The following is a 72,089-nucleotide window of genomic DNA, read 5'->3' as shown; positions in this document are numbered from 1 at the left end:
CAATAATTGCATTTGTCTTTCTTCACCTTTGCACTTTTATTTGCATTCCCTGCATTTGTGTTTGCATTCCCCTCCTTCCTGGGCTGATAAGCATGGCTGGTCTTTTTTTGAAATTTACCCTTTCCATGGGTGGCAAGTGCTTGCTCACTTTGACTAGAGGAACGGGCTGAATTGGAAGTCCTTGGTTCTTCTTGTAAAAACAAGCCAACTAACTCCTCAAAACTGAGTGGAGCAGCCCTACGCATAATGGCCAAGGAAGTAACAAACGTATCATATGAGGGAGCCAAACTATTGAGGGTGATAGAGACCAATTTCTTGTCTTCTATATCCTCATCAATAGCTACGAGCTCATCCCGAATGTTAGTAATCTTAGCAATATGAGCTGAAATAGTCTAACCTTCCTGCATGGACAGGTCATTGAGCTTATTATTTAAAGCAATGCTTCTTGCTTCATTCTTCACATTCCACATACTTCTCAATCTATCCCAACTTGCCTTTGAAGTCTTACAAGACTTGATAGTGGACTTAATGTGTGTCTTCACAGACAATGTAATCAAAGACAAAGCTTGGGCATCCTTGCAATCAAACCTCTTCTGATGTTCTGTGGGAGCAGTAGTAGAAGCCTGAGTGGTAGTGCCAAAAGTGGAAGATGCACTCATGCTAGATCCAACAAGTCTAGCCTCATCACCATTCACGATGTCCCATAAGCCCTTTCCAACCAGGATATTCTTGAGTGTAAATAACCACAAAGCATAGTTGGGTCCATCCAACTTATCTGCCTCAGCCATGGTACCAAAATTCTCATTGAGAGACATGATTGCAAGCTCAAGAATAAATGCAAATGTACCTGCAAAGGAAAGACAGCAAATGGAAAACTGAAAGACCATTGATTGCTATGCAATCACTGCAATGGCATTCACTGACAGTGGCTGCTCTGAAATAGCAGTAACTTTGCCCCAAAAATTCTGCTCAAACCTCTATCCCACAAAATGCAAGCAAGTTCTGCCCCAAAAAATTGTTCTCAACCACAGCCAAACACCGACTCAAATGCAATGTTTTTCTACCCCAAAAAATCAGCTTGAATCTCAGCCAAACAATGGCTCATAATGCGATAGCAAACTCTTGCTCAATAGGCATTCAAAAGTGCATCAACTTACAGCCAATACTTGGCTTCAAAAATGCACAACACCTGAGCAATGATTTGCACTCTATGTGCAGCCCAAAACTGTCCCAAATGCACAGACACTTGTGCAATGCAATCTGCAAGACACCTGCGCAATGGTATCTCCAAGAACCAACTAGAAGAGGCTGAAAATGAGCTCAAACAAAGATCAAGAGCTGAAGCTGAAGAAAGAGTTGAGCCAGGAAGCTGAATCCGGAGCTAGGAATGCAAATGGCGATCTAGAGAGGCAAAATGGCAAGCTGGAGAGGCAAAGGGCAGCAATGTCGAGGTGCACGGCTAGCAAGAGCTGGTCCCGGGCTGCAAAATCCAAGTGTACAGCTGTACGGATGGCGAGGCAGCTGTCCAAGACTGTGGGCAGGAGAAATGTATGGAAATCAGTCCGTACTATTAAACGGACTATAAGTCAAGCAGTCCGTACTATTGTGCGGGTTGTACGTACTGTATGGCGGCGCTACGAAAAAAACAGGCTGTACAGGCCTGTTTCGGGCAGCAGAAGCTTGACATGATAGCAAGGCAAGCGAGAGCTGGTCCGGGAGCTATACGGCCACCAGGGAGCAAGTAGGCATGCTGAATCGACTAGCTCTGATACCACGCGTAGGAACAAGAATGGAGATGGATTGTGAATACAAGAGAACAAGAAGTGAACACAAGTGAACTCCAACTGAAATGTTCAACCAAATGAAGTACATGTACTTGGTATATATAGTCCAAGTACTAGAACACACTAAAACTCCAAAATAGACTAAGTCCTAGTCTATCCTACACCACCATATCATTGTATATATCTCTACATTATTCATGTGACATGACAAAATAAGTTATAAAAGATAAAAATTAACAAAATCGAAGCTTTCAAACTACAAGTCATAGTAAGTACTAAGCATAAACTAAGCACTAGCCTACTTATTCTATATTAGTGCGAGTGCCTTGTGAGCCAATGCATATGTGCACAAGCTTTGAAGTTATACAAAAAGAAGTAGGTGGAGGCTCACGCAATGATGTCAAAAGGTCACTTATGCTTTGTTATCATTGCTTTTGTGAGGGCAAACTTCACATTTAGAAAATCCAAACATTAGGTGAAGTTTGCAAACTTTCGGAATAATTCCAAACGTCTTTGATATTGTAACATTGGTTACCATAGCTCTCTCTCTGACACACAACGATGCCATAGAGAGAAAGAAATAAAGAAAGAAAGTCTATTAAAGTCTTTGGAAGACTCATGGGTCTATGAGACAGTGAAAATCCTGGTACAAACGAGCTGTGAGGGTGGAGCTACTAAACGAGCATCCACACCAATGCAAAATGCGAAAAATGCATAATGGTAGTACTAAGTACTAAGTACTAAGGACAACATAGTCATGTCAGTGGTCGACTATATATCAATCTCATCATCATCATCATCATCATCATCATCATCATTAGGACATCAGGGTGGATGAGGCAATGGAGGCATGAAATCGGCGATAGAGTGTTGTCGGCCACTCACGGGTGCGGCCCTGGGACGTCTCCTCGTCATAGCTTTGCGCCTAACAAGGGCTATAGTAACCCCTGTCCGCCGAGCTCCGTCTCTAAACAGGGAGGGGATATCCCCAAGTCTAATCTGCGCGTCAACCCTCTGTCTGAGCTGTTAGGTCACTGGCTCTAGGTCACGATCATGTCGAGGCCTCGTCTCATAGGGGTCCATGTGATGTAGCTGAAAGAACTCTGTGATAGAGCTCAGAGAGAGAGAGAAAGAAAGAAAGAAAGAAAGAAAGAAATTTTATTAAAGGTCCACGGAAGGCCATACATGGCCTATGGGACACAAAATCATCCAAAAGGAAAATACATCATCAACGATGCGCCAACTAGGTGGCCTCATCGTAATACCGCTAAGATGCCAAAAATGGCTACAAAAATCCTAGATACAAAATGAAATGAAATAGAGTACCAAAAATGCCTAGATACAAAATGTAAAATATGAAATATGAGGAACATCGTCTTCCCTAAGGGGTCTGTGATCCAAAGAAATGATGGAAGTCATGGCCATCGACCATGCCTCCTGCCATGAGTGTGAAGATCTGGGCAAGTGTCAAATGGGCTGCTGGCGGTGCCAAGTCTCCATGGAGCAATCTCCTCCGAAAATCTGCCATCATCCTCCGTTGTCTAGAAATAAAGCGACGGGTACGGCCTCTGTGTAAGATCATCCTGCGGTGCTGCCGGATCATGTCATATGTACATCCTCGGGGTGGAACTATCGGTGCTCTCTGGCAAGATGGGCTATCTCTGTGCTCATGGTCCTGCGCCTCGTCCTGCTCCTCATGAATAACCAGGTCTCTGGCAGGGATGCGACGGTGCTCTCTGAGGAATCTCTCTCTGTATCTGGTGATCTCCCTGATGAACAACGCTAAGCAATACTGATCCTCATACTCCATAATCCGAGAGAGAGGTCCAAATCCGTGCCCAAATAAACAGTGAAATCTGCCACGGATCTCATAATATAAAGGGCATCTACAAACAAAGTGCTCCTCAGTCTCCACCTCCCCCATAGTGAACTTCCAACACACTTCCAACATGTGAATATGAAGTTCCTCCGTTTTTACCCTCTAGTCCAACCACCTGCCCTATAAGCAGTGCCTTTTGGATAGTAGACCTTAGAGAGGATGAGTAGGATGGCTTTGAAAGATTACAAGTCATGATGCTCTGTCGCATGATCCGAGGGAAGCGACACCCTTTACGTGACATAATTTGGACGAGTTCACAGCAAGACCCCTCCACGCAGATGCCTCATCTAGATCATCACATACTTGGACCGCAAGTCAGGCAGTATGGCATGACTTACATGGGAATACAGAAACTACCTTGGAGAGCTCTCTCATCATCAATATGTAGCTTGCATCTAAGGGGAGAGGAGAAATGAGCAGTGTTGATACACATGGGCCACCAAATGGTTCCAATCGCAGGGCATGTCTATAGATCATCTATCCCCATACCAATATACATTGGAAGCCTGCTCCTTGTGTTTGACACAGTAGGAGGTCCATGTCATTGGGCATGCCCTATCAAAGGTTTACATTCACAGGACATGGGTATCCCCACCTTGCTGTGTGTGACCAAAATGGCCTTCTACAACAAGCATTTCCTCCACCTGAATAGGATAGCTTCATCCAAGCACCAAGACACCTACAGTTCATGTCTCAACATAGTACAGATCAACATGAGTCAACTTAGCACCTCGTCCCACATATTCACATAGAGGTAGATTGGCTGTGGAAGAGCCTCACCCCACACATTCCACATCGAGGTATGACACAAGATTGCAGCTAGACGGCATTGCAGAGCCCTAACACTTTGCACTCTTTGTGACACAGAGGAGGTACAGACAGAGAAACATGTTCAGAGGCAATGCTCCAGAAACTATGAGATCCGCTCCTCTCCACTATAGTTCAATTGGTATGTACATGATGTTTTGCATTCGCACCTAATTAATGGAGTAGGATGGATTACTTTCACATATTGTCATCGCACCCCAATATAGATGCAGTCTGGTGTACATATCCACAAACACCTCTAAATGGCCCTTTATGTAGGGACTCTCACAACTCGGTAGACACATTTTATATTGAAATGCATCAATTTTAGTTAGCACGAAGTCTGTCATCACTACCTCACAATGCAGGTTTCCCTTAAACCAATATGATATACTACTGAAGTGCCTTGAGGTTGAAGAACCAAACTGGTACATACGAGGACATGTCAAGAGAATGATTTTGATGCATATGATGCAAATCATTATCATAGAATCATCCATTGAATTCAAATAGTAGATTGAGGAGCTGCTGGTTAACAGGTACAATAAACTATTTCCCAGAAAAGGTGGGAAATTTTTTATGACCACAAGAAAAAGCAACACCTGCCACAAAGAGGGGTCAGAATCAAAGGCCGTGAGGTATCAGTCCAAAGAATATTTCAATGTTAGGAGAAGAAAAAGTTATTTGAGATGATCATGGAGTAGCTACTATGTATCAATAAAAACTTGGAAAGTTTGAGGTAAGGAATATCCACAACTCTCAGCACAACTCGATGAGGTTATCCCTAGTTCAAGGAGAAAGCTTCAGTACCACAGCTATGTTTGGTGGATTGACTATCTCATGCAATGGAAGCCTGTCGGCACACCTTTTGATTTTTCGCCAAATTGTATCATCTTCGAACATGTGAGATCTTGATTCAGATTGCAATCTACACTGCATCCATGGAAACATGGTTAACCTTTTGAGAAGTCCTGTCAAGACATTGGAAACCTTTTTCAAAGCATGCGTACACGTGCAGGTGTGCATGTGTGTTCAGTCATAAAACTAGAATATATCCATTCTTGCAAATTCAAAAGTTTTTTAAAAATCAGAGAAAAGGAGAGAGAGAGAGAGTTCTCAAGCATACGTTGGCAGCTAGGTCTTAAAATATTCCATTCGTATATGCATATCTATCATGCTGCAATATAGGAGCAAATGTTTAATAAACAAGCAGATGCCTGTCACAAATACCTTTTTGGCATCATCCAGATGCGTATCACTTGTGAATTCCATCAGCTTTATTTCCTCACCATAAACTTGACAATCATCAGAGTCCTCCTGGCTCCTTATTGCAGAACTTGTACAAGTATGCTCCTCAGACCTTTGACTTGCAACAGGTTTGAGAAAATGGTAGATGAAGGTCCAAAGTATCAAGGTAGCTATCTGTGACATGAGCTACTTAATTTTCCATGTATAAACAAGACCGATGAACTGCAGAGCCTTTTCATTTTGCTAAAGGTTTCTCTAAACAATTTGTTATGCAAATTTGACAAAGCTATCCCAGGAAATTGGCGAATCTATAAATGAAGTATGTCAGATTCTGTTTCATAGACCTTAAGGATATTACTGAATAACCTTATAGCAATTAAAAAAACCTACCCATAAGCTAAATGAAACATATGCCACCCCATTTTGAATGCAAACTTTTATTTCTCCAAATGGACTATTAGGCTCCATGCAGGCTGCAGGAATAAGTACTAACGGTAGATTTCCAACATTCCCTGGATAAGGTCAAAGGAATTTTTTCTTAAATTAAGCGTGAAGTTCTAAAATCAAATAATAATATTGAAAAGATCGACTTTTCTAGAGATCATCTACTTGACATAGTAACCTGAAGAGCTCATTGATGAAATTCAAGACACACATTATTCATAGATTAAGAATGAGACAGCAGACATCATAGAAATATTTCACAATACTTATAATGACGTCTACATTTTTCCATAGGAGAAAAAGCATGTGAATTACATTGTTTGCAAGATCGTTTTTCAGGGCAGAATAGGAAAGGGCTAGCTCATAAAGGGGGGGGGGAGAGAGAGAGAGAGAGCACATTAGTTTGATTTCTTTACCTTCCATAACAAAAGGTAAAACTATGTATTTATGAACTGCATTTGTGAAATATTCACAGGTGCAGCTTCCTCTTGGAAACCATTTGATGTAAAGTCTTTGGGTACTAAATACAGTAGGGAAACGATAGACCTACACAAAATAATCCCTATGTCTGTCTGAGACTGCAAAAGAAAAGCAAATATAAAATTCATGCCTGCCGAACAGCAAGCTATAGTGAGACGCTTTAGTTGTGGTTCTGGCTTGAAAATCTTTACAACAATCAGACCAAGGCTCCCTCCAATTACAAAGGCAATTATCACATTGACTGGCAAATACCACCTGAACAATATCAATCACCCAGTTATCATATTAAATATCAAAGCAAACAATTTTTAGTCATTCACCAAAACCATCAAGACGTGATTCTCAGCAGCAACATCTTTTAATTCAAAATAACATGAAACACAGAAGACGCTTAAGCATACAAAAAAGTGCAAGTTCTCTTGTGAAATCATAGGTCATGCAGCAATCTTTAACATATATTGCAAATTAATCTTATAGCTTAACTTGAGGAAATACAAAATAAATAATCAGATTTTAACACAAAATACAAGAGTTCTATCTTTTACCACAAAGATAAGAGCAATCAGCTACCTGGTTAAAGAAATTAAAAAGCGTTGAATGAAAATGATTTCATATACAAAGCTTCCTAGACTATTTGCCCTAGATAAAAAGAAACCTACAGATCAAAATGATACAAAAGAGGGGAAGATTTGATACTCATGTAGCATAGTCAATGAGTGAATTGGAGACACATGGAAGTATGAAACAAACAAACCTTATTGTCAGATAAATCTATATGAATCTAGGAAAGTGCTCAAATTTATCACATAGAAAGCAGAACAGCTGAATAAGCAAGGCTCAGACTCAAATAGAATTCAACATGTGGGAAGGACATAGACCACTCAACTCTGATAAGGAAAAGAAATGGAGATATCAAGGACTGCCACAATCCCACACTTTAAAAACATCTCTACTCAACCTCTCTCAGCGTACCTAGCACTGCAGCCTATACAGCAAATCCCCTACGGGATGAATTGGATCATCTTTCATAAAAAGCCCCTCAATTAGGAAGCATTGGTAGGGGTAGTAGGGATTTGTGGTGGTAGAATTGAGATAGGTTCACCCGTATTGAGTAGTGTCCAATGGAAAGAGAGTGGGATAGTGGCATCTTCCTTTCACAGGATTATGACATGAGGTGGCAATATGACCTACCACCTTGCTATGCTTCTTGATAGTGCAGGACAGCCATTATTGCTCATCCCACCTACCAAAAAATAACCGGTTTGCACTGGAAAGAAGGTGGAAAAACGAGCATGAGATTCTATCTAGTCTCCCACCAAGAAGTGCACAATTACACGAACCAAAATCTGGATTCTGTAAATAGAAGAGGAAGTTCTGCCGACTAAATGGCCAATGCACGTCCAAGGAATAAATTAAGGAATCCCTCTTTCAGAATTTCTTGTTTGACTTGTCACTTTCTAAAAAATCTAAGCTCAACTTGATTGGTAAATCATTCATAATGCTACAAGCTAAATACAAATATATATTTAGGTATGTATTACGTAGGTATTTTCTAGAGTTGGATAGACATTTGTGATCATAATTACATGTTGAAGTATCAATAGGGTAATATTTCTGTACCCTTTTGTTTATTGAGTTACAAGCGAAAATCATGCATACCCACACCTAAGAGAAAACACTCCATTCACCCATCCCCTGCTTTCTTTCCTTGACCAAGTCGTCCTTTAGTTGGGTACAATGAGGCCCCAGTTGGACCCCTAGTAATCTATAAAGCCTAACCTACTAGAAGAGGCCAATTCTACTCTTTAAGGGTCACAAAACAGCTCCAAGAAGGTTCATGCCCTAGATGTGCACGAAAACATAGCCCATAGGCATATGTACCCCTCATCCTAACTAGTCATAAGCCCCCCGTCCTCATATGGAGGCCAAGGATAGGGCCTATACCTATTCTAGCACCCCTCTCACTCACTTGACTGTGGGTCAAAGCACATCTGTCTGTGTCGAGGGCTTCATCTACTCTGTAGGAAGGGCCTTTGTGAACACATCAGAGGCAATTTTGTGCAGTAGCACAGAATATCAGCTCAACTTGCTCTGTATCGCTTCTTGATGAGTGGTTTTGGAACCTCTATGCACTTCATTCAAGCATAAAACATGGGTTCTTAATGCAGTTCTAATCGTCACACTTGAATCACCATTCTGTCCCCTTAAGGAAAATCCAAGTCCTAAAAAATATACTTGATCCCATATCCCACAAGCAGCTCTGCATGCTGCTCTATACTCAGCTTCTACTAGAGATAGAGGCAACAATCAAATGCTTCTTGCTGAGTAACGAGATGGCCTCTACCCCTAGTATGAAACAATAACCTATCTGAACCATCTACCGTCTGGATCACCAGCCCAATATGAATCACACTGCCCAGTGAAAAAGACCTACTAGATTATTATTGGGCTGAAGCAGTTGCTATAGCAGTTTACATAATGAACAGGACTCCCACTGTAGCAATACATGGCATGACACCAGAGGAGATGTATACTGGTAGGAAACCAGATATTTCTCATTTGAAAATTTTTTGTTGCATTGCCTATGTTCATGTGTCAGATGAGTTGAGATCCAAGTTGGATCCAAAAGCTAAGAAGTGCATCTTTATTCGTTATTCTCTGCAGCAGAAAGGGTATAGATGCTATAACCCTTCTACTCGTAAGTTTACAGTGAGCAGAGATGTTTTTTATGAGATGAGCAACTGGTATAAACCAGTAAATGTGATTGATGATGTAGATGCACAAAATGGCTGCACAGAATTCACAGCAGCAATCACAAAATATTAGTGGACCTGCAATGTCCTCTAACAATGATTCACATACTTTGCCACGGACAGGCAGATTGAGATCAGAAGAATCTCCTCAAAGCAATGCAGATAGTGGTATGCAGGTATCACGAAAAGGAAAAGAGAAGGTAGATCAGCCCATGTTTGATGTGAACGCAGGTCACTCTTATGTGGATGGTGAATCCAGTGACTCAGAACATAGCATTAATGATGAGTTGGGTATTCCTTCTGTTGTTACACCTAGAGTAAGGAACACCAGGGATGTTTTGAGAGCACCTGGAAGTGAGCCTATTTTGCGCAGGTCTACCAGAGCTAGGTATCTTGTGGATAGGCTGAAATATGATGGATTTACAGCCATTCACTATGCCTATATGGTCAAAGTGATACAGGAACCAGAACCCACTTCTTTTGAGCAAGCCGTGGGAAAAGAAAAATAGGAGAAAGCCATGGATGAAGAAATGGATGCCTTGGAAGCAAATGCTATATGGGAATTGGTGCCTTTGCCTAAAGACAAGAATGCAATTGGCTGTAAGTGGGTTTATAAGGTGAAGCATAATGCAAATGGTTTTGTGAACAGATACAAGGCAAGATTAGTTGTCAAGGGGTGTGCACAGACATATGGCATTGATTATGAAGAAACATTCGGTCCATTTGCAAGGATGGCAACCGTAAGAGCAATCATTGCTATAGCTGCATCAAAGGGATGGTCTTTACATCAGATGGATGTAAAGAATGCCTTCTTGCATGGTGATTTGCAAGAAGAGGTCTTTATGGAGCAGCCACCAGGTTATGTTCATGTTGTTCATTCTGAGTTTGTTTGCAAGTTGAAGAAAGCCTTGTATGGCTTGAAGCAAGCACCTAGAGCATGGTCTGACAAGATAGGACAATATCTTGTCACTATTAGCTTTCAGATTTCCAAGGCAGATTTCTCACTTTATGTGAGAAAAACAGAGAAAGGTATTATGCTACTTGTCATTTATGTTGATGATTTGATCATCACAAGTGATAGTGATGAAGATATCCTTCATGTGAAAATGCTATTAAAGCATAAGTTTGAGATGAAGGATTTGGGAGAGCTGCGTTATTTCTTGGGCATTGAGGTGATTAGATCACCAAGTGGGATACGGCTCTTGCAAAGGTAGTATGGATTGGATATGTTGTCCAAATATGGGATGACAGGCTGTAAGCCTATTTCAGTTCCTTTGGAGCAGAATGTGAAGCTGAGCGCAGATGCAAGTGAGCTTCTGGAAGACCCTACTATGTACAGACGCATGGTAGGAAGTTTAATTTATATGACTATTACCAGGCCAGATTTGAGCTATGCTGTTGGATTGGTAAGTCAGTTTATGCAGGCTCCAAGGAAACCGCATTTGGATGCGACTAGACGCATACTCAGGTATGTGAAGTCCACATTGCAGTATGGACTATTTTATGAGACTGGGGTTCAGATACAGTTGCATGGATACATTGATGCTGATTGGGCTGGTAGTATTTCTGATAGACGATCTACCAGTGGATATTTGTTCTCTTTTGGGAGTGCTACAGTCACTTGGAGCAGCAAGGAACAACCTACAATTGCCTTGTCGAGCATAGAGGCTGAGTACAAGGGTGCAGCAATGACTGCATGTGAGGTAGCTTGGCTGCATAAGCTACTTTATGATATGCATCAGTCTACAGATGGGCCAGTTGTCATTAATTGTAACAACATGAGCAGTATACACTTGGCAAATAACCCAGTCTATCATGCTAGAACAAAGCACATTGAGGTGCATTATCACTATGTGCGGGAGAAGGTTTTACTAGGTCTTATTGATCTAGTTTATGTCAGCACAAAGGATCAGGTAGCTGACATATTCACGAAGGCATTGGGCACAGAGAAGCTGCCCAAGTTAAGAGACCTGCTTGGAGTGTAGGAATTGGGATTGAGCTCGAGGGGGAGTGTTGAGATATCAAGCTCCACTCGTGATATGCCAGGGTGACCGTTGTGCATTTATGTCACCGACTTGTTAGCTGCAGATGCCGTTGGTACACCGCCCATGAATAATAGCTGGATGACAGCTATCCTTATATACTCTAGTTCGTGGCTTAGTTAGTATGCCACCTTAGTTAGCTGAGTTTGGTTTGAGACCCACATATAGGGTTCTTCTGTTTCTTTGTATTAGAGTTCTTTTGGCTTACACAACTAACAAGAGGAAAATTGTTTTCAGCCTCCACCTTTGTGTGTATTCCCCCATTGTGTATGTGAGAAAGCCGCAAGTGAGACTCCTTCCTTCTCTCCTACTATCTTTACATGCTCCAGACTCGTGCTCTGCTGAGCCTCAAAGAGTCACAACCATAGTCGGCTCAAGCTAAAGACTCCAGGCAAAGCTACAACAACTGAGGTGAATCTTCCAGTTCATCCTTCTCCATCCACTTGCATTCAATGGTCAATAATTTTACCAAATAATGATGGGAAACTCTACCTTGGACTTTTCTTTCACTATGTGCCAAGATATGTTTTGGAACCAAGATCTCATCCAATTCCTCTACCTCTACCTATTCCTCATAAGCCATATCTTCTACCACATCACCATGAAATGGATTCAAGTGACTTACATGAAAGGGGTGAATCCTCCAATGATACGGTAGCTTCAGCCTATAAGCCACATCACTGATCTTATGCAAGACTTGAAAGGGTCCATGCTCTAGTAGTAGTCATATGATAATGTGTGTGTGAGTAGTGAAGCACACTTAGTGCTATGAGGTGTCTAGACAATGACACAGATGATGACGTAGTACAAGGTTCCCTCTTGAGGAGGTACCATTGATTTAGGAGTTATCTCCTTTGAAGTAGGAGAGGTGCCTATGATTTAGGCCACCCTCTCTCATTCTATTAAAGAGAGGCTTCCCTCTCAAATCAAGGAAACACACTCTTTTGGCTCATTTGTGTTCTCACTTCCTCTTGCCATGATGCATCTTCTCTCCCACTCCTCAACAAGTGTGACATGTGAAACAATGCTGCCGAAGTACTCCTTGTGAGGTGTTGAAAATCATGACCTTGGTCTTTCCAAGTTTAACCATCAGGCCTCTCTCTCTCTCTGCAGAACACCTCTAGAGCCTCAAGATGCCGCTGTAAGCCTGCTGCAGAGGAGGACATGAGAACTATCTATAGTCCCTCTGCTCTGTCTACGATTAGAACAACATCATCGGCATGTAGCAATATAGGAATGGCCTCCTAGTGTGTGCACAAAAGAGGCCAGCTTGTCAAAGGCCAAAATAGGGAGAGGATAAGGGGCATCCATTGGAGCTGCTTACCGCTTCTGACAATCCCTGTGTCATGCGTACTCTAAATATAATTCTCTCATATGGAGCCATGGCTGGCCATATACCATATCATAAGGTATTTAAAGCTCGAAAGCCATGCAATGAGTGGGAACCCATGGATGATGGTACTAAATAGAAGGGCTTTTGTAAATCCACAAATTAACAATATACTCTCTATTTCTAGTGTCTCCCCAATGATGAGCTAGAAAGAGCTTTTTAGAAAAGAGGAGCTATGAAGGATCACTCTCCATTACACCTGAAAGCTTGACAGCTTGTCATGAACCTAATATGTTCATTGCGCATGACGTCTCTTCTTTACTCATGTTCGTGTTCATTTTACCCCTCTCAAAATCCTACCCAACTTGGCAAGATATAATCAGATGAAAGAGTTTAACGAATGCCAGCCACTTGAGCAAGTTTTGCCTGTCTCGTTTTAAAGGGCTATTTCCTTGACAGGGCATAAAAATAAGAAAATCGTTTGAGGCACTCACCAGGCTATTACTTTTGCTGGAGTGACAACTTGAGCAAGGTTGCAAAACACCAAAGCCGGTGTGAAGGCTACGAAGACAAGCTGTAAAGTACAGAACGCTTTGTCAACGTTCAGCAATACTTCTCGGGAGAGAAGAACAAGCTTCTTAACAACCACGTCCTAAAGGAGCCCCCCCAAGAAGGAAGTGAATATTTAAATGTTCTCACTCTTATTATGCGAAGTAAATAAGAGGCTAGGAACGAACGCAGGTGAAAGAGACATGCCCAAGTGTCATTAGTTTCAAAATAACCAGAGCAAGGACTCTGAGTATCCTTTAAGGACAGATAAGGAAAGACGAAAATGAAGCGTTTCCTTTCAAACCAGCCATGATTATAAGAAAATTGCCTCACCTTGTTCAGATTCTTTCGAGCATCGCTTGTAAGGACACCTATGTAAGAGGTTGCCAAAATACCCCCTATAGCGCACATAACGAGAACTTTCAAAACTGGCATGGATGCTAAAACAAATATGGACAGGAATCCCATACTGGCGGACAGTATGTTAAGGTTTCCAACTTCTTTCAGCTGTTTCTGCCACAATGTTCGTTCATTTCCTTCTCTTTCTTGCCATCTCGAAAGCTAAGTGTAGGATTGTTATGGGTTTTCCAAAAACGAATAGGCGCTACAAATGGCTGTGTTGCACCAAAATGCATGACGCTGCATGGCCACGTATGCAAACTGATTTTCGGATTTTGGGGTCTTTCGTACATTAACATTGAATTAATTCCAAATTAAGTATTAGCGCTTAAGTCTTGTCCACCCCTATCTTTTTCATAGTGTAAGGGGTTGCGCCTATGGATTTTTTATCTTTTTCAAAATGGAAGGGCATCGCACTGAATGCAAATAACTTTTCCCCAAAAAATCAGAAAAAAAAAATTTAATTTGAATGCAAATAAAATTTCCCCAAAAAATGAGGAAAAAAATCAATTTTGTGGAAAACTTGAATACCCAATACAAAAGGCATATGTAGATGAACATAACTTTTCATAAGAGGTTGACATTTTCCCTTTTTCATGCCTCTTTATTGGGTCTTTCCATGGACAAAAAGGGGTGGCTATGCTGACATTTTCAAGGCACTGCCCACCTCTCCTCCAAGTTGCCCTTCAAAGGTTTTCATACTCTTTCCCAAGGTATAAATCTTTCACGGGAGATGTAGCTCTTGTGCGAAGGATTGTGCCTCATGGGAATTGATCTTTTGAAAGATCCTTGGACAAATGAAGGATTCGCTCAAAAGTCCCTCATTCCACCTAACGTTGAATGAAGTGATAAGAGATGTCAATGCATTTGGAGCTCTTATGATATTTTCAATGCTTTACCAACTTATGACACTCTAATGGTCACAAAAATAGGTTAACTCCCTATTTTTAAGGCCCCAAATGAGGAGAGTTTGGGGGAGTGATACCTCTAGCATAGAGGGGGAGAGTGGCTATTGGTTGGCACCCATGTGCATGCGCACACACAGACACACACATATATGTAATGTGTGTGTGTGTGCACGCGCGTGTGTGTGTGAGCATATGGATGTGCATGTGCATGTGTATGTGTATGTGAATATGTATATGTATACATACATACATACAATGTCCATACATATGTGTGTGGAGGTGTGAGTGCTGGAGAGCAAGTTGCTCATTCTATGCAGCTGATTGCTCTCAATGTTTTGAGCCATATGTACCTGCTAAGCATCTCTACATTCGTTCAGAGTTTTCTCCCATCTATGTGGTTTTTTTTTTCCCCTAAAGAAAGGAACCTTCTATTATTGCTTGAAAGACTTCATACAAAACAGTAGCCCCGAAGGTGCAGAGTATGGCAAAAAACCAGAAAAGGCTAAAAGAAAAGACCGGCCTATTCCAGAGAAACCCAGCTCACTACTTAGGGGATCTCTGATACTAGGGCTAATAGCCAGTGAATCCCTCGCGGACTGAAGATGTAGAAAACTCGTGCAGGCCAAGCCTTGCAGAATCGAGCATGCCTCTCAATAGTAGCCCTATTTTTCAACTAGGTTCTCTGCTTAGCTTTTCGCTTAGCATTTGGCTATTCCACACAATTGCTCATTTGCTTTTCATTTGGTTTCTCCTTTCCTTGCTTGGCCTTTTCTGTTTGTTGGGCTTTTGATGTGTAGGTTCCTGGCTACTGGTTTGTCGTGTATGTTTTCCCCCCAGGTAGGTAGCGATCCCCCCTTTTATGTTGGACTCTCTTCTTCTAAGTTTTACATTCTATTTTTTTCTTAATGTGTTCCCCTAAAGTCTTCTCTTAAGGTTCTCCTAAATTCTTATCCTAAGCTTCTCTAGTTGGGTGTGGTGTTGGGTTATCCAATCTCACCTACGGCTTGGAGTGTCCCTTTTTTGGGGTCTCCTTTATCGTGTGCTTTTGCCTGATTCTACAGAACAATTTTTTTACAAGTGTGATGTTATGGCATCCTCTTTTGCTTCGTGTGAGCTTTCTCAAGAACTTGAACATTGACATATTGATTCTTTAAGAGAAAGCTTTGCAAACATGGATGCTAAAAGTGAGAATCATGCGATGCATGCCTAGATGTGAAATATGTTAATGATGTGCTACATGAAGATTTTCAATAAAGTGGATGCGATGGGACAAGTGTGTACTAACTTTCATGTACAAGATTGGTTTTCCATCTATTGTCTCTACTATTTGAAAGTACTCAAAGAATGTAGTTATCATATTTTTCCCAAGGAAGATGCCTTTAGTTGATGATGTTGCAAAATGGATAAAGCCTCCTTTGTAGGGAATTGTGGTTGAGGGCATGTATTTTTCTACACATGGGCTTTATTAATTGCTCCTTACTGAGGATAAACACCAGAATGGCCTACTTGAGGTATCAAAATTGATGTTTGGCATGTAATTGTTACAAGTATTATCGAGTCTCCCACCAAATATCATCTAGGTCTAATATGGCATAGTTTCCAGGTGTGGGTGGAGGTGGTTAACCTCCTTGAATACATGTGAAAAGAGATCTCCCTTTCATTGCTGCCTCTCTTGATAAGTGGCTTTTCCCTCCTCATCTGATGGGTAGTTGGAATAGATTTTGCTAAAAAATGAATGTTTGGCCCATTTCTACCATTTGTTTACAGCATTGTACCATGTACTCCATAGAAGGTTGTAGCCAGAAGTCTTTTTTGGGATTTAGTAATGCCTATATTGTTGCTTGAGGATGCTCTCATGATGGATATGCCTTTCCTCCAGGGCAAGCTTACTGATGCTCTAGATTTTTCTAGGTGCATGGAAATCCCCCATTTGGGATGGGCTTATGGTGGAATTCTTTTGTGCCTATTGGGACCAAACTCAAGGATCCAATCCTTTACATTATTAACCATTGTTGGTAGATTTATCTCCTCCTATCCTCATGGAAAGAGGCATTGGTAAAGTTGGTCCTAAAAAAGCCTGTGTGAAACCCATGTTGACTGGCACCCTATCACTTTAGTGCACGTTATCTATAAGCTTATCACAAAAATGTTGGTCAGTCAACTGTAAGGCATTCTTTATGAAAGATTACATCCGGCCTAGTTTGGTGTCATGCCACACAAGCAAATACATGACAATACTGCTAATGTGCATGTCAGCACAGAATATGCCAAGTATACAAAGCATGATGTGCTCATCATGCAGGGGGACATTGCTTGCTAAAGCTTTTGATGTTGTGGATCAGGATGCAAAAAATGGGTTTTGGTCTGAAGATGTGCAATGTTGTCTTTTCGCTATATCCAAATAGTACTATTACAATGCATGATTGGAGTTGAACTCTCTTACTCATGGATACTATGGAGATCAGTGCAGCAAGGATGCCCTCTCGGTGCTTTACTTCATTCCATTGCCACCCATACATTGTTACTATATATGGATATTACAAATGAGGGCAATTTGCATGGGTTCCAACTTCAAGACGGTAAACATTTTGTAGTTCAAACATGTGCAGATGACTCTTTCTTCTTTACATGAAACACTGAGGTGGACAACCCTCTATCATAAATGATTTGGAGTTATGTAGATTAGCTATTGGGTTACATGTTAATTTTTCAAAAATGAAGCTTCTAACTTTGATTCCCAGAGACTGGCATGAGCTATTGTGGTCGAGGCATATTCTACCACTAAGACAAATAATATGACATTTGTAATATCCTATTGGATGGTCTATATCTGCAAAGGAGGAAAGCGGTTGGGTGAAGCAATGCATACAACAAAAGCTGGCTTACTAGAAGCTCTCTACTTGGTTGTTGCATGTGCATCTGAGCATTGTACAAGCAATTGTCATGGCATACGTCTAGTTTCACTTACAAATTTTAGCGTGGGACAAGATGACCTTATATTCTTTCATTTCACAAGCTAGGGAATACCTTTGGAAAATTTGTAAAAGCTCTTCACCTCATAAAATTTAAGCTTGTTTGTTCTCTTAAAATCCATGAGGGCATTAACAATTGGAACGTACACTATCTTTGATTACTCGAAAAGCTACCATGATTCTTACTTTTGCAGCCCAAAAGAACCCATGGATAAAAATGCTGGCAAAAGTGTGCACTAAGGTTTGTATAGATGGATTTGCTCAATGGGAGAGCACTTTCTGGGATTTTATTATGGCATCTTTCAAAGGGGTCATCCATGGAATCTGTTTCTCTAGTCATCTAATTGGTGATTAGCAAGTGATCTTGCAATAAATATGTTGGTTAGGATGTCCAGCTATTATGGCCAATAGTATGGCATTGGAGATGACATTCTTTTTCATTTTTTCAAAACAATCCTTTCCCATCCCTCTGACTCACAACATTGTTTCTCTCATCCCCTCCCATTGAAGTTCACTTGGCTTCACTTCCTCCCTCCCTTCCATATTTGCTTGGCTTCGCTTTGTAAGTTTCCCTCTTCCTCTCTCCCTTTCGCACCTCTTTCTCCTTCTTTCATACCTCTATCTCTTTCTTTTCTCATATACTTTTTGTCTACTTTTGTCCTCTCTCTCTCTCTCTCTCTCTCTCTCTCTCTCTCTCTCTCTCTCTCTCTCACATCACTCCCTCCCCTCATACCCTCCCCCTCCTCCTCTATGAGCATGATGTGCGATGCACAGCCATGGCCATGCACAATAGCTAGGGAGATCAAGCTCCCTAGCTCCTTCTCCATGTGCGTGACTGTGACCGTATGGCCATGGCCACATGCATCGAGGAAGAGCTAGGGATCCATCCTCTCCCCTCCCGTCCTACTCCATGCTCACTCTCCCTCTGTCTCCCCTAATCCTTGCCCTCCTCTTGCATGTGCAAGGCTGTGGCCGCACCATGTAGGAGGAGGGGATGTTCCTTTCCAATCATCTCCTTTCATCCCCTTCCTCGAACCCTTTCGCTCATTCTTTCTCTCATCCCCCTACCTTGCGAAAAAACCTCCTACGATTTGCAGGGGGCAGGCAAAAAATTTACCATGCTTTGTATCTTAAATGAAGCAAGAAGAATAATAATAATAAATTTCTTACCTAACTCTCTAGTGGCTCCTCCTCCACGAAGCTCTTACAAAATATATCATGGCTCATCCTCCATGAAGCTCTTGCAAAATCTCTAGTGGCTCCTCCTCCGTGAAGATCTTGCAGAATCTAAGCTCCTCTCACCTCTGTCCTCTCGGGTGTTGGCTACTTATGAAAGAGCCTCTCCCTAAATATAAAGCGCCCCATCTTAAAATTAAATAATCTACCTATAATGTAAATATAATGTGCCCCATCCTCAATATAATCTACCTGCTCTTGTAAATATATTCTATCCTTAAAAACTCCTCTTACACTTGCCCCTCCCACACACTCTAAGCACGCATACACACAAAGTTTGAAGACCACCATGCCATGTTGGTTGCCCCATTGGCTTCCACATCTACCACTACAAATGCCATGTTGCTGCCCCATTGGCTTCCATGTCATCTGTTAGGGGCGTATTAATGTGAACACCATGATATTTTCCCATTGGCTTCCATGCTTTTGCCCCATTGCTTCCATGCTAGGGGCCTATTAATGTGAACACTGTGTTGTTTTCCCATTGGCTTTCATGTCATTTGCTAGGGCCTACTAATACCACCTCATTTGACAAAATGACAAATTACCTAAAGCCAATTGGGTAGCCAACAGGTAACATATATGTAATATATATGTGTATTATATATTAAATATACACATGTACATCTTGGGATGCCAACTCCCTTTAGTAAGAATACCTATGAAAATTTTGAGTATGATATGAATTTAACAATATGCCATGAGTAGAACTTAGTCAAATTAGAACACACTAAAAGAGCTTCAAATATGTTTTAAGATCTTGAAATTTGGGTAACACATGAAAAAGTTACATGATTTTAAAAGGAGTTGGGTCCTTATATTTTAGTGTACTTTTATTTTTAAACCCCCTCATCCAAAAGACCTCCCCCCTTGGGTCTCACATAATAGAAAAATGTTTACAAATCTTAAAATGTTTCATATTTTTTGAAGTATAGACCTTATAGTTTATGGTAGGGAGGACTAGAGATTGTCACATTTTCCCCTTGCATATTTTAAACTTTTGTAGGAAATTATGCATAGTATATATGGATCTTTTTCCCTCATACCCTAGATTTTGGATGAGAGTAGTAACATAATACATATTGAATTAGCACCCTAGGATGTACATTACATGTGTGTGTGTGTGTGTGTATACGTATATTTATATGTATATGTATGTATGTATGTATGCATGTGTGTAGCTCAGTGGTGACTCCACGTGTTGTAGGGATCTTGGAGAAATGCCAACAAAGACTCCACTCCCAGGCAACTCCTTGTGGGATCTTTACAAGCACGAGCCTAACACTTGTGTCACTCAAGTGTCTACCATGTCAATGTGATTCCACATGAATGAAGGAGGGGATGAAGAGAAAGGAAAAGGGAGTAGGATCTAGAGCTTTGCAAGCATGAGCCTAATGCTTGTGTCACTCAAGTGTCTACTAGATTGTGTCAATGTGATTCCACGTGAATGAGTGAGGGGATGGGGAAGAGAAGAGGGAGGGGAAGAGAAGGGAAAAGGGAGTAGAAGGGAAGGGGAAGGTGTAGGGCGAGGAGTGGCAATCATTAGGCAACACACGATGGAAAGTAAGAAGTCTCACTCAACAAGAAGATAGAGAGAATGAGAGAGCTTGTACTTCAAAAGGTTCAAGTACACAATGAAGACCAAAGTCAAACTTTTGGCCATTCATACATTTCCACCTTTTGAAGAGAGAGCTAACCTTGTACTCTCTTTCACCTCTCTCACTCTCTTTTTACAAGCACTTGGGTCCATACAGCTCCAAGGGGGAGGCCATATAGCCCACGTCATATCCTCTCCTACTTCTCTGCTTTATCTTTTCAGCCACCTAGCACTTGCATGAATTGTTAACCATGGCAGTTAAGATGCCCCCCTTCTTGCTCACAATCCATCCCTTGATTGTGTTCATTTCATGATGTCTGATTTGAGGGTGTTGTTCATGATGCAATGCTGATTAAATAATCTATGGGAGATTATGCAAAATGAATGGAGATGCTTCCAAAAATGTGTTTTGAAAATGTCTTCAAAGGTCTGGAAAATTTTGGACACGGATGTAGAGGTACATTACTTGGGAGATTCTGCAAAACGAATGGAGATGCTTCCAAAAATGTGTTTTGAAAATGTCTTCAAAGATCTGGATATGATGACCATTAAGATTTTGGGCATGGATGTAGAGGTACATTACTTGGGAAAATTGAGGCTCGGTGTTGACGTCAAAGATAATTTTGGACCGGATCCTTTGATGTTTTTCTTTTGTTGTAGGCTCGTGAGTGGGAATGTCCTTGAACAAAAGGATGAGCAATCAGAAAAAGTGCATCGTGGGCATGATTGCTGGATTCAAGACCGAGGAAAAAGTAGTGTTGAATTCTTCCATTTGAACTGCCAAGGCATGAGAGGATCCCACTTCAGGAAAATTGTATGCAATAGTTGCATCTAACACTCGCATCTTTTCAAAATCTGGACAAGACCATTTGCGGCACAATGGCATATAAGCTGGATCGACATGGTGGTTGACACTGACTAAGCAGTAGGTATGCCAAAATGCCTCATGCATATAAGTTAGATCGACATGGTGGTCAACAATGACTAAGCAGTAGGTACGCCAAAATGCCTCATGCTTCAAAAAAGGAATTCTCTGTTGAGGCTGAAGTACTACTATTGTATATATAGTAGGCACCTGAGTAGGGTCTGTTGGCCATCGGTAGCCTCCTCTTGTGCTTCTTAGATTTTCCCTCCACTTTTTGAAGCTCCTTTGGATTAGTTTGATCAAGGCACATACTTCCATTATGTCTTTTTGACTGAGGTGGAAGCTCTGGAGCTTACCCTTTCAAGGGTTTACATCAGCCACATCATCGATGGACTTGAATGAGGTGATGGCCTCATACTAAGTAAGTGTGAGCTCTTGAGGCTGCTCCTCTTCTTTGTAGGTGTGCTCATTGACTCCTTCCTAATCCTCTTTCTCAGAGGGATCTTTGACATCCAAGAGGATCATGGGCTTAAACTTTTTATATTAAGTGTTTGTACCCATGTCTTGGATCCTCCAGCTTGAGCGACTGTTCAGCATGTGGGTGGTGCAGTGGGGTGCTATGAGGTGAACGGCTATGATGGCGGGTCAGTGGTGGTGGAAGTGATAGTACCAGTGGGGTCAAGATTAGGCACTATCTTGGGATTAGATGGTGGGGGTTGTGGGAGAGCAGAGTTAAATAAAGCCCATGCCATATCGGTATCTACTTCACGTAGAGCCGCTGGGTATGCAACATGTGAATGCCAATTTGAATCATGTTTGGAATAGCTTCAAGAATATTATTGTACAGGACTATTATGTCGGCAGGGGGATAGCGTTCCTTTTTTGTGCAAAACAATGATTGAAGACAAATTTGGCATCCCCTCAACCATACGCTTGTAACCACTTGAGGCTTTGAGCCAATGATTGTGGGTTGCAAGGTAGGTCTTGGATGTTGCTAGGCCTTAGTAGTTATAGCATAAGGCTGCCATTGGAAAAATAGAGGAATCTTGGATGACTCGCACCCATGCCATAAAATTATATACAATGGGGTGCTATGCGAGTGTGAGAATATCGGCATCATCCTGGAGGACAATGTCCTCGTGGAAATAAGCCATAGTGATTATAGGATGGGCCATTAGTTATTGTGGCAGAGAAATGTGTTTAGGTCATTGGCAGAGAGTGGGTGCTCAAAATTGATATTGTGTTGTGTGGCAGCACTAGAGATGGTGTGGAGGTAATAGTTGAAGGTGTCTTCAACGATGCAGATAGAGAATGCTAGTGACAATGCATGTGCGGAGCAAGTCATCATTAGTATCAAAGACAAACCCTACTGTAATCAAGTTCTCTCTTTCCACCATAGTAATTGAGATCATCAATGCAACCTTCCACACAAGTCGGGCATTTCCAAGGACTCCTTCAATGTGTAAAGGCTTAGCTTTTATAACTCTATTCTCTCTTAGAACAAAATCCATGTTTCTTTGTTATTGCAAAAACATCCACCATAGTAATTGAGATCATCAATGCAACCTTCCACACAAGTGGGGCATTTTTAAGGACTCTTTGGATGGATTAGTCTACATTTTATGTATATGTAAATGCTTAGCTTTTTAAACTCTATGCACTATTGGAACAAAACCCATGTTTTCTTATTTTTGCGAAAACATCCTTATATCCCACTAATCCAACCATTGCAACAAATTGACCACACATTCATATTTTTGGTACATGAAATTTTACTAGATAGTGTAAAAATGTATGATAATCATCTAAATCATGCCATGCCATTAGATTTGACATGTAACATGACACTATTTAGACTTGTACATCAAAAGATACAAGGATGTGAACAGTGCCATCTTTTGGGCAAAAATTGGGAGCGCATTAATGCGCTCCCTATTTGGCCCAAGAGATGACATTTTCACATCCTTGTATCTTTGTAAGTTGTCAAAATTTGGATGTTTTGGCCCAAAAGATGAGTTTTTGACATCCTTGCATCTTTTAATTACCAAATCCAAGTAGCATAATGTTATATATCAAATCAAATGACAAGGCACGATTTTGATGAATATCGTGCCTTTTTGCAAAAAACATTATGTGCATCAGAATATGAATTTTATGAATTTTTGGCCAATTTGTTACACAAAATTTAAAGCAAGGTTTCTCATAATAGGGAGCGAGAAAAAACTATCTATTTTGGAATAAAAATTAGCCAACCTATAGCATTCTTTACCTTTTAATTACCATAAATCCATAAAGCATGTGCAAGCAAGCATGTGCTAAAAATTATCCCTATTCATGCATTTTTACATTTTCTTAAGTTATTGCTTAAACCTTTATACGTGCTTTACATTTTCCATCTAAAATTTATGACACCCCTTCACATAAATGGCATGCAAGTCCCCCCATTAAAAAAAATATCCCTCAGTGCAAAAAAGTGCTATGTTAGGTGTTTATGAGTGACCCCACCCCCCCCGGTAATTGTTGAACCCAAATGGGGTCACATTAGAATAATCCTTAACTTTGGACTACTCAATTTCAAGAAATATGACACAAAACCCCCATTTTGAATACTTTCTACTTCAAGAAATTATTTTATGGGACACGTAGATTCTTTCTTTGCTTGCTTAATTTTCCTAATCCTTTAAGAAATTCTTGCTCGCTTTTTTGGGCTCGCTCGCTTTTTCCCACTCACTCTATTGACTACCTCACACACGGAGAGTGTGCGATAACTAGAGGGGGTGGTAGAGGTTGGGAAGGCAGAAGAGGATTCATTACTAAGGAGTAGTTCCTCGATTGAAAAGAGTCTTCAGCACAAATAGAGCATGAAGATTGACCTGACATAAGGGAGAATGCGTCTGGAAGCAAGTTTTGGAGTCAAAGAAAGACTATAAAAATTTTCATGATTTTGGCAGAGTTTCGGTACGATGCAAAGTGAGGATCTACAAAATGAGGTTGCCTCCTTATATAGTGATCCTAGTAATGTAGCAAGTCAGTGTTAGCATCAATGCAACAGGTTAGCGTTAGCATTAACACAACGATTGCCCAGGGAGTTCATTGCATAATATGTAAGATAGCACGTGAGTTCAACATTAGGGGTTTATTTTCTTATGGACTTGCAAAAAATACACATACATAGGGGGTATAAGGGGTACTTAAAAGACGTTTTTTTGAATGCACATGATATAGCGGGTTTTCACTTAGTGAACGCCCTAGGAACGATTGGTGCTAGTAACATTATTATCATAGTGGGCAGGCATTATTAGTGCAACAAGTTAGCGTTAACCTCAAAGCAGAGTCATCGCATTATGAAGCCATTGTGTTAGTGTTAAAGTAGTGAGACCGGTGTTTTATAGCAGTAGGTCATCGTTATTAGCACAATGGGTCAAGAGTCATTGCGTTAGGCTTATTGCATTGACTACATTAGTAGCAGCTACTGCGCTAGCAGTTCGCTACATTAGTAGTGATTGATGAGTTGGCGTTCAAGCAGCAGGGTGACTTTTTTTGACATGTTTAAGAATTGGAATGACATGCTGATCCTCTTGGACTTCGCCTATGTTGGAGTTGTGCAAGCACTTTGACAGTGGCGTGTGGACAAAATAGTCTTGTTGACTCAAAATGTGCTTGTGTGATCTAGGAACCCTAGGAATGGGACTTGTATGAGATCCATGACCCTAGAAACCTATGCTAATTTACAGAGAGCTGACTTCTTTCTGTGGATCACCAGTAAAGGGTGCTATTTTCACCTAAGGCAAACTGGACATGGGGACTTCCTATTCTCACCTATGTTGTACATTTCTTATTTTCACCTAGACCCAAGATATGATAAATGAAATCAAACTTAGTGTACCTAGCCTCTTTCCAAACTGTATATTTGCTAATTTCCCCGGTAAAGACGGAGGAGAGCTGTACCTTAGAATTATGAGTGTTTGGCGTTATCAACTCATCGATGTTGAATTACATAGGTTAGGCACCAGCATCTATTGGGGAGGTATAGCCTAAAGGTCCGCATAGACTTGAGGTACCGTTCGAATCTCTGTGACACTTGTCGGGATCTCTATGGGGCTGAAGCTAGTACTAATTATGTAGGTGCGGTGGTAGGTTCTTATGTGGCTGCTCTATTTTTAGGAGTAGGTTCTTGTGTGATTATCTTGCCTATTGTTAGTGATGAGGTGGAAGTGGAAGCTGTATCAAGTATGCTGCTCTTGGGGACACATTGGGCTTCACATTTTGCCTTTGATGCAGGTTCTTATCTTTCTGCTCCTTTTTAGGAGCAAGTTTTTGTGGCATTGTTGTAGTTGCCAATGATGTCTTTCCTTATAACATGAGAATTCACAGATGGAAGGGAGTTGCCTATGACCTTGCCTCTTGTGGCACTATTGCTACCTTGCCTGTATAGATGATACCGATGGCTACTTCATATCAGTGATAGGGAATTTATAAGAAGGCAAGTGTGGCTATATAACGGGGCTTAGGTACCCAGATATAGTTATAGAAGCCTTGAGCATGAAGCAACCATTTAGAAATCGACTTGGGGAGGCTTTTTTGCTTTCTAACTAGTGTTGTGTGTTGTCTCCTTTAACTCTTCTTTGGTTTGGCAGCTTGTATCCCCATTGGTGTGGGAAGTAAAGGTGGGAGCAAAGCTACATGTTGGCTCTAAGTCTTATTCAAGCTCTCGGCTTAACTATTTATCCTCAATAGTAAGGCATGGATTTCCTATGCATGATCCAAAACTCGCTCATAAGAATGCAAATTATATCATTGACAAAGTGTGTCCCTCGATCACTCACAATTTCAAGTGGGAGGCCAAAGTGCGATATGACATTCTCGTACTGGAACTTAGCGGTCATTCTTGCACTACCCTTCCTAGTGGCCTTGGCTTCTACCACTATGTAAACTAATATGTGGCCACAATAATGTATTGGGCCTGAATTCCTTTAGTTGCTCGACTAATCAGTCCCACAAAATTGATACCCTATTTTTCAAATGGTTGATCTGTAAGGACTCCTGGCAGAGGCATGTAATCCTGTTTGAGAGGAATGGAGGCTCACTGGCAGGGGTCGCAGCATTTAACAAATTCAATAGCATCTGCAAAGAATGTCGGTGTTAACCCTGTGGCAACAAGGGCTAGAAGTCCAGTCTAGGACAACAACGATGAGAGCATTGTGTGTGTAGAGTAGTGACAAAGCTCCGCTTGTAATATCTTGAGCCTAAAAGATGATATGATGAATCTTAAAGGATGAGGATAGCCAAAATCCTCTCTAGAAAAGATCCAATCATACTTGAAAAATCAGGATCTAGAGATTAAAAGACTAAATCTAGAGAAAGAGATTGTAAAATTGCAGGGGGAGAGGCATGGGTGGAGAGACATTTGAGAGAATATGATATGATTGCATTAAAGTCCGTATGAGAGAGAGAGAGAGAGAGAGAGAGAGAGAGAGAGAGAGAGAGAGAGAAAGAAAGAAAGAAAGAAAGTGTATTATTGTCCACTAAAGGCCAAAGTGGGCCCATGGGACATCAAGAACTCTGCATACAAGATAGCACAAAATCAACGTGCCACAAAGAAGAGGCATCGTCGAATATCATCTAAGTGCTACGCAATACAATGCAAGTGAAAGTACATAATGTCAAATCTGAGCCTAAATACAAAGTAAACTAGATGCAAGGAAACCGCCCCTGGGTGCAAAATGGGGGGATGAGTACAATATGCCAATGCAAAGATACAAGTCCAGGTGTCACGGAGAGAGAGAGAGAGAGAGAGAGGGGCTCCCCACCCTTGCCTATCCCTCTTTGGCTATCGTCACACCGCCCCTCCCTCCCCTTCTCTCTCTCTCTCTCTCTCTCTCTCTCTCTCTCTCTCTCTCTCTCTCTCTCTCTTAAGCAGTATTAGTTAATTGATTCCATTCAGGCTAGTCACTCCATAGGGTGTGGAGGAGGTTTTACCACCCAACAGACTTGTATCAATGTGAAACTGGGTGTGGGAGAAGTACATATATCATGAGGCTATCCACATGTGACAATGAAGCTCAGTGGTTTGGTGGGATTCCCACGAAATTCTTGTGTGTGCTTTCATGATGAATATGTTCCCATCTTGTTGAATAGGTGTAGGATGTAAAATTTTAGGGGATATGAGAGAGAGAGAGAGAGAGAGAGAGAGAGAGAGAGAGAGAGAGAGAGAGAGAGCATGTGTGAGTGCATGTGCACATGTGTTTGTATGCATGCACATGTATTCAGGTGCACGTGCATGCATGTGTGTGTGTGCACACGCACGCGTGAACATGCATATGGGCAATTTTCATTCAATCATAATTGGGAGGGACACGGTGTATTTTGGAGTCTCAAATGAGGTTTGTAAAAATTCAAAGGATTCTCAAAAGGTACTCTCTCAACAAATATATCAAAGGGATACCTAGCATATACTTTGAAATTGATTTTTTATAAGAACAATATATCTCTAGGATTTTTACTAATAAGATTGAGATCTACGCTTTAAGATCTTTCCAATGATAGCCTATATGAGGGGGTTTGATGTACAATAAGAGAAATGCATCGTGGACCTCTTTTTTGGAAACAAAGATAATTGCCGTTCTTGGACCTCAAATTTCTCCTAATGGAGATATATGTAGATGTGAAAAGGGTGGATAATATCTATGTCGTGAATGATTCAAGGACACATGGAGCTTCACATGCTTTACATGGGCATTCACTAATTAAGAGGAAGAGACAAATGTGCATGCGAAAAAAGGTGATATGTGTCACGGATGTGAATCTACATCTTCCCTTACATCACCTAGGTAATCTCTGTGTCAATGGATTTGAATCTACATGTGTCCCTCGATAACTTATGTATGGGCATGAATCTATATGTGTCCTTACATCACTTACGTGTGTCCTGATGTTTGAAAAAATGTGCTCTTTGTCATGGATGTGAATGTATATCGCTCTTTACATCACCTACGTGTGTCGTTACATGTGAAAAAACGTGCTCTTTGTCATGGATGTGAATGTATATCACTCTTTACATCACCTACGTGTGTCCTTACATGTGAAAAAACGTGCTCTTTGTCATGGATGTGAATGTATATCACTCTTTACATCACCTACGTGTGTCCTTACATGTGAAAAAAGGTGCTCTTTGTCATGGATGTGAATCTACATCTTTGTCATGGATGTGAATGTATATCACTCTTTACATCACCTACGTGTGTCCTTACATGTGAAAAAACGTGCTCTTTGTCATGGATGTGAATCTACATCTTTGTCATGGATGTGAATGTATATCACTCTTTACATCACCTACGTGTGTCCTTACATGTGAAAAAATGTGCTCTTTGTCATGGATGTGAATCTTTATCACCTACATAATCTCTAGCCTTTTTTGAATTCACACTTATGCTTTCTTAAATCCCCTAAATTGGTCTTGCTGTAATTTGGTTAAGCTTCAAGGTTGAAACCTTTATCCAAATTGTAAAAAGGTTGATTGAAACCCCTCTTAATCCCTTTTCCCCATCCATGATAACACTTTGATGCTTTCATGGTTGCAATCTTTGGTAGATATTTAGGCACTAAGACTAGAAAATGGGCTTCAAACCATCGCCTTCCGCTCATCTCGGATCGAAGCTTCCTATTAAGATGTCAAATTTGAATACTAAAAGTATAAAAAATCTCTGAAGTGTGCCCGATTGCCTGATTACAGACTCCATTCTCGCCCAAACACTTCTAGTGACCACATAGTTCCACATCAAGTGACGAACCACTTCTGTGGATTTGCCGCAAAGTGGAGAGTTGGGATTCACAGAAAACCTCTTGGCTAGCTTGCCACACATAGGGAGCCATTGATTTACGATTTTCCACAAGAGGAAACTTACCTTCCTGGTGACACAAGCTTTCCAAATACCCTTCAACCGATCCTTCCACCAAGCTCTACCTGAGCGGAGCGACCACTTACGATTGAGGTTCGAGCCTAGAACTTGCCCTGCATTAGACCTGTCAAAAAAGAAGAACCTTATACAAAAATACTAAGCTATAAATATGAGATAGAGTTTTATAGAGATTCAGTACCATGTTGATTTAAGTTAAAAAAATAAAGATCAGAGGGAGTTCACCTAAAGCTGGTTGGTTGTGGAGCAGCGGGAGCTCAAGGCAGTAGGTCATTTGCCCACTTGAGTGGCTGCCCACCTCTGAATCCTAAGGGATGCCATGGCTGCCTATTAGCATACGCCACAGGTGAATATGCCATGTGAGTTGGGAGGAGGGGGGGGAGGCTAGCTAGTATGAATTTACTCAAATATATTTGGAATTTCTTGGGAGAGTATGACATTCAAAGCACATGATTTCCTATAACATTTAACATGTAGATGGGACATATGTCACAAAATTGGACTTGTTGTAATTCGGTTAAGCTTCAAGGTTGAAACCTTTATCCAAATTGTAACAAGTTTAATGACATTCAAATGGCCTGCCCTATGGCCCTAGAAGCAAAAGCAGAAGCAACAACAAATGAGGAGGAGCAATTGGTTGCATCAGGAAGGTGTGGAGGTTGGGAGTGGGGGGAAACGAGAGAGAGAGAGAGAGAGAGTAGGGAGTGGACCAATAGAAAGTAGGGAGTGAAATAGTAAGAGGAGAAAAAGAGCGAGGAAAAGGTGGAGATGGCATGTCCCAACCAATGGGAATTAAGAGAAATCACCCACAAAAATCCAGAACCTGTCCAACGCTGCCACCCGACGAGCCCAACATAGAATATTTATTATCTTCAAGCCAAAGACCGATTACTACAGCCTTTCCCCCAGGTAGGCCAAAAAGGCCTTGATTTTAGCTCTCATTCGTAGCCCAATAACGCGATGTCCTTTCTTTCCAAGAGTTAAGACGGCCGGTGGATGTGCCCCTCGATAGGACCACGGATCGGTTGGTGTGGGGTGGGTGAGTGTAGGGTAGGCTTGTATGTCACGAAGACGAAATTTTTCAATATAAACGTCAAGCTAAGGGGTGTCTGTATTCACTCAACGGTGCACATTTTGGTGTGGGGTGGGTGAGTGTAGGGTAGGCTTGTATGTCACGAAGACGAAATTTTTCAATATAAACGTCAAGCTAAGGGGTGTCTGTATTCACTCAACGGTGCACATTTTGATCGAGAGCAGCTGAGCTCCCCACTCAATACTAGCAGCCCTGCCTAGTATTATGGCTGATATGCGACCAGATGCTGCCACCGCAATCCGTTACGGAGAATTTGTGCAGTCAGTGTACGACTCCATCAACACAAACGACGGGGAGTATCATTGTTTCCCACTCTACGGCAAGAGCAGCCTGTTCTCCAAAGTTGGCGTCTTGAGCGCCTACACCATCACGCGTTACATTTACTGCGTTGTAGATAAGGTCATCGCCTGGATAGGCTACATTGCCGAGTCCAACGATGACGAGACGCACCGTCTGGGCAGGCACGATATCGTGGTGGCGATCCGAGGTACCATGCACGAAGCCGAGTGGTGGAAGGACTTAGATTTCACTCTGGTGCCCTTTCCATCTGTGGAGGGCTCGCCAAAGGTGCACAAAGGCTTCTTAAGTATATACACATCCAAGAGCTCCTCCCTCAAGTTCGGTGATTTGAGCATGAAAGACCAGATATTCCAGGAGCTTGACCGGCTTCTTGAGAAATGTTCTGGCTACGGCGATTGCGACAGTAGTAATACACCTCGTGGGCGGCGGAGACATCATGAGGCAAGTGTTCCCAGATAACATCTTTGGAACTAATTTATGCCAAACTATAAGGAAAATGCCTTGACCTGAATTTGAAGGTTTATTCGTTGGTTTTTTGTGAATACTGCATCAGGCCGAGGTGGATAAGCTGGCCGACGACGTAGATCTGCCGGTGAGCATCACTATCACGGGGCACAGCTTGGGCGGTGCACTGGCCACGCTCGTCGCTTGTGATGTTGGCTGCAAGTACATTGCAGCCAACGATAATAAGATCCGAGCCTCAGAGGTATTCACCTTTGGCTCGCCCAGGGTGGGTGATAAGCAGTTCAAGGAAATTGTAGAAAAGCATGCCCACATCTGGCGCTACAAAAACGAAGAGGACCCGGTGACAGATATGCCCTCCTCCCCCTTTCCTTTCCCCTATGTGCATGTGGGCACCGAGCTGCTTTTAAACTGGAAATCTTCACCATATGTGTCCATCGGGGGTATGATTCCTCTCTTCTGGGATATTATTTCTCGGATGAAATGTCACAACCTAGAGCTCTACATGCACACCATCGCAGCGGATCATAGTAGTGATGTAAAAACTTCATCAGTGGAGGAGAAGTGCAAAAACTTGGGGGGGGACAACCCTGCAATGGCCATGGAAAAGCTCAACTCTGTGAACTTAGTGCTTTTTGATGGCAACACTGAGCCAGGAAAAGAGTACCTGCATGAGACGGAGACGGAGACGGCACACACCCGCGTAGATCCTCATAGGCCTAATAAGCGTGCTCGGTTGGCCTCATCTCCATTTGACAAGAGGGACTATTCCTTATTGAACAAGAGTGATGATATCCTCCATAAGAAGTACCGTGTTCCCCCAAATTGGCTAATGCACTCGAATAAGGATATGGTGTTGGACCAAAGTGGCAAATGGCAGCCCCGTTCGAAGAGGCCACGTGACATTCCTAGTCCCTCCAATTCAGACTACAACTAAAGTAGGAATTTTAAGCAGTAAGTGAATTGGTGCTTCTTATTGTATCGCTATATGTGAATTGTCCTATCATGTGAAAAGTGCCTCTTTTCCAAGTGGGTCACTATGTATAAATCCTATATATCAAGTGTAGTTCAAGGGCTATTTTTGAAACCCCTTATCTATAAATATATCATGAATAAACACACCCTTTTTCTATTTAATCTGTGAATATCCCCTTTATTCGATACCTTTCTGTTTGTGAAAATGTGTGAAAAGGGGATTGAAAAACTCCTTCTTTTGAACCCATGTGCTAAACTTACATATTTATCCCTCGACCATAATCCCCTCGGGGGGGTCACTCATCAGATGTAACCCTATCACGGGAGTTCAACACTTCTTTTGAACCCATGTGCTAAACTTACATATTTATCAGTGACACCTCGACCATAATTCCCTCGAGGGGGTCACTCATCATATGTAACCCTATCACGGGAGTTCAACAAAAGGATATTTTGTATTTCTAAAATAAAAATAAATATACATAAGAGACTATTTAAAATAGTTTTGGAAAAAATTTACAGATTTGTATAGAAAAAGGGTACATTTTATTAATGAAAAATTTACAGATAACGGATTTTAGAAATAAGCCTTGAATGCACGTGATATAGAGGGTTTATACATAGTGACCCCCTCGAGATAATCCCTAGCTACAAATTTATGTTTTTTCCCTTAGATGTAGAAATGCTTGTTTTCTACATGCAAAAAAAATCTTATCTACATTCATAGAACAATTTATTTATTGTAAAAAATGTCAATATTTTTTGATATTTTCACATTAAGATGTTGTATTATATGTTACTCTCCTACATATCGAGTGCTCATGCATAGTGAGATGTATAAATCCTAATGACTTCCTATTTGGGAAAATTTTCATCTTGGATTGGTCTTCAAATTTGAATCAAACAACCAGAATGGTGAAGCTTCTTTTCTGAATGTAACTGAGAACATTCAACGAGATCATTGTGATACTCAGTCTCATGCATCATCTAGGCTCGGTACTTTTTAACTTCAACCAGCTCAATGTATCGAGTCAAAGTCATAGGAGTAAAAATAATTGCTCCTATTGACTCTATCAATGTCTTTCATGTCTCAAGGATGATTATTGCCTTCCAAGTCTTTACTAAGAGAATGAATCGTGAATCCTAGTGTTTGAGTCCTTCTCTCCTACCACGCTCACATAATTTAACATAGTTGTAATGTAGAATGGAAAGAAACAAACATGCATGATCACACACATTTATTTTACTTAATATTCAAATAAAGGTACACAAAGAAAAATGATGAAAGATTAAAGAGTTTCACAAGACATTTGCATATCTCATTTACATTCTTCAGTAAGAGTGAATATTATTGTCAGCAGGTGAACAAAGAGGAGGACGGGAAAAGGTTTGAGTCTCTCTCATATTCACTTTGTGTTGACCTAGAATTGTCCATCTATGTCCACTCTCTTTCTTTGTACCACCTGTGCGTTGTATTTCACTAGATCCTACATATCTTAAAACTCACCCACCCACCTTTCAAATCGCCACACCTCGTGATGTTCTAAGTACAACATTTGTCATCATATTACATATAGAAATGAAGCCAATAGAATAAGACATTTATATCAAAAGAATAATGTTGCTAGTTAGGGAACCAATGGTGCTTCCAATATAGGCCTATATAAAATATTTGGACAAGCATCGAATTGGAAAAGGCTCAGTGGATCTTTATTCTATATACATAACACCAATGATACAATATTCAAAAAACATGATCAAGGCATTGTGAGAACCTAGAGTAACTATGCAAAGTTTGAGTATATGTACATACTTGTGGTCACACACAACACATGTAGTAGAATAAAACACCAACACCAACATAGAAGGTTTCATAGGTATGTAGGTTCTAGAAGACAAATTCTATGGTATGCAATGTAATAAGACTAAAGATACATTCCAAGCACTAGTAGATGTAAAGAAGGGTGACCTTGTCCTTCTCTTAGGGAGGTCACTATGTGTAAACCCTATATATCATGTACATTCAAGGCCTATTTGTAAACCCCTTTTGTAAAATTATCATGAATAAAACACACCCTTTTTCTATTCAATTTGTGAATACCCCCTTGATATGATGTTGGGGGCAAAGCTTGTATTTCTTGGTTGAGCAAGAAACAATCTACAGTGGCTACCTCTTCATGTGAAGCTGAAAATAGGGCAGCTTTCACAGCGACAATTGAATGTGTTTGGCTGCGTCGTTTATTTGCTAATATTTATTTATAAATAATTTATAAATTAAATAATAATAATATGTGGATGGGTGGGTGGGTGTGTGTGTTTATATATATATATATATATAATATTCTATAATATAAAGATGTATTATTAAATATTATATAAAAGATCATAGACAGAGAAGGGGGTGAGAGAGAGAGAGAGAGAGAGAGAGAGAGAGAGAGAGGACTATACATGTATAATTTATATTTATTTATAAATAATTTATAAACTAATAGTAATAATATGTGGGGGGGGGTGTTTATTTATTTATTTACATGTGAGGAGAGACAGAGAGAGAGAGAGAGAGAGAGAACACTATACATGTATATTTTAAATATAAATATAAATAATTAATAATAATATGTGGGTGTATGTGTGTGTGCTTATATATATATATATATATATAGTTAGAGCTATATATAGCTTGCCCTAACTTAGCCTAGTCCTCAACTATATATATGCCTATGATCTATGAATAGAATCACTTTCTTGGGAGCAACTCTTGTGTCGTTCTCTCTCCTCTTTCTCTTCCTCTCAACATGGTATCAGAGCCTAGCTACGCTCTAGCGTGACTGTGAGGAGAAAGCAATATGTTTTTTGTCAATCTGACAACACGATCATTCGCAGAACGTTCTTTCTGATCGTTTCCACTACTTGATCGCTAGGTTTTGAGTTGATATGCAAAAGTTATCAAAGATGCATTGCAAATAAGCGTTATGGTCATGATTGATCAAAACAGCACACTTTAGCTTGTTCAAATCATATGCGTCGATTATTTTGATTGGTTGGATCACTATATTTCGATTTCAGGTAAGAAAGTTAGGATTATTTCTTTTTGCTGCCTACTGTCAATAAACTGGTAGAAGAGTGTTTGGACAGGAAGATGGACACTCATAACAGAGAAGAATTGATCTAGGACATGAGGATGGAAAAGGTTCATACTTTCATAGAATCAACAATATTTGAAGCAAAAGCAAAAGCAAAGAGTAAAGTAGCCCAATCTACATGCTTTTGCAGTGATAATTATATGAGTTCAACAGACCAGAAAGTTGATTGAGAAATTATATATATATATATATATATATATATATATATACTTAATGATAAGAAGCTTCCTGATACAGTGTCGCCCTCCCGCTTTCAGTCTCCACTAGTTGATCACACCATCTTACACTCAGTATTTGTGTTCCCTTTGGATTTAACACACTGGCATATCATGCTTTTACATTCCCACATGAAGAAATAAGATGCTCAATCACATAAAGCAAACTTCTTTAGCTATAGGACTCCATAAAATTTAGATAAAGAGGAGACCCAACACCCATCGGTCATATCCATAAAAACCAAGAGCGTAGGGTCGTTGTTGTAAGTGTAGTCAATCTTTAGGGATCAAGATCTTATCTAATCGATGCCAAGTAGAGTCTCAATCTAGGGTCATTGTTGTAAGCGTAGTGAATCTTTAGGGATCAAGATCTTATCTAATCGATGCCAAGTAGAGTCTCAATCTTGTCGTTAAGAGTAAAGTAGCCCAATCTACATGCTTTTGCAGTGATAATTATATGAGTTCAACAGACCAGAAAGTTGATTGAGAAAATCACTTGGACAAAAGGTTATCTATCATATGAAAGCAATTTTTTATTTCTCTTAGGTCATCAATGAAAACAAGAGTTTAGTGCTTCATCACTTGTGGTTTCATGCTACTTTTGCAAAAGTAAAATGATGCTTCACATATATTAAGCTAGTTTTTATTTAGTGCATCCTTTACTGACCAGTTTCTTATTTAGTTCATCGCTTGCTGAGTCTTTGTGTAAGTGCTTTGCTACTCAACATTCATAGAGCATTCTTTAACCAAAGAGCTCTGTCAATATCTATACTCAGGTGCCTCACAAAACTTGATTGTTTTTCAGCAATCACTATGACATACATCTATGTGTTGGAGCTTTTCTTTGGTTGTTGGTATAAAGATAAACCAACTTTCTTTAATGTTGTACATGATTGGAAACCATGACATCATCGTAGTTTAGTACAATGCCTTGTTCTTGATATTCTACTTGAAAGGTTATGTTATTTGTCTTCCACTACATTCATATGCTTGGTGCTTTATTCACAATGATAATACATGCATTATTATGTTTTGCTAGCAAGTTTAGCTACAGCTTCAAGTTTCCATAAATCTCGGCTAAAGAGACTTGCCACATATTCTATATCAAGCTTTACTTTCAGCATGAGTTGATTGATTCAAAGGAGCTTCCAAAATATTTTGTATTGTTTTGAAGGCTAGATTTTCTTCGATTATCTTATCATTTACTTTTGATTTCCTAAATGTTTTATATGTTATTTTGAAGGTGAGATTTACTTTCGATTATCTTATGATTTTGAAAGCAGGTTCTCTTTCATCTTTGTTAATCAAGCATGCCTATAGGCCATCCATTATATTTGATCTGGCGTAGGCTAAATATCATGTAGGTATGCTTGATATGCAAAAGAAAATGTCGATCTAATGTTTCTTTTTCTCTTATAAGATAACATCTTGCTTGACTTGCTCGTCATGTATTCAACACTATGAAAGAAAAGGACTTGTTGAATGTTTTACGTTGTTAACATTCTAACATGTTTTCTTTCAATGTTTCTTTTCTATTTAGCTTTGATATTATTACTCCTTGGATACATTACTTCACATATGCAAAGGTGCTTCTCACATGTTTTCTTGTCGTTTTCAAGGCACTCGTTTATTTCCAAGGTGAGCTCATATATTCTCTTTCATCACACTCAGTTGTTTATCCAAGTACATGCAGGTTTGCACAGATGCCTAAATACAACCCAATGGATTAAATGCACATTCGATACCTACAGGATGAGTATATCTACTTTGTTTTTCATAGTCATCTATATTTACGAGTGCATACACGGTCTTGCTAGACCAATGATTTCTTTCTTCTTTGTCGATTAACTTATTGATGACTTATGGTATGTATTTACTTATTGGTTCAACCAAGGCGAGACCAAGGCATACTTTTATTTTGCCCTTTATGTGGTAAGGTATACTTATATGTCTTTCATGATGAACACCTATGGCTAACTTAATGAGTACTGGTTTGGCCGTGGCATCTATGGATTACTTATTGCATACTCATTTGAACGTGGCAAGGTTCAATGTCTTTCACGTGACAATATTTATGAAACACATATGGATAATTGCTTGAGTACTTATTTGGACATGGCATACGGCTAACTACTTGAGTACTCGTCTGGACGTGGTACATGGATGAGACATGGATTATTACTGACTGCTCGTTTGGATGTGACACATATTTACTCGTTTGGACGTGGTACATGGATTATTACTAAGTCCTCGTTTGGATGTCACACATATTTATATGGCTTTCATGATGGACACATATGGATTACTTATTGAGTACTCATTTTAACATGGTCATATTGCATACTCATTTGCACATGGCAAGGTTCAACGTCTTTCAGATGAATACATATGGATTACTTCTTGAGTACTCGTTTGGACATGGCACATATGGATTATTTATTAAGTACTCGTTTGGATGTGGCACATATGCATTACTGTTGAGTACTTGTTTGGACGTGATCACCGTTCTCGGATGCCCATTTTCTTGGTTACTTCTAGATGTTCTTTGTAATCTTGGATGCCATGTCTTTTCGATTGTTTAGTACTTTCGGATGCAAAGAGGTTGTTATTTCATTCCCGCTATGATTATGTAAGCTGTGTCTAATCCACACAAGCTTGCCTCTTGTCATATGTGTGTGGCTTATTCTCTTTGTATTTTTTATTGTTTGATACTTCTGGCTGCCCAGTTGTTCGGTACTTCTGGGATACCCAATTGTTCATATTTTCGGTTGTTTGGTACTTTCGACTGCCCAGTTGTTCAGTACTTCTGAGATGCTCAATTGTTTGGTACTTTCAGATGTCTGGATGCTTGTTGTCTTTCTAGATTATTGGTTCTTGATTTGCTGGATCATTATGGGCCTTTCTTTTGTGTTGCTATGGCTTTCTTACACTACGCAAGTGACATTTCCGCACTGGCTTTATGGACATATCAAATCCAATACTTTAGGATGCCATAATGCTCGTTGTGTTTTTGGATTATTAGTTCTTGATTTGCAGGAGCTGTATGGGCCTTCCTATTGTGTTGCTACGGCTTTCTTACACTACCCAAGAGACATTTCAGCCCTGGCTTTGTGGTCAAATCGCCCCTCCATACTCATCTTTGGAGTGACGAAGCAATTTCCTCATACATTCATCCTTGGTACAATAGAAACAGACACTTGAATATTTGTTGTGTTCATATACACTGCATGAAATCGGTCATTTTATGTGGATGAATTGTGCAAAACATGAAGACATGATTATAAAGGTTTGAGGAAGTTTGACCAGATTAAACTTGGAGACAACAAGCTCTACTATTCAGATAAAGAGCTTAAACATCGAACTTGAAGATCTCAAGCCTTGATTATGCATCATCACTATGTCAAACAAGTTGAGATTTCCAGGAAGATTTTTCTATTTTTCACACATACTTTGCACTGTATCATGCACCAAACATAGTGCCTATACTTTGCACTGTACTATGGACAAGTGCTTGTCTTATGCCCTTGTACTATCCACATGCAATTTGCACTGTATCATCCAGCATTATTATGCCCTTGTACTATCCACATGCAATTTGCATTTTATTATCCAGCATTACACTGTATCATTCAAATTGGCATATGGCCATCTTTGCAGATGCCTCATCTAGATCATCACATACTTGGACCGCAAGTCAGGCAGTATGGCATGACTTACATGGGAATACAGAAACTACCTTGGAGAGCTCTCTCATCATCGATATGTAGCTTGCATCTAAGGGGAGAAATGAGCAGTGTTGATACACATGGGCCACCAAATGGTTCCAATCGCAGGGCATGTCTATAGATCATCTATCCCCATACCAATATACATTGGAAGCCTGCTTCTTGTGTTTGACACAGTAGGAGGTCCATGTCATTGGGGATGCCCTATCAAAGGTTTACATTCACAGGACATGGGTATCCCCACCTTGCTGTGTGTGACCAAAATGGCCTTCTACAACGAGCATTTCCTCCACCTGAATAGGATAGCTTCATCCAAGCACCAAGACACCTACAGTTCATGTCTCTAACATAGTACAGATCAACATGAGTCAACTTAGCACCTCGTCCCACATATTCACATAGAGGTAGATTGGCCGTGGAAGAGCCTCACCCCACACATTCCACATCGAGGTATGACACGAGATTGCAGCTAGACGGCATTGCAGAGCCCTAACACTTTGCACTCTTTGTGACACAGAGGAGGTACAGACAGAGAAACATGTTCAGAGGCAATGCTCCAGAAACTATGAGATCCGCTCCTCTCCACTATAGTTCAATTGGTATGTACATGATGTTTTGCATTCGCACCTAATTAATGGAGTAGGATGGATTACTTTCACATATTGTCATCGCACCCCAATATAGATGCAGTCTGGTGTACATATCCACAAACACCTCTAAATGGCCCTTTATGTAGGGACTCTCACAACTCGGTACACACATTTTATATCGAAATGCATCAATTTCAGTTAGCACGAAGTCTGTCATCACTACCTCACAATGCAGGTTTCCCTTAAACCAATGATATACTACTGAAGTGCCTTGGGGTTGAAGAACCAAACTGGTACATACGAGGACATGTCAAGAGATATCCACAAACATATAGATGCAGTCTGGTGTACATATCCACAAACACCTCTAAATGGCCCTTTATGTAGGGACTCTCACAACTCGGTAGACACATTTTATATCGAAATGCATCAATTTCAGTTAGCACGAAGTCTGTCATCACTACCTCACAATGCAGGTTTCCCTTAAACCAATGATATACTACTGAAGTGCCTTGGGGTTGAAGAACCAAACTGGTACATACGAGGACATGTCAAGAGAATGATTTTGATGCATATGATGCAAATCATTATCATAGAATCATCCATTGAATTCAAATAGTAGATTGAGGAGCTGCTGGTTAACAGGTACAATAAACTATTTCCCAGAAAAGGTGGGAAATTTTTTATGACCACAAGAAAAAGCAACACCTGCCACAAAGAGGGGTCAGAATCAAAGGCCGTGAGGTATCAGTCCAAAGAATATTTCAATGTTAGGAGAAGAATAAGTTATTTGAGAGGATCATGGAGTAGCTACTATGTATCAATAAAAACTTGGAAAGTTCGAGGTAAGGAATATCCACAACTCTCAGCACAACTCGATGAGGTTATCCCTAGTTCAAGGAGAAAGCATCAGTACCACAGCTGTGTTTGGTGGATTGACTATCTCATGCAATGGAAGCCTGTCGGCACACCTGTTGATTTTTCGCCAAATTGTATCATCTTCGAACATGTGAGATCTTGATTCAGATTGCAATCTACACTGCATCCATGGAAACATGGTTAACCTTTTGAGAAGTCCTGTCAAGACATTGGAAACCTTTTTCAAAGCATGCGTACACGTGCAGGTGTGCATGTGTGTTCAGTCATAAAACTAGAATATATCCATTCTTGCAAATTCAAAAGTTTTTTAAAAATCAGAGAAAAGGAGAGAGAGAGAGAGAGAGAGAGAGAGAGAGAGAGTTCCCAAGCATACGTTGGCAGCTAGGTCTTAAAATATTCCATTCGTACATGCATATCTATCATGCTGCAATATAGGAGCAAATTTTTAATAAACAAGCAGATGCCTGTCACAAATACCTTTTTGGCATCATCCAGATGCGTATCACTTGTGAATTCCATCAGCTTTATTTCCTCACCATAAACTTGACAATCATCAGAGTCCTCCAGGCTCCTTATTGCAGAACTTGTACAAGTATGCTCCTCAGACCTTTGACTTGCAACAGGTTTGAGAAAATGGTAGATGAAGGTCCAAAGTATCAAGGTAGCTATCTGTGACATGAACTACTTAATTTTCCATGTATAAACAAGACCGATGAACTGCAGAGCCTTTTCATTTTGCTAAAGGTTTCTCTAAACAATTTGTTATGCAAATTTGACAAAGCTATCCCAGGAAATTGGCGAATCTATAAATGAAGTATGTCAGATTCTGTTTCATAGACCTTAAGGATATTACTGAATAACCTTATGGCAATTTAAAAAACTTACCCATAAGCTAAATGAAACATATGCCACCCCATTTTGAATGCAAACTTTTATTTCTCCAAATGGACTATTAGGCTCCATGCAGGCTGCAGGAATAAGTACTAACGGTAGATTTCCAACATTCCCTGGATAAGGTCAAAGGAATTTTTTCTTAAATTAAGTGTGAAGTTCTAAAATCAAATAATAATATTGAAAAGATCGACTTTTCTAGAGATCATCTACTTGACATGGTAACCTGAAGAGCTCATTGATGAAATTCAAGACACACATTATTCATAAATTAAGAATGAGACAGCAGACATCATAGAAATATTTCACAATACTTATAATGACGTCTACATTTTTCCATAGGAGTAAAAGCATGTGAATTACATTGTTTGCAAGATCGTTTTTCAGGGCAGACTAGGAAAGGGCTAGCTCATGAGGGGGGGGGGGAGAGAAAAAGAGAGAGAGCACATTAATTTGATTTCTTTACCTTCCATAACAAAAGGTAAAACTATGTATTTATGAACTGCATTTGTGAAATATTCACAGGTGCAGCTTCCTCTTGGAAACCATTTGATGTAAAGTCTTTGGGTACTAAATACAGTAGGGAAAAGATAGACCTACACAATATAATCCCTATGTCTGTCTGAGACTGCAAAAGAAAAGCAAATATAAAATTCATGCCTGCTGAACAGCAAGCTATAGTGAGACGCTTTAGTTGTGGTTCTGGCTTGAAAATCTTTACAACAATCAGACCAAGGCTCCCTCCAATTACAAAGGCAATTATCACATTGACTGGCAAATACCACCTGAACAATATCAATCACCCAGTTATCATATTAAATATCAAAGCAAACAATTTTTAGTCATTCACCAAAACCATCAAGACGTGATTCTCAGCAGCAACATTTTTTAATTCAAAATAACATGAAACACAGAAGACACTGAAAAAATGCATACAAAAAAGTGCAAGTTCTCTTGTGAAATCATAGGTCATGCAGCAATCTTTAACATATATTGCAAATTAATCTTATAGCTTAACTTGAGGAAATACAAAATAAATAATCAGATTTTAACACAATATACAAGAGTTCTATCTTTTACCACAAAGATAAGAGCAATCAGCTACCTGGTTAAAGAAATTAAAAAGCGTTGAATGAAAATGATTTCATATACAAAGCTTCCTAGACTATTTGCCCTAGATAAAAAGAAACCTACAGATCAAAATGATACAAAAGAGGGGAAGATTTGATACTCATGTAGCATAGTCAATGAGTGAATTGGAGACACATGGAAGTATGAAACAAACAAACCTTATTGTCAGATAAATCTATATGAATCTAGGAAAGTGCTCGAATTTATCACATAGAAAGCAGAACAGCTGAATAAGCAAGGCTCAGACTCAAATAGAATTCAACATGTGGGAAGGACATAGACCACTCAACTCTGATAAGGAAAAGAAATGGAGATATCAAGGACTGCCACAATCCCACACTTTAAAAACATCTCTACTCAACCTCTCTCAGCGTACCTAGCACTGCAGCCTATACAGCAAATCCCCTACGGGATGAATTGGATCATCTTTCATAAAAAGCCCCTCAATTAGGAAGCATTGGTAGGGGTAGTAGGGATTTGTGGTGGTAGAATTGAGATAGGTTCACCCGTATTGAGTAGTGTCCAATGGAAAGAGAGTGGGATAGTGGCATCTTCCTTTCACAGGATTATGACATGAGGTGGCAATATGACCTACCACCTTGCTATGCTTCTTGATAGTGCAGGACAGCCATTATCGCCCATCCCACCTACCAAAAATAACCGGTTTGCACTGGAAAGTAGGTGGAAAAACGAGCATGAGATTCTATCTAGTCTCCCACCAAGAAGTGCACAATTACACAAACCAAAATCTGGATTCTGTAAATAGAAGAGGAAGTTCTGCCGACTAAATGGCCAATGCACGTCCAAGGAATAAATTAAGGAATCCCTCTTTCAGAATTTCTTGTTTGACTTGTCACTTTCTAAAAAATCTAAGCTCAACTTGATTGGTAAATCATTCATAATGCTACAATCTAAATACAAATATATATGTAGGTATGTATTACGTAGGTATTTTCTAGAGTTGGATAGACATTTGTGATCATAATTACATGTTGAAGTATCAATAGGGTAATATTTCTGTAACCTTTTGTTTATTGAGTTACAAGCGAAAATCATGCATACCCACACCTAAGAGAAAACACTCCATTCACCCATCCCCTGCTTTCTTTCCTTGACCAAGTCGTCCTTTAGTTGGGTACAATGAGGCCCCAGTTGGACCCCTAGTAATCTATAAAGCCTAACCTACTAGAAGAGGCCAATTCTACCCTTTAAGGGTCACAAAACAGCTCCAAGAAGGGTTCATGCCCTTAACGTGCACGAAAACATAGCCCATAGGCATATGTACCCCTCATCCTAACTAGTCATAAGCCCCCCATCCTCATATGGAGGCCAAGGATAGAGCCTATACCTATTCTAGCACCCCTCTCACTCACTTGACTGTGGGTTGACTGTGGGTCAAAGCACATCTGTCTGTGTCGAGGGCTTCATCTACTCTGTAGGAAGGGCCTTTGTGAACACATCAGAGGCAATTTTGTGCAGTAGCACAGAATATCAGCTCAACTTGCTCTGTATCGCTTCTTGATAAGTGGTTTTGGAACCTCTATGCACTTCATTCAAGCATAAAACATGGGTTCTTAATGCAGTTCTAATCGTCACACTTGAATCACCATTCTGTCCCCTTAAGGAAAATCCAAGTCCTAAAAAATATACTTGATCCCATATCCCACAAGCAGCTCTGCATGCTGCTCTATACTCAGCTTCTACTAGAGATAGAGGCAACAATCAAATGCTTCTTGCTGAGTAACGAGATGGCCTCTACCCCTAGCATGAAACAATAACCTATCTGAACCATCTACCGTCTGGATCACCAGCCCAATCTGAATCACACTGCCCAGTCATAGTGATGTCTATGAAACAGAACTAGCTCTATCTCTAACTAGTTCTACCTAGATCTGGACCTTAGTCAGACCTAGACCAGACCAACTCCCAAACTAGAACAGAAAATCACCAAATGAAGGAAAAAATGCCTAGGGTAAAATCGGGTACCTTTTAGCATTTTCGGAGAAGTGTAAGTCATGGGCAGGACTTACCACAGTGACTTGTGGTGCACAAGGATGAAAAATGAATTACTCCTCATTTAAATCCCAGCTTGATCAATTACAATCCAGTTTCAGGCTGTTTATGGGATCATTCCCCAAGACTGCCACATGGCAACATCCTAACAGCCTGGAGTACAAAGTACTACTTAAAAGGTTAAATGAAAAGTGGCCAAACTACCCATTTTCTTATACTCCTCCTCACTCGAAAAGAATTTGTCCTCAAATTCTGAAGAGTCACTGTAACAGTAAAGGAAAACAGTGAAAAGAGTAGATGGCACTAGATCATATCCCGCAGCAATAATGATGCCCAAAGCCTCCCCAATTACTGCCTCAGCTGAGTAGATATGGATACTGCTCCACAATAGATGAGGGCTGCCAGGAGGATTCGTCATAGGCTGTGTCACCACAATGTAAATATCCTAAGTCAAAGTATAGTTGACCATTTATTTGATCATAATAAAAGAGTTTTATATGTGTTAATTATGGTCAAAGAGTTCTTTTAATGGTCAAAGGATTGACTACAGTCAAAGATACTTGACTGTAGTCAAGTAAACCTGACTTCAGTCGGGGAGACTTGGTTTATTACCAAGAGGGTTAACCCCGGTTAACCAAGATGTGCCAACTTCGGTTGGAGAGACTTGGCTATAATTAAGGCGCCTCGACCCTTGGTCAAAGCTCCTTAATTATAATCAAGAGTGTTGACTCCGATCAACCAGAGAATAAATATATATTTTTATATTTGTTTAGGTGTACACATGTATTCAGTGGGGACGCCCACCGTGACTAGAACTAGTCCACAGTGTGTTATTTGCATGCAAAGCGCTAACAATTAATGGGTGCCATGGTGGTGCGCTTTAATTAATTGTTGCAGGTACTAGGAAGAGTTATTTTCCTAAGCGCTACGGGAGCCTAATAAGCATCTAGGAGGCGGTTCGTGTGACCAAGTGCTTTGAAGACTCTAGAATGGCCCCTTAGTGGCATGTAATGGCATGTTGCCAATTTGAAATGAGCTTGAAGCTCTTGTAATGAGGGATTCACGTTTTGAATTGGGGGGTGTATCAGACAGCTCTACGCTGAACTTTTGTAACAGATTCTCTTCAAGTAATAAAATACCTTCGGGGGGGTCCAGCCCGACATGTTGTCCTGGGCCCTAGTGTCTCTGTTGAGAGAGAGAGAGAGGGAGAGCAAAAAGGGAAGTGTGCTTGCTGTCTTTTACAAAGGAGGTTCGTAGTGAATCAAAGAGTAATTGCTGTCTTTAAAGAGCGAGAGGTATTTCATTGGTATCAAAGCCCAGCTATACTGTCTTCTTAGACAGTGACGATCCAAGGAGTTGATGCGTGACGATGAGGGCGCACGATATTTGAGCCTGCGCAATAAGATTGGCGTATGGGAGGCTTCCTAGTTCGTTCTCCTTATGCTATTCCTTGGGTGACGATCTAAAGATTACAAGCTGTGACGACCCAACAAGGAGTCTCCTTCTACCCGATACTATCTACTATGCACGGGGCCCTGCAACTAAATAGCAAAGGAAAGATTTCCGTCGAACGGCGAAGGGGTACCAGCGTATAAAGATTTCCGTCGAACGGCGAAGGGGTATCAGCGTATAATAGTTCCGTCGAACGGCGAAGGGGTATCAGGGAGGTCACTGCGCTGCACACAGACGGCTCCAGCGAGGCGCGACGCGCGATGGTTTCTGAGGCGCGATGCAGCCAAGTGAAGGTGTGAAACCTTAGGCTTACGTGGCTCCTGGTGACGTGGCCAGGGTGCCAGCAGGTCCAGCTGACGTGGCGCAGGAGGACACGTGGCAGATAGGCAGCTGTTGACGTGGCATCCACACGTGCAGTAGATGACATGGCACTGACACGTGGCAGACAGCACACTAGATGACATGGCACTGACACATGGCAGCCAGCCTGGCAGGCCAGTGGTTAAGTTAACCCTGGTACAGTAAATCCTGGTTGGTTGACCTGTGGTTAATGAAACCCTGGTTAAGTTAACTACAGCTAGTCAACTCTGGTTAGTTGAACCAGTACCCAGTTAGTTCAACATTGGTCCAGTTAATCTGGCCTAACCAGACCAGTTTGGTTGGTGTAACCAGTCCAGTTAGTCTAGTTGCAGACTAACCAGACCAGAACCAGTCAGTCTGGTTAGAGTAACCAGTCAGCTACTCCATCTGGTTACTGTTCTTTCCAAAAAAAAAACAAAAAAAAAGACAGTTGCAGAGACTGTTTCTGCTAGCAGATTTCACCTGCCTGTTAGACTTTTACTGTCAGAAAAGCAGCAGAAAAGCAGACAAAACAGAGAAAACAGAGAAAACAGACTTTTACTGTCAAACAAGCAGCAGAAAAGCAGAGAAAACAGAGATTTGCAGAAAAAGAGTATGCATGCCTTTGAGCAGTGAAAAGAGGGAAAAACAGATGTTTTTTTTTTTTTTGAAGCTATCTGCAACAGCCAGAAAAAGGGCAATATAGTTGTTAATGCTTTGGCAACTGTGTGGGTATATGCCTTGAATTGACAGCCAGTACTGGCATAGATTGTGAATGCAAGACACCTCTTGTTGAGGTACTTTCTTTCTGGAAAGCAAAGGCAGCGTGCATCAGTTGCATACATAGTGTGTGTGAGAAACTTGCAGATCTCAGACAAATTGTAAGAAGATGGCTCAATCACCTATCCAGTGGGATTCACAAGATAGGGATGCGCATCCAAATCAGAGAAGTGTGCAACAAACTCAGCAAGAATTTGAGCAGATGGTACGCACTCGTATACAAGAGATGGAAAATCTCAAAAAGGATCCAAGGGCTCAGCATTTGTTTCAAGCAGAAGCTATGCCTAATGCAGTATATGACGTGCCAATGCCAGCGGCACACTCTCGTGTACAGCCAGAGAAAGAGAGATCTCATAGGGGACGGTCTCATAGCAGGAAGAGATCGAGGCATCATCACCGATCTCCTAGTCCATCACCGTCTACCCCGAGTTCGACTTCTGTATCTTCTTCTTCTTTATCAGATAAACCATCCAGGAAAAGAAGGAAACACAAGAAGTCTAGGAAAAGAGAGTCTTCCAGAGAGACCAAGGAATTCAAAAAGGGAGGTAAATCTGTCAAGTTTATGACCTACAATGGACAGTATGGTCATACAGACAAAGCATTGCAGTTCATCAGGCAGTTTGATGCTGCATTCGGCACAGAAAAGTTTTCAGAATCCTCCAAGTTAAGAATGGTCAGTTTGCACTTGACAGCAACAGCTAGTGCATGGTGGAGTGCACAGACCACAGATGGGTCAGCCCCAAAGAAGTGGAAGGACTTCAAGAAAGCCTTCTACCAGCAGTTTATGCCTAAACAGTTTAGAGAACGTCCAGCCGGCCTGCAACAACCAGTGGGATGCCACGAGGGGTGAACTGTCCAAGCCAACGGGCATCACTAGGCATGAGGATCTAAATCTCGGGTGGAACCAACCAACCGGCAGGAATAGCTCCATCTATCTCTGTGCGCCTCGCCTGAGCTCCACGGACACCTCCGGCTGCGGCTGCTAGAGCAATGGTCTCCAAGTGTCTGCAAGTGTCCCTCCAAACTCGAAGGGACCGGGCAGGCCCCCGCATCCAGCCGTCCCACGAGATATGCGACCTCTTCCCCAGCTGAAGGCCCAAGGCATCTCTGACCTGATCGTTCCAGATGAGCGGCTGGCGGTCGATCTCCTCCTGACTGCTAGGAGGCGACTGGAGGAGACTGAGACGGAGTCGCCTCCAAACCGTGAGCAGGCTACGAATGAGCGGGGAGCGGGGGCGGGTAAACGGTGCAGAGGTGAAGATCATCCTGAGGGACGGTAGCCACTCTCCTCCTCGGCGCGGGGTGCAAGAACTGATCCCCTGCTGAAGTAACATCTTCCACGTTTGCCCCCCTGGGGTCAAACCGCGGATAACTAACTTGCCCAGCAGGGCCTGACTCTGAAGCTCAGGATCAATGACCCCCAAGCCACCCTCAGCCTGCGGAAGAATGACTGTCTGCCAGGCTACCCTGGCTTTGGTATCTCTGAGACCATCCCCCCCAGACCACAGGAAATTCCGGACCATCCTCCTGAGCTGTGCCACGCAGAATCTCGAGAAGCACCAACAAGAGGCCACATACCAGGCCGTGGCCAGGAGAACCTGGTTGACTACAAGAGCACGACCTGCAAGAGAGAGCTTAGCAGTGCTCCAAAAAGCCAGCTTCCGTCGTATGGAATCTAGCACCGGGAGAATCTGCTGAGCTGGCGTGATGTCCAAGCCGACCTGAAAGCCGAGATATCTAGTAGTCTGCCCCCGCGGGATCCATCTGAAACCCAAAAACCTCCCCCACTGTGAGCATGCCCCAGGGTTTGTGAGAAAACCAACTGATTTGTTCCAGTTGATTTTCGCACCCGCTGCCGAACAGAAGACCTCTAAGGCCAGCCTCACCCTCTCCAGCATCATCTCATCATCCTGAACATACAGCGCTGTGTCATCTGCATACTCCGAGTCCAGGAGCTCCGTGTCCTCCCTGATGGGAAGGCGAACACCCCGGATCCCTGTCGATCTCGCCCGAAGATAGTGTGTCATCGCCTCGGCGAAGAAGAGAAACAGGTAAGGAGCGAGTGGGCAACCTTGACGCACTGATCTCTCCAATCGAAATCGCTCTCCCATCCTGCCGCCGATGATGACCCTGCTGGAAGCTGTCCTGTATAACGCTGAGATACCCTGAATCCATCCCACTGGGAATCCAAGTCTCTCCAAAGTACCCTCCAGGAAGGACCAGTCCACTCGATCGTAGGCCTTCTCAAAGTCGAGAAGTAGGATGGCTAAGTGCGACCCGCTGTGCTAAGCCCACTCCGTCGCCTCTGAGAAGGTGAAGACATTATCTAGGATACTGCGATCCTGAACAAAGCCTGTCTGAGTGTCATGAATGAGATCAGGAAGTAGTGGCCGAACTCTGGCGCTGATCATCTTGGCAAGGATTTTATAGGCAGTGGTGAGGAGAGTGATCGGGCGCCACTGACGGATCTCCTGTCGATCTCCCCCCTTCGGGATGAGGCAGATCAATCCCGAAGAGAGGCTCTCTGGCATATGTCCGCTGCTGAAAATCCTCTGGAGGGCTGCTAGGAGGGGCTGATGGATCTGATCCCAGAAAGAGGTGAAGAAAGCTCTAGAAAGCCCATCCTCACCAGGGCATTTCTGCCCATCGATGGCCATCAAGGCCTCCTGCATCTCGACAGTGGTAAACAGTGCCATCAGCGTCGTCTGCATGCTGGGCTGAACAAGGGACGGGATGTGCCTCCACACCTCGCGGGAACGTCTAGTGCGGGGGGCAAGCTGCTCCTGCTAGAAGTCCTGTAGAAGTCGGTAGCCAACCCCAAGACCTCCTCCTGGTCGGTAATGATGTGACCCTCCGCTGTCCTAAGACTCCAGAGCTGGTCACCTGCTGCCCTCTGGCCATGTGTCCTGAAGAACTCTTTGCTCATCCGGTCGCCCTTCCGAGCCCAGTAGGAGAGGGAGGCGTGATAAGAAAACTCTGAGCGACGCTGGAGAGTCTCCTCAAGAAGGGCTCTGGCTCGAAGGGCCTGGATCCGAAGCTCCTCCGAACCCGGAGCTGCCTGCTGGAGCCACTGAATGGAGGCGAGGTCCCTACGAAGAGCTCTCTCTCTGCCCCACCACTCCTGGCGAACCTGAAGGGCTGCGAGTTGGCAAATCTGGCTGGACCCCTGCAGAGCCTGCGCCACCGACTCTACCAAATCCACGCACTCGCCCCAATCTCTGTCCCAAAGGCTACCGATACTACTGCGCACCTCCTCCCTAGAGAAGATGGAATCAGGAATCCTGCACGAACGGGGAGGAAGGGACTGAGCTGCCGAGTCTAGTGACAAGAGCACTGGCACGTGGTCGGAGAGCGTCGTCCCTGGCACTACACCCACCTGACCACCTCTGCTGATGGCCCAATCACTGACATAAAATCTGTCCAATCTCTCCAAGAGTCTGCCCCCTTCCCTGCGGAAACCCCACGAGAAGTCCAAGCTCCCGTGCCATCGGCGGAAGGACGGGTCTCTCCAACTGTCCCTACCTCCTGTCGCTAAGAGAAAGGAGTCCCAAGCGGACTGCTCTGCCTAAGCTATACCTATAAACTCTGGTCCTCTGCCCTGCTGGTCCTCCAAAGTCTCCAGATTGTTGAAGTCACCTCCAACAATCCACGAATCCATGTCTGGGAGAATCTCTGTGAGTGTCCTCCAGAAGGTGGCTCTGCGTCGGAGGTCTATGGGTGCATAGATGTTGAGGATTCCTATTTTGGAGCCCTCCAACTCTAGGCCAACCCAAAGTGCACGGCCTGGGATCAACGTACCATGGCCAAAAACTCCCTGGGCAATCGACTCGCAAACGGAAGTGCAGACACCGCCACTCCTCCCCTGTGCACCGATCGAGGGCTCCCAATAAGTGTGAGAGCGTCCAGGGAGGATCTTCCCGCAGCTACGGGTATGAGCCACTGAAAGCTTATGCTCCTGGAGCAGGAGCATATCCAAGCGACCAATCACTGCTGGTTGAAGTTCCTGTCTCAAGATGAGCTTCCTAGGACCACGGGTGCCAGAAGAATGAAACCCGTTCACGTTCCAGGAGACAAGGTGTAAGCTCATGATGAGGACTGGTAGGTTGCGAACAACTGTCTGCTCGCAGCCGAGGTCGATGAAGAGGCTGGTAGTTCGGAATGAAGGCGCTGACACTTCTATGAGGGTTTGGAGGGGGAGGCGGGGTTATCCTGCCCGTTCTTCAAAACTTTTAGCAAAGGCGTGAGGCCTTTGGTGCCATGGACAAACGCTTTCTCGAGCCAACTCGAGATCTCTGAGGTAGTCATCCCGTAGAAGGCGCGAAGTTTCTGTGGTGTCCAGGCTCTGACATCCTGGGGGAGGGGCCACGACAGAGGGGGCCTGAGGATCACAATCAATCTGAAACGCTTGGCGGCGCATCGCCACCGCAGGCGCACGTCACCCTCGGACCACTGGGTCTCGAGAAGCTATCCACCCGTCGGGCCTATCCAGGAGCAAATCTGAGCGTGCGTCTGCTCTTTGAGAGCCTCCTAGACCGAGTCGTCTGTCCAAATCTCGGTGCCGTCGCTGAGAAAAGTGAAAGCAAAGCTGGGGCCATCCCTCGGGGCCAAGGCTGCGATCTTTCCATCCGCCCCTTTACGGAGCAGGAAGATACTGATGTCGAGGCAAGCTGGGAAGGTCCCGAGGTCGGCCACATCCAAGTAATCCCAGGGACCGGACCTGTAGAAGTCACAAGGGAGCTCTCTCTCCTGGAGCTGAGGCCCACCAGAATCTGCAACTGAGGGGGCCGGGCTAGCAGACAAGGAAGGCTGCTCCAGGGGTGGTGCAGTCTCGGGGTGCCCTGCCTGGGGTGAGGAAGGGGAAGGAGGCTGTGGGGTAGGAGACACAGACTCCACGGAAGCGACTAGCGGGGGGGCCGGAGGTGGGGGAGTGGGGGCTACGCGCGGCTGAGAAACCACCGGTGAAGCTGACACTGCGGAAGAGCTGAGAGGGGCGGGGGAGGAGGGATGGGGCTAGGGCTGTGGGGCTGGGACTGGGGCTGAAGAGGAAGAGGCGGGGGCTGAAGAGGAAGAGGCGGGGGTTGATGCTGAGGGTCGGAAGAAGGGGACTGCGGCTAGGGTAGGGGCTGGGGCTGGGTGGGGGGGAGCTGGGGATCGGGAGAGAGGGGGACCTGAGGCTGCGGAGAGCGGGTTACAGACAAAGAAGAAGCTCTCCCTAGACCCTGGGGCGGCTGTCTGTCAGGTCTCTGAGGCACTGCTGCAGGCTGGGTAACCTCTGCCTCCTTGCCTTTGTCAGAAGTCTTCTTATTCTTTCCTCTTTTTCTTCTGACCTCGGTCCAGCTGCCAGCCACCTCTGGACCGGACTCCGGCTACCTCTGCTCTGCCTGACGTGGCTGCCTGGAGGGAGGGGGAGGGGGCTGCCGCGGGGGGGCAGGGGGGGCCGAGAGGGGCTGGAGAAGCGCGGACAAGCAGCAGCCAGGTGCCCAAAGCCATGACACCTCAGGCACTGGCCTGGCTGTCCTGTGACTACCATGCTCTGAGTAATGCTGCCAACATCTGTCACAATCTCTATCACTGCAGGGAGGGACGCAGGATCTGCCACAGCCACACCGACTCTGGGAGCTCCTGCCGCAACAACCGCGTCGACAAAAGTGTCATGCATCACCCAGTCAAAGTGGGAACCCAGGTCCCTGACTATCGGCCGCAACTCAGCAGCAAGGCCTAGAAATACTAGCGTCACTGGGTGGCGAGGTATGCGGAAACGAGCATCAAAGTCCGCTGCGCTGAATCCTCGGTACCAAGGGACTATCATGATGATCTTTCCATCCACAGATGTGGGGGAACCAGCAATCAGGTTGCTCGCAGCTTTCGCAGTGGAGAGTTTAAGCCAGAAGATGCCCCTTCCCATAAGGGCCACCTCCTCGATGTGGCTATCCTCTAGCATAAGAGTGGATTGAAGCCAATCCCTGATGGCTAGCCTGGAGGGAGAGTGTCCAATGACTCTGCCATAGACTGAAGTGTGGGCAAAGTCATTGGCAACCTGTTGTACCCGGGACGACTGTTGCTCTGTCAAGATCACGCGGTAGGCTTCTGGAGAGGGGGGTTCCGACTGGGCCTCCGGTTCCGGACAGGGAGCCGCCATACCGCCAAGACAGACTGCGAGAACTCCGATGAGGAAGAGGCTGCCACCAAAAGGGGGGGGGGGGGGCTAGACGAGGGATGGAGCCTGGGTGTGGATGAGGAAACGGCGAGGCGAGGCGACGGCGAAGCGGTGGCGAGGCGAGGCAGCGGGACGGAGGAGGAGGTGAGGCGAGGCGAGGCGGGGCGGAGGAGGAGGTGAGGCGAGGCGAGGCGGGACGACGCGGGCGGACTGTGGCGAGGCTGTGGCGGGCGAGGTGAGACGGAAGAGGAGAAGGCGAGGCGAGGCGGAAGAAGAGGCGATGGCGAGGCGACGCGGCGGGTATAGGACGGAGGCGAAGGCGAGGGCGAGGGCGAGGGGCGAAGGCGAGGGCGAGGGCGAGGGCGAGGGGCGAAGGCGAGGGCGGAGGCGAGGGCGTGGCGAGGTGAAGGACGAGGCGACGGCGAGGCTAGGCGGAGGCGAAGGCGGTGGCGAGGCGATGCGACGGGCGAGGGGCGAGGCGAGGCGGAAAGGAAGGTAGGGAGGTAGAGGCTATGGCGAGGGGGGAAGGGCTCGCAGGAGCAGCGACCATCGAGTTTTTTGAACCGCAACCCAAATCAATATGCAACATTGCGGAGGCAATATGGATTGGGCATGCTGTCCAAATATGGGATGACAGGCTGTAAGCCTATTTCAGTTCCTTTGGAGCAGAATGTGAAGCTGAGCACAGATGCAGGTGAGCTTCTGGAAGACCCTACTATGTACAGACGCATAGTAGGAAGTTTAACTTATATGACTATTACCAGGCCAGATTTGAGCTATGCTGTTGGATTGGTAAGTCAGTTTATGCAAGCTCCAAGGAAACCACATTTGGATGCGGCTAGATGCATACTCATGTATGTGAAGTCCACATTGCAGTATGGACTATTTTATGAGACTGGGGTTCAGATACAGTTGCATGGATACATTGATGCTGATTGGGCTGGTAGTATTTCTGATAGACGATGTACTAGTGGATATTTGTTCTCTTTTGGGAGTGCTGCAGTCACTTGGAGCAGCAAGAAACAGCCTTTAGTTGCCTTGTCGAGCATAGAGACTGAGTACAGGGGTGCAGCAATGGTTGCATGTGAGGTAGCTTGGCTACATAAGCTACTTTATGATATGCATCAGTCTACAGATGGGCCAGTTGTCATTTATTGTGACAACATGAGCAGTATACACTTGGCAAATAACCCAGTCTATCATGCTAGAACAAAAGCACATTGAGGTGCATTATCACTATGTGCGGGAGAAGGTTTTACTAGGTCTTATTGATCTAGTTTATGTCAGCACAGAGGATCAGGTAGCTGACATATTCACGAAGGCATTGGGCGCAGAGAAGCTGCGCAAGTTCAGAGACCTGCTTGGTGTGCAGGAATTGGGATTGAGCTCGAGGGGGAGTGTTGAGATATCGAGCTCCACTCGTGATATGCCAGGGTGACCGTTGTGCATTTATGTCACCGACTTGTTAGCTGCACCGACTTGTTAGCTGCAGATGCGGTTGGTACACCGCCCATGAATAATAGCTGGATGACAGCTATCCTTATGTACTCTAGTTCGTGGCTTAGTTAGTATGCCACCTTAGTTAGCTGAGTTTGGTTTGAGACCGACATATAGGGTTCTTCTATTTCTTTATACTTTTCTTTATACTAGAGTTCTTTTGGCTTACACAACTAAGAAGAGGAAAACTGTTTTCAGCCTCCACCTTTGTGTGTATTCCCCCATTGTGTATGTGAGAAAGCCGCAAGTGAAACTCCTTCCTTCTCTCCCACTATCTTTACATGCTCCAGACCCGTGCTCTGCTGAGCCTCAAAGAGCCACAACCATAGTCGGCTCAAGCTAAAGACTCCAGGCAAAGCTACAACAACTGACGTGAATCTTCCAGTTCATCCTTCTCCATCCACTTGCATTCAATGGTCAATAATTTTACCAAATAGCGATGGGAAACTCTACCTTGGACTTTTCTTTCACTATGTGCCAAGATATGTTCTGAAACCAAGATCTCATCCAATTCCTCTACCTCTGCCTATTCCTCATAAGCCTTATCTTCTGCCACATCACCATGAAATGGATTCAAGTGACTTACATGAAAGGGGTGAATCCTCCAATGATACGGTAGCTTCAGCCTATAAGCCACATCACTGATCTTATGCAAGACCTGAAAGGGTCCATGCTCTAGTAGCAGTCATATGATAATGTGTGTGTGTGAGTAGTGAAGCACACTTAGTGCTATGAGGTGTCTAGACAATGACACAGATGATGACGTAGTACAAGGTTCCCTCTTGAGGAGGTGCCATTGATTTAGGAGTTATCTCCTTTGAAGTAGGAGAGGTGCCTATGATTTAGGCCACTCTCTCTCATTCTATTAAAGAGAGGCTTCCCTCTCAAATCAAGGGAACACACTCTTTTGGCTCATTTGTGTTATCACTTCCTCTTGCCATGATGCATCTTCTCTCCCGCTCCTCAACAAGTGTGACATGTGAAACTATGCTGCCGAAGTACTGCTTGTGAGGTGTTGAAAATCATGACCTTGGTCTTTCCAAGGTTAACCATCAGGTCTCTCTCTCTCTGCAGAACACTTCTAGAGCCTCAAGATGCCGCTGTAAGCCTGCTGCAGAGGAGGACATGAGAACCATCTATAGTCCCTCTGCTCTGTCTACGATTAGAACATCATCGGCATGTAGCAATATAGGAATGGCCTCCTAGTGTGTGCACAAAAGAGGCCAGCTCGTCAAAGGCCAAAATAGGGAGAGGATAGGGGGCATCCATTGGAGCTGCAAACCGCTTCTGACAATCCCTGTGTCATGCGTACTCTAAATATAATTCTCTCATATGGAGCCATGGCTGGCCATATACCATATCATAAGGTATTTAAAGCTCGAAAGCCATGCAATGAGTGGGAACCCATGGATGATGGTACTAAATAGAAGGGCTTTTGTAAATCCACAAATTAACAATATACTCTCTATTTCTAGTGTCTCCCCAATGATGAGCTAGAAAGAGCTTTTTAGAAAAGAGGAGCTATGAAGCATCACTCTCCATTACACCTGAAAGCTTGACAGCTTGTCATGAACCTAATATGTTCATTGCGCATGACGTCTCTTTTTTACTCATGTTCGTGTTCATTTTACCCTTCTCAAAATCCTACCCAACTTGGCAAGATATAATCAGATGAAAGAGTTTAACGAATGCCAGCCACTTGAGCAAGTTTTGCCTGTCTCGTTTTAAAGGGCTATTTCCTTGACAGGGCATAAAAATAAGAAAATCGTTTGAGGCACTCACCAGGCTATTACTTTTGCTGGAGTGACAACTTGAGCAAGGTTGCAAAACACCAAAGCCGGTGTGAAGGCTACGAAGACAAGCTGTAAAGTACAGAACGCTTTGTCAACGTTCAGCAATACTTCTCGGGAGAGAAGAACAAGCTTCTTAACAACCACGTCCTAAAGGAGCCCCCCCAAGAAGGAAGTGAATATTTAAATGTTCTCACTCTTATTATGCGAAGTAAATAAGAGGCTAGGAACGAACGCAGGTGAAAGAGACATGCCCAAGTGTCATTAGTTTCAAAATAACCAGAGCAAGGACTCTGAGTATCCTTTAAGGACAGATAAGGAAAGACGAAAATGAAGCGTTTCCTTTCAAACCAGCCATGATTATAAGAAAATTGCCTCACCTTGTTCAGATTCTTTCGAGCATCGCTTGTAAGGACACCTATGTAAGAGGTTGCCAAAATACCCCCTATAGCGCACATAACGAGAACTTTCAAAACTGGCATGGATGCTAAAACAAATATGGACAGGAATCCCATACTGGCGGACAGTATGTTAAGGTTTCCAACTTCTTTCAGCTGTTTCTGCCACAATGTTCGTTCATTTCCTTCTCTTTCTTGCCATCTCGAAAGCTAAGTGTAGGATTGTTATGGGTTTTCCAAAAACGAATAGGCGCTTCAAATGGCTGTGTTGCACCAAAATGAATGACGCTGCATGGCCACGTATGCAAACTGATTTTCGGATTTTGGGGTCTTTCGCACATTAACATTAAATTAATTCCAAATTAAGTATTAGCACTCAAGTCTTGTCCACCCCTATCTTTTTCATACCGTGTAAGGGGTTGCGCCTATGGATTTTTTATCTTTTTCAAAATGGAAGGGCATCGCACTGAATGCAAATAACTTTTCCCCAAAAAATGAGAAAAAAAAATTTCCCAAAAAATGAGGAAAAAAATCAATTTTGTGGAAAACTTGAATACCCAATACAAAAGGCATATGTAGATGAACATAACTTTTCATAAGAGGTTGACATTTTCCCTTTTTCATGCCTCTTTATTGGGTCTTTCCATGGACAAAAAGGGGTGGCTATGCTGACATTTTCAAGGCACTGCCCACCTCTCCTCCAAGTTGCCCTTCAAAGGTTTTCATACTCTTTCCCAAGGTATAAATCTTTCACGGGAGATGTAGCTCTTGTGCGAAGGATTGTGCCTCATGGGAATTGATCTTTTGAAAGATCCTTGGACAAATGAAGGATTCGCTCAAAAGTCCCTCATTCCACCTAACGTTGAATGAAGTGATAAGAGATGTCAATGCATTTGGAGCTCTTATGATATTTTCAATGCTTTACCAACTTATGACACTCTAATGGTCACAAAAATAGGTTAACTCCCTATTTTTGAGGCCCCAAATGAGGAGAGTTTGGGGGAGTGATACCTCTAGCATAGAGGGGGAGAGTGGCTATTGGTTGGCACCCATGTGCATGCGCACACACAGACACACACATATATGTAATGTGTGTGTGTGTGCACGCGCGTGTGTGTGTGAGCATATGGATGTGCATGTGCATGTGTATGTGTATGTGAATATGTATATGTATACATACATACATACAATGTCCATACATATGTGTGTGGAGGTGTGAGTGCTGGAGAGCAAGTTGCTCATTCTATGCAACTGATTGCTCTCAATGTTTTGAGCCATATGTACCTGCTAAGCATCTCTACATTCGTTCAGAGTTTTCTCCCATCTATGTGGTTTTTTTTTTCCCCTAAAGAAAGGAACCTTCTATTATTGCTTGAAAGACTTCATACAAAACAGTAGCCCCGAAGGTGCAGAGTATGGCAAAAAACCAGAAAAGGCTAAAAGAAAAGACCGGCCTATTCCAGAGAAACCCAGCTCACTACTTAGGGGATCTCTGATACTAGGGCTAATAGCCAGTGAATCCCTCGCGGACTGAAGATGTAGAAAACTCGTGCAGGCCAAGCCTTGCAGAATCGAGCATGCCTCTCAATAGTAGCCCTATTTTTCAACTAGGTTCTCTGCTTAGCTTTTCGCTTAGCATTTGGCTATTCCACACAATTGCTCATTTGCTTTTCATTTGGTTTCTCCTTTCCTTGCTTGGCCTTTTCTGTTTGTTGGGCTTTTGATGTGTAGGTTCCTGGCTACTGGTTTGTCGTGTATGTTTTCCCCCCAGGTAGGTAGCGATCCCCCCTTTTATGTTGGACTCTCTTCTTCTAAGTTTTACATTCTATTTTTTTCTTAATGTGTTCCCCTAAAGTCTTCTCTTAAGGTTCTCCTAAATTCTTATCCTAAGCTTCTCTAGTTGGGTGTGGTGTTGGGTTATCCAATCTCACCTACGGCTTGGAGTGTCCCTTTTTTGGGGTCTCCTTTATCGTGTGCTTTGGCCTGATTCTACAGAACAATTTTTTTACAAGTGTGATGTTATGGCATCCTCTTTTGCTTCATGTGAGCTTTCTCAAGAACTTGAACATTGACATATTAATTCTTCAAGAGAAAGCTTTGCAAACATGGATGCTAAAAGTGAGAATCATGCGATGCATGCCTAGATGTGAAATATGTTTATGATGTGCTACATGAAGATTTTCAATAAAGTGGATGCGATGGGACAAGTGTGTACTAACTTTCATGTACAAGATTGGTTTTCCATCTATTGTCTCTACTATTTGAAAGTACTCAAAGAATGTAGTTATCATATTTTTCCCAAGGAAGATGCCTTTAGTTGATGATGTTGCAAAATGGATAAAGCCTCCTTTGTAGGGAATTGTGGTTGAGGGCATGTATTTTTCTACACATGAGCTTTATTAATTGCTCCTTACTGAGGATAAACACCAGAATGGCCTACTTGAGGTATCAAAATTGATGTTTGGCATGTAATTGTTACAAGTATTATCGAGTCTCCCACCAAATATCATCTAGGTCTAATATGGCATAGTTTCCAGGTGTGGGTGGAGGTGGTTAACCTCCTTGAATACATGTGAAAAGAGATCTCCCTTTCATTGCTGCCTCTCTTGATAAGTGGCTTTTCCCTCCTCATCTGATGGGTAGTTGGAATAGATTTTGCTAAAAAATGAATGTTTGGCCCATTTCTACCATTTGTTTACAGCATTGTACCATGTACTCCATAGAAGGTTGTAGCCAGAAGTCTTTTTTGGGATTTAGTAATGCCTATATTGTTGCTTGAGGATGCTCTCATGATGGATATGCCTTTCCTCCAGGGCAAGCTTACTGATGCTCTAGATTTTTCTAGGTGCATGGAAATCCCCCATTTGGGATGGGCTTATGGTGGAATTCTTTTGTGCCTATTGGGACCAAACTCAAGGATCCAATCCTTTACATTATTAACCATTGTTGGTAGATTTATCTCCTCCTATCCTCATGGAAAGAGGCATTGGTAAAGTTGGTCCTAAAAAAGCCTGTGTGAAACCCATGTTGACTGGCACCCTATCACTTTAGTGCACGTTATCTATAAGCTTATCACAAAAATGTTGGTCAGTCAACTGTAAGGCATTCTTTATGAAAGATTACATCCGGCCTAGTTTGGTGTCATGCCACACAAGCAAATACATGACAATACTGCTAATGTGCATGTCAGTACAGAATATGCCAAGTATACAAAGCATGATGTGCTCATCATGCAGGGGGACATTGCTTGCTAAAGCTTTTGATGTTGTGGATCAGGATGCAAAAAATGGGTTTTGGTCTGAAGATGTGCAATGTTGTCTTTTCGCTATATCCAAATAGTACTATTACAATGCATGATTGGAGTTGAACTCTCTTACTCATGGATACTATGGAGATCAGTGCAGCAAGGATGCCCTCTCGGTGCTTTACTTCATTCCATTGCCACCCATACATTGTTACTATATATGGATATTACAAATGAGGGCAATTTGCATGGGTTCCAACTTCAAGACGGTAAACATTTTGTAGTTCAAACATGTGCAGATGACTCTTTCTTCTTTACATGAAACACTGAGGTGGACAACCCTCTATCATAAATGATTTGGAGTTATGTAGATTAGCTATTGGGTTACATGTTAATTTTTCAAAAATGAAGCTTCTAACTTTGATTCCCAGAGACTGGCATGAGCTATTGTGGTCGAGGCATATTCTACCACTAAGACAAATAATATGACATTTGTAATATCCTATTGGATGGTCTATATCTGCAAAGGAGGAAAGCGGTTGGGTGAAGCAATGCATACAACAAAAGCTGGCTTACTAGAAGCTCTCTACTTGGTTGTTGCATGTGCATCTGAGCATTGTACAAGCAATTGTCATGGCATACGTCTAGTTTCACTTACAAATTTTAGCGTGGGACAAGATGACCTTATATTCTTTCATTTCACAAGCTAGGGAATACCTTTGGAAAATTTGTAAAAGCTCTTCATCTCATAAAATTTAAGCTTGTTTGTTCTCTTAAAATCCATGAGGGCATTGACAATTGGAACGTACACTATCTTTGATTACTCGAAAAGCTACCATGATTCTTACTTTTGCAGCCCAAAAGAACCCATGGATAAAAATGCTGGCAAAAGTGTGCACTAAGGTTTGTATAGATGGATTTGCTCAATGGGAGAGCACTTTCTGGGATTTTATTATGGCATCTTTCAAAGGGGTCATCCATGGAATCTGTTTCTCTAGTCATCTAATTGGTGATTAGCAAGTGATCTTGCAATAAATATGTTGGTTAGGATGTCCAGCTATTATGGCCAATAGTATGGCATTGGAGATGACATTCTTTTTCATTTTTTCAAAACAATCCTTTCCCATCCCTCTGACTCACAACATTGTTTCTCTCATCCCCTCCCATTGAAGTTCACTTGGCTTCACTTCCTCCCTCCCTTCCATATTTGCTTGGCTTCGCTTTGTAAGTTTCCCTCTTCCTCTCTCCCTTTCGCACCTCTTTCTCCTTCTTTCATACCTCTATCTCTTTCTTTTCTCATATACTTTTTGTCTACTTTTGTCCTCTCTCTCTCTGTCTCTGTCTCTCTCTCTCTCTCTCTCTCTCTCTCTCTCTCACATCACTCCCTCCCCTCATACCCTCCCCCTCCTCCTCTATGAGCATGATGTGCGATGCACAGCCATGGCCATGCACAATAGCTAGGGAGATCAAGCTCCCTAGCTCCTTCTCCATGTGCGTGACTGTGACCGTATGGCCATGGCCACATGCATCGAGGAAGAGCTAGGGATCCATCCTCTCCCCTCCCGTCCTACTCCATGCTCACTCTCCCTCTGTCTCCCCTAATCCTTGCCCTCCTCTTGCATGTGCAAGGCTGTGGCCGCACCATGTAGGAGGAGGGGATGTTCCTTTCCAATCATCTCCTTTCATCCCCTTCCTCGAACCCTTTCGCTCATTCTTTCTCTCATCCCCCTACCTTGCGAAAAAACCTCCTACGATTTGCAGGGGGCAGGCAAAAAATTTACCATGCTTTGTATCTTAAATGAAGCAAGAAGAATAATAATAATAAATTTCTTACCTAACTCTCTAGTGGCTCCTCCTCCACGAAGCTCTTACAAAATATATCATGGCTCATCCTCCATGAAGCTCTTGCAAAATCTCTAGTGGCTCCTCCTCCGTGAAGATCTTGCAGAATCTAAGCTCCTCTCACCTCTGTCCTCTCGGGTGTTGGCTACTTATGAAAGAGCCTCTCCCTAAATATAAAGCGCCCCATCTTAAAATTAAATAATCTACCTATAATGTAAATATAATGTGCCCCATCCTCAATATAATCTACCTGCTCTTGTAAATATATTCTATCCTTAAAAACTCCTCTTACACTTGCCCCTCCCACACACTCTAAGCACGCATACACACAAAGTTTGAAGACCACCATGCCATGTTGGTTGCCCCATTGGCTTCCACATCTACCACTGCAAATGCCATGTTGCTGCCCCATTGGCTTCCATGTCATCTGTTAGGGGCGTATTAATGTGAACACCATGATATTTTCCCATTGGCTTCCATGCTTTTGCCCCATTGCTTCCATGCTAGGGGCCTATTAATGTGAACACTGTGTTGTTTTCCCATTGGCTTTCATGTCATTTGCTAGGGCCTACTAATACCACCTCATTTGACAAAATGACAAATTACCTAAAGCCAATTGGGTAGCCAACAGGTAACATATATGTAATATATATGTGTATTATATATTAAATATACACATGTACATCTTGGGATGCCAACTCCCTTTAGTAAGAATACCTATGAAAAATTTGAGTATGATATGAATTTAACAATATGCCATGAGTAGAACTTAGTTAAATTAGAACACACTAAAAGAGCTTCAAATATGTTTTAAGATCTTGAAATTTGGGTAACACATGAAAAAGTTACATGATTTTAAAAGGAGTTGGGTCCTTATATTTTAGTGTACTTTTATTTTTAAACCCCCTCATCCAAAAGACCTCCCCCCTTGGGTCTCACATAATAGAAAAATGTTTACAAATCTTAAACTGTTTCATATTTTTTGAAGTATAGACCTTATAGTTTATGGTAGGGAGGACTAGAGATTGTCACATTTTCCCCTTGCATATTTTAAACTTTTGTAGGAAATTATGCATAGTATATATGGATCTTTTTCCCTCATACCCTAGATTTTGGATGAGAGTAGTAACATAATACATATTGAATTAGCACCCTAGGATGTACATTACATGTGTGTGTGTGTGTGTATACGTATATTTATATGTATATGTATGTATGTATGTATGCATGTGTGTAGCTCAGTGGTGACTCCACGTGTTGTAGGGATCTTGGAGAAATGCCAACAAAGACTCCACTCCCAGGCAACTCCTTGTGGGATCTTTACAAGCACGAGCCTAACACTTGTGTCACTCAAGTGTCTACCATGTCAATGTGATTCCACATGAATGAAGGAGGGGATGAAGAGAAAGGAAAAGGGAGTAGGATCTAGAGCTTTGCAAGCATGAGCCTAATGCTTGTGTCACTCAAGTGTCTACTAGATTGTGTCAATGTGATTCCACGTGAATGAGTGAGGGGATGGGGAAGAGAAGAGGGAGGGGAAGAGAAGAGAAAAGGGAGTAGAAGGGAAGGGGCAGGTGTAGGGCGAGGAGTGGCAATCATTAGGCAACACACGATGGAAAGTAAGAAGTCTCACTCAACAAGAAGATAGAGAGAATGAGAGAGCTTGTACTTCAAAAGGTTCAAGTACACAATGAAGACCAAAGTCAAACTTTTGGCCATTCATACATTTCCACCTTTTGAAGAGAGAGCTAACCTTGTACTCTCTTTCACCTCTCTCACTCTCTTTTTACAAGCACTTGGGTCCATACAGCTCCAAGGGGGAGGCCATATAGCCCACGTCATATCCTCTCCTACTTCTCTGCTTTATCTTTTCAGCCACCTAGCACTTGCATGAATTGTTAACCATGGCAGTTAAGATGCCCCCCTTCTTGCTCACAATCCATCCCTTGATTGTGTTCATTTCATGATGTCTGATTTGAGGGTGTTGTTCATGATGCAATGCTGATTAAATAATCTATGGGAGATTCTGCAAAACGAATGGAGATGCTTCCAAAAATGTGTTTTGAAAATGTCTTCAAAGGTCTGGAAAATTTTGGACACGGATGTAGAGGTACATTACTTGGGAGATTCTGCAAAACGAATGGAGATGCTTCCAAAAATGTGTTTTGAAAATGTCTTCAAAGATCTGGATATGATGACCATTAAGATTTTGGGCATGGATGTAGAGGTACATTACTTGGGAAAATTGAGGCTCGGTGTTGACGTCAAAGATAATTTTGGACCGGATCCTTTGATGTTTTTCTTTTGTTGTAGGCTCGTGAGTGGGAATGTCCTTGAACAAAAGGATGAGCAATCAGAAAAAGTGCATCGTGGGCATGATTGCTGGATTCAAGACCGAGGCAAAAGTAGTGTTGAATTCTTTTTGAATTCTTCCATTTGAACTGCCAAGGCATGAGAGGATCCCACTTCAGGAAAATTGTATGCAATAGTTGCATCTAACACTCGCATCTTTTCAAAATCTGGACAAGACCATTTGCGGCACAATGGCATATAAGCTGGATCGACATGGTGGTTGACACTGACTAAGCAGTAGGTATGCCAAAATGCCTCATGCATATAAGTTAGATCGACATGGTGGTCAACAATGACTAAGCAGTAGGTACGCCAAAATGCCTCATGCTTCAAAAAAGGAATTCTCTGTTGAGGCTGAAGTACTACTATTGTATATATAGTAGGCACCTGAGTAGGGTCTGTTGGCCATCGGTAGCCTCCTCTTGTGCTTCTTAGATTTTCCCTCCACTTTTTGAAGCTCCTTTGGATTAGTTTGATCAAGGCACATACTTCCATTATGTCTTTTTGACTGAGGTGGAAGCTCTGGAGCTTACCCTTTCAAGGGTTTACATCAGCCACATCATCGATGGACTTGAATGAGGTGATGGCCTCATACTAAGTAAGTGTGAGCTCTTGAGGCTGCTCCTCTTCTTTGTAGGTGTGCTCATTGACTCCTTCCTAATCCTCTTTCTCAGAGGGATCTTTGACATCCAAGAGGATCATGGGCTTAAACTTTTTATATTAAGTGTTTGTACCCATGTCTTGGATCCTCCAGCTTGAGCGACTGTTCAGCATGTGGGTGGTGCAGTGGGGTGCTATGAGGTGAATGGCTATGATGGCGGGTCAGTGGTGGTGGAAGTGATAGTACCAGTGGGGTCAAGATTAGGCACTATCTTGGGATTAGATGGTGGGGGTTGTGGGAGAGCAGAGTTAAATAAAGCCCATGCCATATCGGTATCTACTTCACGTAGAGCCGCTGGGTATGCAACATGTGAATGCCAATTTGAATCATGTTTGGAATAGCTTCAAGAATATTATTGTACAGGACTATTATGTCGGCAGGGGGATAGCGTTCCTTTTTTGTGCAAAACAATGATTGAAGACAAATTTGGCATCCCCTCAACCATACGCTTGTAACCACTTGAGGCTTTGAGCCAATGATTGTGGGTTGCAAGGTAGGTCTTGGATGTTGCTAGGCCTTAGTAGTTATAGCATAAGGCTGCCATTGGAAAAATAGAGGAATCTTGGATGACTCGCACCCATGCCATAAAATTATATACAATGGGGTGCTATGCGAGTGTGAGAATATCGGCATCATCCTGGAGGACAATGTCCTCGTGGAAATAAGCCATAGTGATTATAGGATGGGCCATTAGTTATTGTGGCAGAGAAATGTGTTTAGGTCATTGGCAGAGAGTGGGTGCTCAAAATTGATATTGTGTTGTGTGGCAGCACTAGAGATGGTGTGGAGGTAATAGTTGAAGGTGTCTTCAACGATGCAGATAGAGAATGCTAGTGACAATGCATGTGCGGAGCAAGTCATCATTAGTATCAAAGACAAACCCTACTGTAATCAAGTTCTCTCTTTCCACCATAGTAATTGAGATCATCAATGCAACCTTCCACACAAGTCGGGCATTTCCAAGGACTCCTTCAATGTGTAAAGGCTTAGCTTTTATAACTCTATTCTCTCTTAGAACAAAATCCATGTTTCTTTGTTATTGCAAAAACATCCACCATAGTAATTGAGATCATCAATGCAACCTTCCACACAAGTGGGGCATTTTTAAGGACTCTTTGGATGGATTAGTCTACATTTTATGTATATGTAAATGCTTAGCTTTTTAAACTCTATGCACTATTGGAACAAAACCCATGTTTTCTTATTTTTGCGAAAACATCCTTATATCCCACTAATCCAACCATTGCAACAAATTGACCACAAATTCATATTTTTGGTACATGAAATTTTACTAGATAGTGTAAAAATGTATGATAATCATCTAAATCATGCCATGCCATTAGATTTGACATGTAACATGACACTATTTAGACTTGTAAATCAAAAGATACAAGGATGTGAACAGTGCCATCTTTTGGGCAAAAATTGGGAGCGCATTAATGCGCTCCCTATTTGGCCCAAGAGATGACATTTTCACATCCTTGTATCTTTGTAAGTTGTCAAAATTTGGATGTTTTGGCCCAAAAGATGAGTTTTTGACATCCTTGCATCTTTTAATTACCAAATCCAAGTGGCATAATGTTATATATCAAATCAAATGACAAGGCACGATTTTGATGAATATCGTGCCTTTTTGCAAAAAACATTATGTGCATCAGAATATGAATTTTATGAATTTTTGGCCAATTTGTTACACAAAATTTAAAGCAAGGTTTCCCATAATAGGGAGCGAGAAAAAACTATCTATTTTGGAATAAAAATTAGCCAACCTATAGCATTCTTTACCTTTTAATTACCATAAATCCATAAAGCATGTGCAAGCAAGCATGTGCTAAAAATTATCCCTATTCATGCATTTTTACATTTTCTTAAGTTATTGCTTAAACCTTTATACGTGCTTTACATTTTCCATCTAAAATTTATGACACCCCTTCACATAAATGGCATGCAAGTCCCCCCATTAAAAAAAATATCCCTCAGTGCAAAAAAGTGCTATGTTAGGTGTTTATGAGTGACCCCACCCCCCCGGGTAATTGTTGAACCCAAATGGGGTCACATTAGAATAATCCTTAACTTTGGACTACTCAATTTCAAGAAATATGACACAAAACCCCCATTTTGAATACTTTCTACTTCAAGAAATTATTTTATGGGACACGTAGATTCTTTCTTTGCTTGCTTAATTTTCCTAATCCTTTAAGAAATTCTTGCTCGCTTTTTCCCACTCACTCTATTGACTACCTCACACACGGAGAGTGTGCGATAACTAGAGGGGGTGGTAGAGGTTGGGAAGGCAGAAGAGGATTCATTACTAAGGAGTAGTTCCTCGATTGAAAAGAGTCTTCAGCACAAAAAGAGCATGAAGATTGACCTGACATAAGGGAGAATGCGTCTGGAAGCAAGTTTTGGAGTCAAAGAAAGACTATAAAAATTTTCATGATTTTGGCAAAGTTTCGGTACGATGCAAAGTGAGGATCTACAAAATGAGGTTGCCTCCTTATATAGTGATCCTAGTAATGTAGCAAGTCAGTGTTAGCATCAATGCAACAGGTTAGCGTTAGCATTAACACAACGATTGCCCAGGGAGTTCATTGCATAATATGTAAGATAGCACGTGAGTTCAACATTAGGGGTTTATTTTCTTATGGACTTGCAAAAAATACACATACATAGGGGGTATAAGGGGTACTTAAAAGACGTTTTTTTGAATGCACATGATATAGCGGGTTTTCACTTAGTGAACGCCCTAGGAACGATTGGTGCTAGTAACATTATTATCATAGTGGGCAGGCATTATTAGTGCAACAAGTTAGCGTTAACCTCAAAGCAGAGTCATCGCATTATGAAGCCATTGTGTTAGTGTTAAAGTAGTGAGACCGGTGTTTTATAGCAGTAGGTCATCGTTATTAGCACAATGGGTCAAGAGTCATTGCGTTAGGCTTATTGCATTGACTACATTGGTAGCAGCTACTGCGCTAGCAGTTCGCTACATTAGTAGTGATTGATGAGTTGGCGTTCAAGCAGCAGGGTGACTTTTTTTGACATGTTTAAGAATTGGAATGACATGCTGATCCTCTTGGACTTCGCCTATGTTGGAGTTGTGCAAGCACTTTGACAGTGGCGTGTGGACAAAATAGTCTTGTTGACTCAAAATGTGCTTGTGTGATCTAGGAACCCTAGGAATGGGACTTGTATGAGATCCATGACCCTAGAAACCTATGCTAATTTACAGAGAGCTGACTTCTTTCTGTGGATCACCAGTAAAGGGTGCTATTTTCACCTAAGGCAAACTGGACATGGGGACTTCCTATTCTCACCTATGTTGTACATTTCTTATTTTCACCTAGACCCAAGATATGATAAATGAAATCAAACTTAGTGTACCTAGCCTCTTTCCAAACTGTATATTTGCTAATTTCCCTGGTAAACGGAGGAGAGCTGTACCTTAGAATTATGAGTGTTTGGCGTTATCAACTCATCGATGTTGAATTACATAGGTTAGGCACCAGCATCTATTGGGGAGGTATAGCCTAAAGGTCCGCATAGACTTGAGGTACCGTTCGAATCTCTGTGACACTTGTCGGGATCTCTATGGGGCTGAAGCTAGTACTAATTATGTAGGTGCGGTGGTAGGTTCTTATGTGGCTGCTCTATTTTTAGGAGTAGGTTCTTGTGTGATTATCTTGCCTATTGTTAGTGATGAGGTGGAAGTGGAAGCTGTATCAAGTATGCTGCTCTTGGGGACACATTGGGCTTCACATTTTGCCTTTGATGCAGGTTCTTATCTTTCTGCTCCTTTTTAGGAGCAAGTTTTTGTGGCATTGTTGTAGTTGCCAATGATGTCTTTCCTTATAACATGAGAATTCACAGATGGAAGGGAGTTGCCTATGACCTTGCCTCTTGTGGCACTATTGCTACCTTGCCTGTATAGATGATACCGATGGCTACTTCATATCAGTGATAGGGAATTTATAAGAAGGCAAGTGTGGCTATATAACGGGGCTTAGGTACCCAGATATAGTTATAGAAGCCTTGAGCATGAAGCAACCATTTAGAAATCGACTTGGGGAGGCTTTTTTGCTTTCTAACTAGTGTTGTGTGTTGTCTCCTTTAACTCTTCTTTGGTTTGGCAGCTTGTATCCCCATTGGTGTGGGAAGTAAAGGTGGGAGCAAAGCTGCATGTTGGCTCTAAGTCTTATTCAAGCTCTCGGCTTAACTATTTGTCCTCAATAGTAAGGCATGGATTTCCTATGCATGATCCAGAACTCGCTCATAAGAATGCAAATTATATCATTGACAAAGTGTGTCCCTCGATCACTCACAATTTCAAGTGGGAGGCCAAAGTGCGATATGACATTCTCGTACTGGAACTTAGCGGTCATTCTTGCACTACCCTTCCTAGTGGCCTTGGCTTCTACCACTATGTAAACTAATATGTGGCCACAATAATGTATTGGGCCTGAATTCCTTTAGTTGCTCGACTAATCAGTCCCACAAAATTGATACCCTATTTTTCAAATGGTTGATCTGTAAGGACTCCTGGCAGAGGCATGTAATCCTGTTTGAGAGGAATGGAGGCTCACTGGCAGGGGTCGCAGCATTTAACAAATTCAATAGCATCTGCAAAGAATGTCGGTGTTAACCCTGTGGCAACAAGGGCTAGAAGTCCAGTCTAGGACAACAACGATGAGAGCATTGTGTGTGTAGAGTAGTGACAAAGCTCCGCTTGTAATATCTTGAGCCTAAAAGATGATATGATGAATCTTAAAGGATGAGGATAGCCAAAATCCTCTCTAGAAAAGATCCAATCATACTTGAAAAATCAGGATCTAGAGATTAAAAGACTAAATCTAGAGAAAGAGATTGTAAAATTGCAGGGGGAGAGGCATGGGTGGAGAGACATTTGAGAGAATATGATATGATTGCATTAAAGTCCGCATGAGAGAGAGAGAGAGAGAGAGAGAGAGAGAGAGAGAGAAAGAAAGAAAGAAAGAAAGTGTATTATTGTCCACTAAAGGCCAAAGTGGGCCCATGGGACATCAAGAACTCTGCATACAAGATAGCACAAAATCAACGTGCCACAAAGAAGAGGCATCGTCGAATATCATCTAAGTGCTACGCAATACAATGCAAGTGAAAGTACATAATGTCAAATCTGAGCCTAAATACAAAGTAAACTAGATGCAAGGAAACCGCCCCTGGGTGCAAAATGGGGGGATGAGTACAATATGCCAATGCAAAGATACAAGTCCAGGTGTCACGGAGAGAGAGAGAGAGAGAGAGGGGCTCCCCACCCTTGCCTATCCCTCTTTGGCTATCGTCACACCGCCCCTCCCTCCCCTTCTCTCTCTCTCTCTCTCTCTCTCTCTCTCTCTCTCTCTCTCTCTCTCTCTCTCTCTTAAGCAGTATTAGTTAATTGATTCCATTCAGGCTAGTCACTCCATAGGGTGTGGAGGAGGTTTTACCACCCAACAGACTTGTATCAATGTGAAACTGGGTGTGGAAGAAGTACATATATCATGAGGCTATCCACATGTGACAATGAAGCTCAGTGGTTTGGTGGGATTCCCACGAAATTCTTGTGTGTGCTTTCATGATGAATATGTTCCCATCTTGTTGAATAGGTGTAGGATGTAAAATTTTAGGGGATATGAGAGAGAGAGAGAGAGAGAGAGAGAGAGAGAGCATGTGTGAGTGCATGTGCACATGTGTTTGTATGCATGCACATGTATTCAGGTGCACGTGCATGCATGTGTGTGTGTGCACACGCACGCGTGAACATGCATATGGGCAATTTTCATTCAATCATAATTGGGAGGGACACGGTGTATTTTGGAGTCTCAAATGAGGTTTGTAAAAATTCAAAGGATTCTCAAAAGGTACTCTCTCAACAAATATATCAAAGGGATACCTAGCATATACTTTGAAATTGATTTTTTATAAGAACAATATATCTCTAGGATTTTTACTAATAAGATTGAGATCTACGCTTTAAGATCTTTCCAATGATAGCCTATATGAGGGGGTTTGATGTACAATAAGAGAAATGCATCGTGGACCTCTTTTTTGGAAACAAAGATAATTGCCGTTCTTGGACCTCAAATTTCTCCTAATGGAGATATATGTAGATGTGAAAAGGGTGGATAATATCTATGTCGTGAATGATTCAAGGACACATGGAGCTTCACATGCTTTGCATGGGCATTCACTAATTAAGAGGAAGAGACAAATGTGCATGCGAAAAAAGGTGATATGTGTCACGGATGTGAATCTACATCTTCCCTTACATCACCTAGGTAATCTCTGTGTCAATGGATTTGAATCTACATGTGTCCCTCGATAACTTATGTATGGGCATGAATCTATATGTGTCCTTACATCACTTACGTGTGTCCTGATGTTTGAAAAAATGTGCTCTTTGTCATGGATGTGAATGTATATCGCTCTTTACATCACCTACGTGTGTCGTTACATGTGAAAAAACGTGCTCTTTGTCATGGATGTGAATGTATATCACTCTTTACATCACCTACGTGTGTCCTTACATGTGAAAAAACGTGCTCTTTGTCATGGATGTGAATGTATATCACTCTTTACATCACCTACGTGTGTCCTTACATGTGAAAAAAGGTGCTCTTTGTCATGGATGTGAATCTACATCTTTGTCATGGATGTGAATGTATATCACTCTTTACATCACCTACGTGTGTCCTTACATGTGAAAAAACGTGCTCTTTGTCATGGATGTGAATCTACATCTTTGTCATGGATGTGAATGTATATCACTCTTTACATCACCTACGTGTGTCCTTACATGTGAAAAAATGTGCTCTTTGTCATGGATGTGAATCTTTATCACCTACATAATCTCTAGCCTTTTTTGAATTCACACTTATGCTTTCTTAAATCCCCTAAATTGGTCTTGCTGTAATTTGGTTAAGCTTCAAGGTT

At 42.3% G+C, this 72,089-nt stretch overlaps 3 protein-coding genes across 3 annotated transcripts in view; 1 reads left to right on the top strand and 2 right to left on the bottom strand.

Moving 5' to 3' along the window:
• Positions 1–13,881, bottom strand: part of LOC147888990 (protein PIN-LIKES 5-like) — an 18,766-nt gene extending 4,885 nt beyond the window's left edge. The window contains exons 1-6 of the mRNA XM_087392397.1: positions 13,650–13,881; positions 13,262–13,341; positions 6,773–6,897; positions 6,109–6,230; positions 5,701–5,892; positions 5,281–5,403 (exon numbers count right to left, since the gene is read on the bottom strand). Of these exons, the coding sequence (XP_087248523.1) occupies positions 5,281–5,403; positions 5,701–5,892; positions 6,109–6,230; positions 6,773–6,897; positions 13,262–13,341; positions 13,650–13,784 (777 nt within the window). The 5' untranslated portion in view covers positions 13,785–13,881. The remainder of the gene's footprint in view (positions 1–5,280; positions 5,404–5,700; positions 5,893–6,108; positions 6,231–6,772; positions 6,898–13,261; positions 13,342–13,649) is intronic.
• A 16,574-nt stretch (positions 13,882–30,455) lies between these two features.
• On the top strand, positions 30,456–32,001 carry LOC147888989 (phospholipase A1-II 3-like). The gene is made up of 2 exons (XM_087392396.1): positions 30,456–31,043; positions 31,156–32,001. The coding sequence occupies exons 1-2, from the start codon at positions 30,507–30,509 to the stop codon at positions 31,999–32,001; spliced, it is 1,383 nt and encodes a 460-aa protein (XP_087248522.1). The 5' UTR covers positions 30,456–30,506.
• An 8,606-nt stretch (positions 32,002–40,607) lies between these two features.
• On the bottom strand, positions 40,608–57,248 carry LOC147888988 (protein PIN-LIKES 7-like). The gene is made up of 6 exons (XM_087392395.1): positions 57,022–57,248; positions 56,634–56,713; positions 42,143–42,267; positions 41,477–41,598; positions 41,069–41,260; positions 40,608–40,751 (listed from the first exon to the last, which is right to left on the bottom strand). Exons 1-6 carry the CDS (start codon positions 57,154–57,156, stop codon positions 40,608–40,610), a joined length of 798 nt encoding a protein of 265 aa, XP_087248521.1. The 5' UTR covers positions 57,157–57,248.
• Between the last annotated feature and the right edge of the window lie 14,841 nt (positions 57,249–72,089).

The sequence above is a fragment of the Dipteris shenzhenensis genome, chromosome 21, assembly GCF_047967505.1.
Source record: "Dipteris shenzhenensis isolate YYH24624 ecotype China chromosome 21, Dip_SZ_1.0, whole genome shotgun sequence".
Taxonomy (NCBI): Eukaryota; Viridiplantae; Streptophyta; class Polypodiopsida; order Gleicheniales; family Dipteridaceae; genus Dipteris; species Dipteris shenzhenensis.
Note: the sequence above shows the minus strand (reverse complement) of the source record. Positions and strands in the feature narration are given on the sequence as shown.

Coding starts and splice junctions, on each gene's coding strand:
- LOC147888989 (XM_087392396.1), top strand. CDS start 30,507: ATGGCTGATATGCGACCAGATGCTGCCACCGCAATCCGTTACGGAGAA. Junction 31,044..31,155: donor GGCGGCGGAGACATCATGAG/GCAAGTGTTCCC, acceptor ATACTGCATCAG/GCCGAGGTGGATAAGCTGGC.
- LOC147888988 (XM_087392395.1), bottom strand. CDS start 57,156: ATGGGATTCCTGTCCATATTTGTTTTAGCATCCATGCCAGTTTTGAAA. Junction 56,714..57,021: donor CTCGAAAGAATCTGAACAAG/GTGAGGCAATTT, acceptor TGTACTTTACAG/CTTGTCTTCGTAGCCTTCAC. Junction 42,268..56,633: donor CCAGCAAAAGTAATAGCCTG/GTGAGTGCCTCA, acceptor GATATTGTTCAG/GTGGTATTTGCCAGTCAATG.